Raw genomic sequence first — 72,089 nt, 5'->3', positions numbered from 1 at the left:
TTTGGGGGAGGAGTCCACATTTTCATGGTTTTCGCCATTGTGAAAGGTACCACATTAACAGCCCTGGAGAAAGAGCAGCTCTGCTAATCCATAGAATAGATACAATGTGGGTGTGTTCGAGCACTTCGTTGCTCGTGGTACAAATTCTCTGGAGACCACTCTTTCACACACCAGTGCCCTTTTATTTCCCAGTCTTTTCCCACCACCATGTATATACAATGCAATACCAGTCAGGTAGCCCCTAAGGGAACAGCTTGCTCTTACAGCAGCTGGGAGCAACAGGTCCTCACTTTCCTGTTCCTCCCTCCTACTTCCTTCCTGCCAGCTTTAGAGGCCTTCCTTTCAGCAGGCTCACAGGTGATTGCTCTCAGGCCGTTTAATGAGCCACACTCCGCCAGCTCCAGCCAGTTCCCCTTGATAGGAGCTATGCTAGCAGGTTGTGAGCTAACAGGGGCGGGTTCAGTGCCTCTTAAACCAGCACCCTGTTACACAAGGTAATAGCAATATAGACTTCCCCACATGTTTATACATCTCCTAGCACAGCAGTTTTCAATCTTCTTTTCATTTGTGGATCCCTACACATTTTTGACTGCACGTATAGATCCCTCTGGAAATCTTTGACATAGTTTGCTTACCCCTAGGGGTCTGTGGACCACAGGTTGAAAACCACTGTCCTAGCACACTGAGGCTCTGGTGAGCGACCAAGGCTTCTAGGTGCTATGATAATACATGTAATAACCTCACCAGCATGGGTCAGTCCTGATCTGCAAGGACTATTAGTCAGTTGATATGATAACTCAGTCTCCATGCCTGTTCAATCCTCTGCCTTTATACTGATGTCACCAACAAGGGTATCAGCGGTGTTTTCTTTGTGATGTGGACATCTTTTCACACCCAGCCCTGAGACTATCAAACTAATGTCCGGTAACTCTTCAGACAGCCCCCAGATGATAACTTTTGGCAGGGAAAGCAGGGGGCAATAGTAGTCTTGGCACATCGGGTAGCAGCTCCCAAAGGGGTTTCTGTGATCCAACCCGTCACAGTGGCCCTGGCTGCTGACTGCCACGAGATTGCCGCTGTCTCCACTTCTAGATTGAGTAATGTGGCTTATGCCAATGAAATGAGAGATTTGGTAGATAAGGGGGTGCGGGGGAAAGGCACTGGAAACTTTGAAGGGATGTGTGATGTAGTTACTCAGGAACAATTCCTGAATATGTGCAGTGATGATGTAAAACAGTATTGTGGGCCAAAAAGGTGGATGCAGTGGGTGAATTAGCTGGGCTTCCAGACTCTTATGAGCAAGCACAAGCTGCAGTCAGACATAAAGCACTGGCAGAGGGGTCCAGGGTTGGGGGGAAGCAGAATCACCGTTTTGCCCCTGGGAAGGAGGAGGCTGGGCGGTCACCTCCCCATTCCCCTGGTACTGGTCCCAAATTTCCTGTGCGAGCAGAGGAGGCCAAGAGGTGCTAGCATTGTAAGTCCACTGAGCACCTGAGGACTAAGTGTCCCGTGCTGAGTGGGAACAAGGAGCAAGTAACACATGAAGCTGCTGCTTCTCAGAGCCCAGCTGCTGCCTCTCTCCACACAGGATTTGTAAAGCTTGCTTCCACACAACCAGGCAATGAGCTTATGCACGCTGTTAAATTGAATGGTGAAGTGCTTCTGGGATTGAGGTACATGGGTGCTGAGATTCCCGTGATCAGGAGGGACCTGATCCAGGAGAAGGATTCGTTGCCAGGTAAAATGGCAGAATTAGAGCTGGTTGGGGGTTACAAAGTCCTTGCAGCTTTAGCTAACGTACACACACAAACTCGGGATTTGCAGGCTGAACTGACTGTTGCAACAGTGGCACACAATTTTGCACCGTTTCTACTTGGGAATGATTTCTTCAGTGTGGCAGAATCTGTCCCAGGCTTGTTTAGCAGGGAGCAGGAATCTTGTGCTAACAGCCCCGGGGTGTGGGGGGGTGTTGAAGTCACAGGGACTGCTGGGGGAATAGGAGAGTGTCTCTTAGGTTCCTATGCAGCAGTAAAGGATGCAGCTTTGGGGGCAAGAATGGTTATGACCAGTTCCTGCAGCCCAAGGGCTCCAGGCAAGTTCCAGAGGGAGGGGCTGGACAAAGCCAGCTCCTGTCCCATAATCATCTCCCCCGGAGGAGGGGGATGTATCACCTTGTAACAGAGGGGCCATTCTGGCTGCTGACTGCCAGGAAGTTGCAGGTCAGCAGCGGGCAGGGCCTGCCCTGGGGTGCACAGAGACATATGTCCCGAAGGTGGAAGTTGGGGTCCTAGTGACCATTGCGGTGGGAACAGACCCCAAGAACTCTGTAGCTGGGTACCAGACGAACCCGAGTGAAAGGGGGAGGGGGATTTTGCTGGCCAGTGAAAGGTCTCCCATGGCTGGTAGCTGTGAACCCACAGCTGGAGCAGGGTCACCTGTCCTTTTGGAGGACACAGGGGTGTCTGACCCAAACAGGAGCCCAGAGGGAAACGGGGGGCAGAGAGTCGCCCACCTTTTGTAGGGAGGGACTTTCCCAGAAGGAGGATGAAAAGTCTGCATTTCAAATGACAGCCCCCTCTCCTGTGGATCAGGCTTTAAGGGAAACGGGGGGTCAGGTCTCCTAGGGTGGGGAGGTCCATCCAGCTGATCTGTTAGGAACAGGAATTGGGGTGCCCAAAGGGGTCCAGAGCACCCCATTGAAAAATGTTGTTCTTGCTACACTTGTGAGGGGCTGAGAACAGGCATGGTTGCAGTGCACCCTTTCCTGGCCAACGCCCCAAACACAGGCCTGAATTAGAATCCTTCCCAAAGAGGCAGAAGAATCTGCATCAGAGTGCGTACCAGAGGGCACAGAGAACTGGGAAAATGCAACAGACGCTAAACAAGTCATATTGAGTGAACGAAGCCTGTCCAGCGTAGATTTGCTGTTAACCTTGTGTCTTTTGCTAATTCACCTATGAGATAAAACAAAGGAATTCATACTTCATAAGGCCTTTTACGATGTGAGACGTACCTGATTTGTGGAAGAAACTGTTGTACATGCTAGGGATGGTGACAAGACAGCCCCACAAGCATGATCCTTTTCAGCCTATACCTGTAAACAGACTGGAAGCTTGGCACAGCAGCAAAAGCACAACAGGCCCATGTTGCTGTGTAGAAGAGGAAACTGAGGCACACCGCCTCATGGCATTGGTGTCTAAATACCAAGACACCAACACTTTAACAGATACTACTGTCTGCGTTCTGTTAGCAATATTACACCCCGATCTGTTTTCAGGCCTCTGGGGACCAGGAACCCCAAAACTAGCTAGAACCCCTAGGAATGACATCGTATGGATTCAAGGTACTGAAAAGGAGTGTGACCAAAGGCAAACAGGAATTTTACAGGTATTGCCTTCACCATGGACAGCGTCCAAGTCTCTGGCAGTAAACTCGGGGAGGGTGTGACGGTACCTCCCGTGAGGCTTTATGGGAATATGACATAACTGGAATATGTTTTGTGCTGCCTGTGCCATGTAATATATCTCTGTAAAGGTTATAGTCTGCTATATCTAGTCATCCTATTTGTACACACATATCATTCTATACTTGAGGTTAAGAATATTGGCTGTATACTTGCTAGATTTCTATGTAAGCTTTGTGAGGCATTTGGTCAGATCCTTTCGGAAGGAATTCACAAGGTTAAGTACCCAATCAGGAAGCACTCGGGGAACAGTGCATCTTGTAATGCTCCAGTCCACATAAGAAGTCTTCCTGGAGCCATACAGGATACCATGTGGACAATGGCTTCTGCCTGTAGAAACTGTAGACTGTGAGTCATGCATGGACATGTGACTGGCCCATGTGACTCCAGAACGCCATCTTGGAGCTGGACTTTGCGTAGGAGAGAGGAGGGGGTCTCCACCCACAAGAGAAAGTCCGTGGGAGACCCCACCACCTCCCAGGATACTTGGAAGAAACTGGAACAAGGGGTAGGGAGCATTCTGGAACCGGTGAGGATCTTATCTGTATTCAGCGGCAAAGAGTTCTGTGGCACCTGATACACTAACAAACGAATTGGAGCGTGGGCTTTCGTGGGTGAATACCCACTTCGTCAGATGCTCGAAAGCTCATGCTCCAGCCCATTTGTTAGTCTATAAGGTGCCACAGAAATCTTTGTCGCTTTTACAGATCCAAACTAACACGGCTACCCCTCTGATATCTGTATTCAGTTTGATTAGACATAGGTTTGCCCATTTTATTTTGTTTTGCTTGGTGACTTACTTTGTTCTGTCTGTTACTACTTGGAACCACTTAAATCATACTTTCAGCATTTAATAAAATCACTTTTTTACTTATTAATTAACCCAGAGTATGTATTAATACCTGGGGGAGCAAACAGCTGTGCATATTGCTCTACCAGTGTTATAGAGGGAGAACAGTTGATGAGTTTACCCTGTATAAGCTTCATACAGAGTAAAACAGATTTATTTGGGTTTAGACCCCATTGGGAGCTGGGCATCTGAGTGTTAAAGGCAAGCACACTTCTGTGAGCTGCTTTCAGGTCAATCTGCAGCTTTGGGGCAAGTAATTCAGACCCTGAGTCTGTGTTGGAGCAGACAGGAGTGTCTGGCTCAGCAAGACAGAGTGCTGGGGCCCCGAGCTGGCGAGGAAGGCAGGGATAGAAATGCTTTTGGCACATCGAGTGGCAGCTCCCAAGAGGGTTTCTGTGATCCAACCCGTCACACTATGATTTTATATTGTGTTTTCCTGTGTTCAGTAATATTTTGTTCAGTTGCTTGATCTATGTAAGGTATTTTTAATACGCTTAAAGAACAGAAGTACATGTGGCACCTTAGAGATTAACAAATTGATTTGAGAATAAGCTTTCGTGGGCTAAAACCCACTTCATCAGCTGCTACTCTGAAATCAGATATGCTTATATTTGTATTATTTAGGCTGCTGTCATCCTAGCCTATCGTAAAACTGTACTGCATTTCTAAGCCATTCACACTACATTCAAAGAACTCTTTAATGTTGTCATAAACAGATAGCTAAGGGTTAATGTCTCTTTCACCTGGAAAGGGGTAACAAACAACACCTGACCAGAGGACCAATCAGGAAACAAGACTTTTTCAAATCTGGGTGGAGGGAAGTTTTGGGTGTGAGTCTTTTGTTCTTGGTCTGTTCTCTCTCTCGGCTCTGAGAGTGACCACAGGAATCTCCAGGCTTTCTAATCTTCTGTTTCCAAGTTGTAAGTACAAGGATAGTAAGACAATAGGTTTATATTGGTTTTTTTTTGTATTTACATGTGTGTAGTTGCTGGAGTGTATTCTTTTTGGATAAGGGTGTTTATTCATTTTTCTTTTAAGCAATTGACCCTGTATATTGCCACCTTGATACAGAGACCCTTTTATGTCCTTTTTCATTCTTTTTATATAAAGCTTTCTTTTTAAGACCTGTTTGAGTGTTTTTCACGGGTTAAGGCTAAGAAACGAAGGGAGGGGGAAAATCTCTTTGTGTTAGATTTACTAATCCTGACTTTGCATACCCTCTGGGTGAGGGGGGAGAGAGATTAGATTTCTCGATACTTGTGTTTCAAGGACTTGAAGCAGGGAGTATCCTAGGGTCCCCAGGGTGGGGAAATCTGGGAGGAGGTAAAGAGGGTGGAATCCCTTTGTTTAGGCTCACGGAGCTTGAATCTGTATATCTCTCCAGGAACCCAGGGAGGGAGCACCTGGAGGGGAGGAGGGGGAAGGGAAATGGTTTATTCCCCTTTGTTGTGAGACTCAAAGAATCTGAGTCTTGGGGTCCCCCAGGGAAGGTTTTGGGGAGACCAGAGTGAGCCAGGCACTGGAATCTTCTGGCTGGTGGCAGCGATATCAGATCTAAGCTGGTAATTAAGCTTTGGAGGTCTCATGCTAGCTTCTCATGTTCTGAACTCTAAGGTTCAGATCTGAGTAGGAGAGTTAGGACAAATGTTGTAACTCAAACTGGTGAAAGGATGAAAATTCACAGAGTAACCAGGTGTTCTGTTGTGCCTGCTTATTGCCAGCTTAATTATTAACTCGGGTTTGCATCCATGTGTCAGTTTATTACAGCCTTAAAATTCTTTTAATATCGTGTTTTTATGTACAGTGTTTTTTTAGTTTGTTGGAAATCTTCTGTCACTGAGTCCTCAGGGCGATGCTCTGGAACTGCTGCCTATGAAACCAGTTAGGACTCTGGTGAAGTCTCCTCTCTCTGAGCTTCCACCTCCCTGGGTCTGACCTTGGAGCATTCAGCATATGCCCCTCCGTGTGCTTCCCACAGCGAATCTGCCTCTTGGGATCCTGGGATGGCAGAGGGTCCTGCACCCCCACTTCGCAGTCAGACGTGACTCTTAGCCAGCCAGTAAAACAGAAGTTTATTCGATGACAGGAACACGGTCTAAAACAGAGCTTGTAGGTACAGAGGACAGGACCCCTCAGTCGGGTCCATTCTGAGGGGCAGTGAGTCAGACACCCACGTCTGCACTCAGTCCTTGTCCCCAGCCAGCTCCAAATGGAGAAACCCTCCAGCCCCCTCCTCCTCTGGGATTTTTCCTTTCCCGGACCAGGAGGCCACCTGATTCCTTTGTTCTCCAACATCTTTAGCTACCTCATTGCAGGGGGGAAGGGCCCCAGTCATTAGTTGACTGGGGCCCTTCCCCCCTGCAATGAGATAGCTAAAGGAGACAGAGTTTTGGCCATTTGTGTGCACTGGCCCTTTGCTCTGCAACAATTACACCCCCTTATCCCACCACCTAGAGACTTAAGAAATGCATTGGGGAAACTGAGGCACCCCCTCAGTATTCAGAGGAAACATTAAGAACAGTTCCACTTCATCACATCTTCCCTTGAAGCATTATGCTCATTACATTGGGATGGTAAGATGTCCACTGTGGAAACATTGTTTTAAGCTGTAAATGTTTAGAAACTATGTGTTGGCATGTTATCGGTACCTCATGGAGAGATGACAACTTAATGAGGATAACGATGGACAGGAGCAATGGTTGTGCCTGGGGGCATCTAAGTTTGAAGGTTTGGGTTCTCAGGGTGCAAAAAGAAAAGAGAGAGATTGAGACAAGAAGCATCAAGGGAAAGTAAGAGGAGTCACAAAGTATGTACAAGTGGTGGTGTTTTTTTTCTTTTAAAATGAAAGTTGCCAGGCTTAGAGGCAATGAGGGGGATTTTTCAAATTTTTGTTTACAGTGCAAAGAAAGGATTGGGCATTAGAGTGAGTTTGGAATAAGACACTGTGACAGACCCAGGCCAGTCTGGTAGAGGGCAAATATACTAGTCACTGGCTGAGTAGTTTTCTGTTCTCTGAGTGACTAGAGCAGGGGCTGCATTAGAGTAATCAGGAACCTGCTAGAACCAATTAAGACAGACAGGCTGACTAGAACACCTGCAGCCAATAAAGGCAGGCTAATCAGGGCACCTGGGTTTAAAAAAGAGCTCACTCCAGTCAGGGAGGGGGAGCCAGAGGAGAGGAAGTGCGTGTGAGGAGCTGGGAGCAAGAGGCACAAGGAGCTGAGAGTGAGAGAATGCACTGCAGAAGGACTAAGGAGTACAAGCGTTATCAGACACCAGGAGGAAGGTCCTGTGGTGAGGAGAAAGAGGTGTTTGGAGGAGGCCATGGGGAAGTAGCCCAGGGAGTTGTAGCTGTCATGCAGCTGTTACAAGAGGCACTATAGACAGCTGCAATCCACAGAGCCCTGGGCTGGAACCCGGAGTAGAGGGCAGGCCCGGGTTCCCCCCACACCTCCCAACTCCTGATCAGACACAGGAGGAGCTGACCCAAACTGTGGGTTCCACCAAAGGGAAAGATCACTGAGGTGAGCAAATCCGCCAATAAGCACGGGACCCACCAAGGTAGAGGAGGAACTTGGTCACAACACCTGGAGGCGGCCGCAGCCTCTGCTGAATGGTCACTGAACCAATCTGCCAACCCTGGTAGGGAATTTCACTCCACTGCATTTATTACACACTGACTTGGCAGCTGCTTTTTAAGTCTTTGTCAAGTTCTTTTATAATGCCTTTTCTTAATGTTGGTAGAGTTGAATTTTGATACATTTATCCTCAAAATGCTGATTCCCTACTCCCTCCCTGCATGCTACCGGAGTCCAAAATGTCAGAAACATCCAAAAAGCAGTATTTTTGAGTTCTTCAGCTTAAAACAGTGTTTCCACAGTTGACATCTTGAGCATCATGTTTTAGCCTTGAAGGAATTTTTAGTGTGGACTTTTATATGTCCACAAATTGCGGTTGTAATAGAAATTCTGATACCAGTAAGTATACCGTTGCATGCAAAGCTAAAATAAAATCCTTGATTTCCACAGGTGGCCAGGAGTTCATTCTTATGATTCCTTAATCATGGTATCTACTGCCTGGGGAAATTACCATTCATCTATCTTAATGATGGGGCAGTCAATGAAAAACAACCTCAGAAATGTCAGTCTTTTGCCCATTTTACACCATTTTCTTTTAGGAATACAGCAAGAATTTGTTTCATTTTCTTTTTAAAATAGGTCAGGTGCCTTTATTCCATTTACCATTTGGAAAAGCCCTAAATAATTATAATGAAGTTCTGAATAAGTAACTCCAGTTTAAACATCTACTAAAATGCATGTAACATTGTACGCTCCATAAAATGCCTTTGGACTAATACGCTTTTTCTCTCTGACACAGAAGAAAGTCCTTCAGATGGACAATCTAGTGAAGAAAGACAACGGCATAATTCAGCCAGCATTTCGGTCACATGTGATGAAAGCCTTTCTCAGGGTGTTACAAGTGAGCTATCCCGTGAAGGAAGCGACAGCGGCCACTCACTAGACTCTGCAGGTTCTGTAAGCAAGATGTACTTTTAATTATGTTGAGTTCTCAGACATGCATCTTGGCTATCACATTAATATTTGAAACAAATAATGGTTCTAGTGATAGAGAACCCGAATGTTGTATTTTATGTGGCTTGGATCACAAAACTTAAGAAATGGAATTTTCTTAACTCTTCATTATGAATATTCAGATAAGGAAGCAAAACCAATGAATTCTTAGCCCTTGGTACAGTAGAAAAGTTGTGCCTCTGAATTGTGTATGAATATCTGTATTCCCAGCGCGAGTACGTTTAGTGGTTAGAGTAAGTTATTTACACGTGTTTCAGTTTCCAATCTGTAAAATGGGGGTTAATATTTACATGCCTTTGTTAAAGCATTTTGAGATTTGATGAAAGATGCTGTAACTATTATAACATTTCAGTCCGCAGAAGTGAAATATTTGTTGTTAAATTCATGCAAAATAGCGTCTGCTTTTTGTATATTTTAAATGTTAGTAAAAGTAAGTTCAAACTTCACTTGTGTTGTATTTCAACATACTAGTTTCGGAGCCAGTTCCAATGTTCTTTACATTCATTTAAAAATATCTGTAAAGGTTTTATAAGTACAATAATATATTTCTAAATTGTGCAACTGCAGCAGAAGTCCCAGCATCTTGATTGGTATGAGGTATTTGGCTGACACATGACTATTATCTCTGGCCAGCAGCCATTTAAACAATGTTTCTCTTTACTGGTATGTTTAAATACACATGTGGCAGGAGGAGACATAAGAATGTATTAATGAAGTGAAATATATTCTCTCCCTTGCCCGTTTTATTCTGGATCTTCATGCCAGTTCATGAAACAAAAACTCTGATGTTTGATTTGACCAGGATTGTGTTTCAGACCAGTTCAGTGTTGAGTATGAAGTTGAGTCCATTTCTTCCGAAGATTATAGCCATAATGAAGAAGGAGAAGAGTTCACAGATGAAGATGATGAGGCATGTATATTTCTTCCCCCCCATCTGAACTGTTATAGCAGAAGCATTTTGTTGGAATGCAATATGAAATATTTCCATAATCATCTTTCATGACTGTATGTGCTGTATGGCAAATATCTACTGCCATTCTTTATACTGAGTTTTCTGAGTTTTATACTGAGGGTAACAACCTTCCTGTATACAGTACTATAACATCCCTCCTGGCCAGAGGCACAGAATCCTTTTACTTGTCAAGGGTTAAGAAGCTCAGGTAACCTGGCTGGCACCTGACCAAAAGGACCAATAAGGGGACAAGATATTTTCATTCTAGGGGAGGAGGCTTTGTCTGTTCTGGGTGCTTGCCAGAGACAGATGAAGAAAGCAAGTAGTCTAACTCCATTGGAATTAGTAAGTACTAGCCAGGGAATGCATTAGCTTTTGTTTTGCCTTGTGATTTTCTCTGTGCTGAGAGGAAGGTGTATTCCTGGTTTTCTTTTTGTAACTTTAAAGTTTTGCCCAGAGGGAAATCCTCTGTGTTTTGAATCTGGTTGCCCTGTGAGATTAGCTTCCATTCTAATTTTACAGAGGTGCTGCTTTTACCATTTTTCTTTCTAAGAAAGTTCTGTTTTTTTAAGAATCTAATTGGGTTTTTAAGTGTCCTAAAAACCCCAGGTTGGTCTGTGCTCATCTTGTTTGTTTATTCTCAAGCCTCCCCAAGTAAGGGGGTATAGGGCTTGGGGGGATATTTGGGGAGAGGAGGAACTCCAAGTGGTCCTTTCCCTGAGTTTTGTCTAATCACTTGGTGGCCGGCAGCATTTACCTAATCCAAGGTACAAGGGAGAATTTGTGCCTTGGGGAGTTTTTAAGCTAAGCTAGTAGAAATAAGCTTAGGGAGTCTTTCACATGAGTCCCCACATCTGTACCATAGAGTGGGGAGGGAACCCTGACAGTTGTTTTTTTTAATAAATTGTTTTAAATTAAAAAACAAGTAAAAGGAAGTTGAAATACATTTTCTTCCATCAGGTATGTCCAATGATGATTGATCAGAGTGAAGAGAGTGATGCTGATTCAGTTGATGAAGATCCTGAAATTTCACTGGCCGTGAGTAAATTCTTGGTTCATAAAAAATCACAAGTCTGTGAGATGAAAGACCAAGACCTGTATCATGAATGAATTCAGTGGATATTGACCAATTTTGTTTACAAGTATTGAGTAAATACTTTAGCAATAACATAAAGAAACTATAATCTCCTTTAATTTTTTTCAGTAATAGTAGGAATGAAAATAGTTTAACTTTTTAACTTTGAATACACTAAAGGATTGTTGGAAGTGCACTAAATGCAATGAAATGAACCCTCCCTTTCCACAGCATTCCCCCAAATGCTGTTCTCTTCATGAGCACTGGCTTCCTGATGGACAGAGTGACCTATCTGAAAAGCGAAAATTGGAAAGTTCCACACAGCTAGAGCGTGAAGAGGGTTTTGATGTTCCCGACTGTAAGAAAGTGAAAGTGAATGAAGATAAAGAACTGAGTGTTGAAGACAGTAAAGATACAACAGCACGACCTTCTGAATCCAAGGAAAGTGAAGAATACTCTCAGCCATCTACATCTAGGAGTCTCTTTTGTAGCAGCCAAGAGGATTGCAAAGAACCTGAGAAAAAAGAGACAGAAGACACAGAGGATAGTGTGGAATGCAGCCTACCCCCTTCCAGCACAGAGCCCTGTGTCATATGTCAGAGCAGACCTAAAAATGGCTGCATAGTTCATGGCAAGACAGGACATCTTATGTTGTGTTTTACTTGTGCAAGGAAACTGCAGAAGCGGGATAAACCCTGTCCGGTCTGCAGAGAGCCAATTCAGATGATTGTGCTAATTTACTTTAATTAGAAGGAACTTCGGCATAACTATGCAACAAAGCTTCAGCAGACCTTCCACGCAGGCTTCATTACAAGCTTCCCTAGACTTGTACAGTTAAGAGAGTAAGAAGCTATTTTTGTATGTTTAACTAAAGATGTGTTTGGGGTGTTTTCTTCTTTCTTTTGATGTAGCGAAAAGTTGATCTTAAAAAAATAGCACTGAAATCGATAGTTTTCTTCATTCAGTATTTGGGGGGATATTAAAATACCCAAATTCCTGAAACTTTATTTCCATGTTAGGGGATCTAGCCCATCAAGATTTGCACATCACAAGCAGATCAGTAACGACACTTGTACAACTGGATAGAATATCCCTTTTTAAATACTGAATTTAAAGCTTCTGAAAAGAGAGAGCTCTCAAGTTTCATTCTTGTGAATATCAATTTTCTTTTGCTCAGTAGGAATTCATAGAATTTATGAAGTCAAGCTTCCCATTTTTCTACAAATTCCAGTATCTGTTCCTTAGTGAAGTCATTGGGGAAAATCAGAACTTCTTAAGAGATCCCTTGGAATAGTCCTATTTTGAAAAAATAAAATAAAATTTTGACTTGGTCATTGCTGAGACTTAGATTTATCTATCAAAGTAGGTAAACTGGGGAAAATATTCCTGAGACTACTTCAGATCACCAGAAGATGTGAAAGTTAGTAAAGAATTAGAGTAATTTTAGACCAAAAGCTGGAATGAGGGAAGAATGAAATTAGGGTAGAGACTAGCCTTTTATTTCAGTAAAACACAAGAATACATTTCAGGTTCAATAAAACTAATTACTATTGATAAGTAGTTGATTTTAATTCAGCTTTGATAGGAACTGAAGATGTTTGTCATGTATGGTCCTGTGTAAAGATTGAGACCTATTTCATATGATTTGGTATTCTGTCCTGTTGCTAGTGGATAGGTTACCACATCAAATTTCGGCACATTTGACTGGCCCAGCAGCGAGGGCCAAGGACTGAATAGACATAAGGAGTAAAAAAAGAACCCTCTTTAGCTATGAAAACACATCAATGGAGCAGTATTGGGGAAGTTTATACTTCTATTGTACCTGTGTCCAGTATTGTCAGTGTGCCACATTTCAGAAATATTAAATTCACTTAAATAAGACCACAAATACCAAACCCTCAGGGAGCAAAACCAGCACAGTGGTGTTTTGCATAAGGATTAGTTTTTAGTTCGGTAGGTTTTTTCAATTGAATCTGCAATTCTCTGTTTTGTAAGGCTTTTCTGAATATTGTAGAGTTGTGAGGTGTTAGCTTGGCCAGTTATATATGGAAACCAAACTTTAAAATTTTGACCAAAGTTTTGTATTAATATGACCTTTTTGGAAAAAAATAAAAATCTGTAAAATTAAATATCTTTAAAACTAGTGTGTCCAGTTCCTTGGTAACTCTTTTCAGTAATTAATTTTAAAAAAATCTGACCATACTTGTCCTCTCCACCTACTCACCCCCAAATTAATGATCTCTGTACTTTGCATGTTGCTGAATATCTTATGTGTTTGTGGTGAATTCCAAGAATGCAGTGGAAGTGTGCATTTACATAGAATTTGTTTTAAAAAATCCTGTTAAGTTACTCAGTTGAACAGGTATTTTGAGGATAAAAATGTAAGGTTTTAGATAATTTTGGTGAGAATATTATGCAAAAATGTGGCTTTCTTACATTCTCTTGCAGAATGTAATATTGAGAAAAGAGGTGCAGATTTTCAGGCTTTCTGATTTCAAGGGCAGCATTCCAATGTAGTTTAACCATAAAGAATGGTGAAAACAGGAGCACCGTTCATTTAGTGACTTCAAATAGTACGGCCCAGTGGAAACACAAAACTGTACCATTCTAAGTATACCAGTTGTCATTTTAGCATATGCAGAAAGTGCCTCATGTGGCAAGTGACCAGGATTCATCACTGTCTTCGCTGCAATGAGTCGGCAGCTGACGCTTCCCCGTCAACTCTGCCTGCGACTCACTCCAGTGGAGTACCGGAGTTGACGGGAGAGCGCTCGTCGGTAGATTTATCATATCTAGACTAGATTAAGATAAATTGACCCCATTGGATCGATCGCTGCCTGTCAATCCTGCGGGTAATATAGACGAGCCCTTAGTCACTTGGGAACAATGCCATGAATGCACTTACAAGAGAACAACCTGGCTCCCTTCCTCAGAAAGGATTTAGTTCCCTTCTCTCATGTACAGCCTTTTCTAACCAATGCATATTGAAAAGAAGGGCCCAGGTATTTCAATAGAGATGGAGTAACCTATAGAATTTCGGAATAGGCTATAGTGATGGTGGCAGGATTTCTGTAGTGCTGCTTCTGTCACAATTTTTCTATACTGAAATCCCAAGATGAAGTCTGCACCAAACTCAGTTTTCACAAGTCTCTGACCCATATGTTGAGGATCTAGAGTTCATCATGAATTATACTCCAGTTTTTCTAAAACTAGGGAAATTAAAGCCAAACAGGGTTAACAGTGAGCAACCTTCAGTACATCTCCCTGTCTTATTTATAATACACATAAATTATCGGCAAATGTACCTTGATTACTTTATTTTGTGCAGTAATCAATGTAAAACAAAGTTCACGGGCATATTGTATGGTGAACTCTCTAAAATTCTACTTATTTAATATCAGGTTAGTTTTAACTATTTATTATCACTTGTAAATATTCTTGTATTTTTGGAGACTTGGCAATGTTTGCTAGTTTTTAATTTGAGTGGGAGGGGATGGGGGTGGACACCTGGAGAAACAAAGTGGGTGAGGTAGCAAATGGATATAAACTGGCCATCAGGAAGTTTAGACTTGAAGTTAGACAAAAGTTTCTAACCATTAGAGGAGTGAAGTTCTGGAACAGCCTTCCAAGGGGAGCAGTGGAGGCAAAAGACATATCTGGCTTCAAGACTAAGCCTGATAAGTTTATGGAGGGGATGGTATGGGGGGATAGCCTAATTTTGGCAATTAATTCATCTTTGACTACACAGTGGTCTGTGATGGGATGTTAGATGGGTTGGGATCTGAGTTACTGCAGAGAATTCTTTTCTGAGTGCTGGCTGGTGAGTCTTGTCCACATGCTCAGGGTTTAACTGATTGCCATATTTGGGGTTGGGAAGGAATTTTCCTCCAGGGCAGATTGGCAGAAGCCCTGGGGAGGTTTTGCCTTTCTCTGCAGAGTGGGGCACAGGTCACTTGCTGGAGGATTCTCTGCAGCTTGAGGTCTTCAGACCACAATTTGAGGACTTCAGTGGCTCAGAAACAGGTTTGATACAGGAGTGGGTGGGTGAGATTCTGTGGCCTGCATTGTGCAGGAGGTCAGACTAGATGATCATAACAGTCTCTTCTGACCTTAAAGTCTATGATTCTAATCTAAGGGACCATTCATGGTAGAGTGGCCTGTTTAGCACCTCTGCAGTCATAAGACAAAAAGAAGGGGCTAGTGGATTATAGATTGTTGTAATGAACCATAAATCCAGTGTCTTTTCAGGTCAGGAATTTGAGTGTCTACCAGAGTTATGAATTTAAGCTCTCAGGCTCATTTTTTGAAAATGTTGTTTGGGTTTCCTTTGAGGATGAGGTCGGATACGTCCGATATAATGTGATCACTTTGTGGAAAGTGTTCACTCACAGGTGATTGGGTGGTTTTTTAAATCATTTTTGTGTGTGAATTCATTGGAGATCCATAGTTGCATTTTAAAAGAGCAGAGATCTTATGATGATGGAGTAGCGCAGAAGCACAGGAAGGTTAATAGAAAAGCCATAAGAGTGGAGTTTTCTCTTTCCCCTCAATGAAATTTGCAAGCTAAAACTACAAAAAAGTAGTAAAGAAAAAAGAAGTAGAAGATAAGGTAGCTGGAGAGTTGTCTGAATATTCTAAAGGTGCCATAGTAGAAAAAGTCCTTCAGCAGCTATTGAATCTCTGGCTGCAGCCAAGGGGTGCAGGATTAGTTCTTTGTGCTGATCATATTAGAGTTTATTCACCAGAGAGACTAGCTGCATGAGCAGAGGCCCTCAGAGAAATCTATTTTTGGTTCTGGATTCAGTTTGGCTGTGAATAAGGAATGCCACAAAGGTGAATGACTGGTTGGGCAACCTCGATCAGTGGCTGTCAATCAAGGGTCTTCGAGCAGGCCAAGTAGGGCAGGCATTAGACACACTGGGGCCCAAGGCAGAAAGATGAAGGCCTGAGCAATTTAGGTCCACGGGGCCCTCTGTGGCATGGGGCCTGGGCGGTTGCCCTCTGTGCTACCCTCTAATGCCAGCTCTGGCTTATCTTTGCAGAAAAACAGTTGTGGAACAGAGAGGCCATGGAGTTTTTATAGCATGTTGGAGGGAGGGAGCCTCGGAGAGAAAAAGGCTGAGAACCCCTGACCTAGACATGAATTAAATCTTTAAAATGACAGTTTTCAATAATAGTCTTATCCCTTCATAGACTTCACTTCCGTGCATTCAAGGCCTATAGGAGTCAAGCACCATTGGTATAATAATTTGAAATTATTTTAACAGTACAACAAACAAAAGAGGTCCTTGTGCCTCTTCCATACCAATTTCCATGTTATCTGTGTTAACAAGAACATTGATGGAACTGCAGAATCAAAACAATAACATGGAACCCAGGTTCTCCCCGGCACTGGGATTGCAGCAGCAGGTGGGCACGGCGGGCTGCACGGCTGAGCTGCTTGTAGCTGCTGGAGGTAAGAGACCAGCGGGCGTGTGGAGGGATCTCAAACTCAAATCACCACGAGGGCCACCTGAGGACTAGTACATAAGAACATTAGAGTGACCATACTGGGTCAGACCAAAGGTCCATCCAGCCCAGTATCCTGTCTACCAACAGTGGCCAATCCCAGGGGCCCGGAGGGCCTGAACCTAACACGAAATGATCAAGTGATCTGTCTCCTGCCATCCAGCTCCATCCTCTGACAAACAGAGGCTAGGGACACCATTCCTTACCCAGCCTGGCTAATAGCCATTAATGGACTTAATCTCCATGAATGTACCTAGTTCTCTTTTAAACCATTTTAAAGTCCTACCCTTCACAACCTCCTCAGGCAAGGAGTTCCACAAGTTGACTGTGCACTGTGTGAAGATCTTTCTTTTATTTATTTTAAACCTGCTGCCTATTAATTTTATTTGGTGACCCCTAGTTCTTATATTATGGGCATAAGTAAATAACTTTTCTTTATCTACTTTCTCCATATCACTCATGATTTTATATACCTCTATCATATCCCCCTTAGTCTCCTCTTTTCCAAGCTGAAAAGTCCTAGCCTCTTTAATCTCTCCTCATATGGGACCCATTCCAAACCCCTAATTATTTTAATTGCCCTTCTCTGAACCTTTTCTAATGCCAGTATATCTTTTTTCAGATGAGGTGACCACATCTGTACACAGTTTTCAAGATGTGAGTGTACCATCAATTTATATAAGGGCAATAAGATATTCTTCATCTTCTCTATCCCTTTTTCAATTATTCCTAGATCCTGTTTGCTTTTTTGACTGCGGCTGCACAGTTCATGGACATCTTCAGAGAATTATCCACAATGACTCCAAGATTTTTTCCTGATTACTTGTAGCTAAATTAGCTCCCATCCATATTGTCTGTATAGTTGGGGTTATTTTTTCCAATGTGCATTACTTTACATTTCTCCATATTAAATTTCATTTGCCATTTTGTTGCCCGATCACTTAGTTTTGTGAGATCATTTTGAAGTTCTTCACTGTCTGCTTTGGTCTTAACTATCTTGAGCAGTTTAGTGTCATCTGCAAACTTTGGCATTGGCCCGAGGGCCATTTCACTGAAACCGTTTCATACAACGATACGGAAATAAAGTAATACAGTCCGCTAGTAAAAGTCAATGGAGTAACTTTTTAAAAACTGTAATGCAAAAAGTCCGTGCTAATTTTGACAGCCGTTTCATTTTTGGCCACTTAACTGGCAGCATTAATGTGTTAATTGTATGAGTTATAAAAATTTCTGTCAGCCTGTGATGGGGTGTCCATCCCACACAAGTCCCGAGTGAGTAACCAGGGGCCAGAAAGAGCCAATGAACCTTACACGTTGCACTTGGAGGGAAGCCAGGGCTTGATAAGAAATACTGGCAGATGAAGCCCAGCAGGGGGAAGACGTGTCCTAGGATGATACAGCCAGGAAGTGCTCACAGGAAGGAGGCTGCAGGGTGGAGGTCTGCAATCACTCCCGAAAGGGAAAAGGAGTTGGCTAGAGCCGAGGAGGAGAGTTGGCTAGAGCTCTGGTTCTGCCCTGGATGAGAGATTCTTACAGGAGGTTTAAAAGGGTGGAGTACCCACAAGGAAGTGCTCCTGCGGTGAGTGGACCCCTTTTACACAGGTCTGCAAATGTCCCTTGTAATTTCAGTCCAGCAGTGTTCTGTCTCACTTACGTTTCTTTGCCAGTACTATATTCTACCACGGGAATTTAGGATCTTGTTAGCTCCCACTGAAATCAAATGGAAAGAATGTCATTGATTCAATGGGGGTTGGATTCGACTCATAGTCAAAAGTTCTGCTGATGATGCATAAACCAGAATAGCACACAGCTCATGCTCCCCCTCCCTACCCCTATTCCAACCCCTTCCCCAAATCCCTGCTCTGACCCCGCCTCTTCTCTGCCTCCTCCCCTGCACATGCTGCATCCCCACTCCTCCCTCCTGGAAAGTCCTAAGCGCTGCCAAACAGGTGTTTGGCCTCAGGAAGCCCTGGAAGGTAGGCGGAGGAGTGGGGACGCGGCACACTGTGGGGAGGAGGGGAGTGGCAGAGGGGTGAGTAGGTGCCTATGGCAGGCCACAGGAAATAGCTCCATGGACTACCTGTGGGCTGTGTGTTTGAGACCCCTCATACAGGGGCTAGGGACAAGGGGAGGAAGTGCAGGGGGCTAGGGACATGAGAGCGTGCAGGAGTTAGGGGAAAAGTGCAGACTCCAGCCATGCAACAAAACATTGATCAGTATAGTATCAGAGGGGTAGCCGTGTTAGTCTGGAGCTGTAAAAGCAGCAAAGAGTCCTGTGGCACCTTATAGACTAACAGACGTATTTGAGCATGAGCTGTCATGGGTGAATACTGTTAGGCCTGAATAAAGATATAGCAGACAAAACCAGGTATGTCAACCTGACCAAAGTCAGGCTAACACAGATTTCTGGGAAATCCTTGAGTGGAAAAATACTGAGAAGCAGCATGTCTCACGAAGCGCTGGGAAAAAGTGAGATAAGAGAGGGGCTGCATTCCTGGCATAGTACCAGCTGTGCTGTGTTAGGAGCAGTTCGTTTGAAGAACTGATAAGAAGCCAGCCTCTCAGCCTCCCTGCTTTCACTCCCTGGTCCTGTTCTCTTTCTGTTTTGACTCCCCTACATTCTTAACTTTTGGTGCTTGTTAAGATATTCTTAATCATCTAATGCTGTAAAACATAGGGGAATAGGCATGCATGTATACTAAAGGTGTCTAGTTTCTAGTCGTTAGAAGAAGGGGATGGGTTGCGCAAGTGAATAATCTATGACACGACGAAACTGTCTATATAGGCTTATACTAAGATGTAAGGAAGAAGCTGGTCCTCTCTGGAGACAAGCTGCTCTCTATTGTTGTGTGCACCCTTCAATAAAGAGCTTTTGATCGGACCTTGCTGGTGTTGCCTGTCTCTCTCTCGTGCGGTCAGACAACGAACCTTGCCTCTGGGTTCAAATCCCCAACAATACTCACTTCATCAGATGAATGTAGTGGAAATTTCCAGAGACAGGGATAAATATGCAGGCAAGAATCCATCTAGAGATAACGAGGTTAGTTCAATCAGGGAGGGTGAGGCCCCCTTCTAGCAGCTGAGGTGTGAATACCAAGGGAGGAGAAACTGCTTTTGTAGTTGGCTAGCCATTCACAGTCTTTCTTTAATCCTGAGCTGATGGTGTCAAATTTGCAAACGAACTGAAGCTCAGAGGTTTCTCTTTGAAGTCTGGTCCTGAAGTGTGGGGGGGTTTTTTGTTTTGTTTTTGTTTTTTTTTTGCTGCAGGATGGCTACCTTTAAATCTGCTATTGTGTGTCCAGGGAGGTTGAAGTGTTCCCCTACAGGTTTTTGTATATTGCCATTCCTAATATCTGATTTGTGTCCATTTATCCTTTTACGTAGGGACAGTCCAGTTTGCCTGATGTATCTAGCAGAGGGGCATTGCTGGCACATGGCTGTGTATATTACATTTGTGTCCATCCTTCCTGATTGAACTAACCTCATTATCTCTAGGCTGATTTTTGCCTGCATATTTATACCTGCCTCTGGAAATTTCCATGACATGCTTCTGACAAAGTGGGTATTCACCCACGAAAGCTTATGCTCCAATTCATCTGTTAGTCTATAAGGTGCCATAGGACTCTCTGCTGCTTTTTACAGACTAACACGGCTACCCCTCTGATACCTGGTTAGATATTTAATCACTGTTCAGACTGCAGGGCTTATTTCAGTTAAGCACCATCAACTAATGCATATTGGAACTTTTAAATGAAGATTGAAAGCAAATGTGGAAAAACTGCAGAAAGTAGACACTAATGTCCATCATGCATATTCATGAGGTTCTGGATATCAAGTCTGATTGGCTGGTTAGAAAGGGTAACAGCTACATTAAATTAAATCTATTATAGAAGGGATTGAAATTGAATAGCAGTGTTGTCTATAGAGCTTTGTACAATCATTGTTTCATTTGCTAAGAAGTGGGGTTCAATGTGGCTGATGTGTCCAGGCACTGATGGGCCTCACACGCTTCTAGGGAGTTTCTGGCCCTTGGGCCCGGCCTCTCCCAATGCAAGAGTCACACATCGCTCATGAGGTTTCTTTGGAGTAATTATTTTTAATGCCACAGTGGCTTTTAAACCAGTTTAAAAAACTGTTTAACAACTAATTAGCTTGACCCATGTGTGGATTGCTAAACAGCAGTGTCTCCTCAATTCCTCACTCTGAGGTGCCTTTTAAACTGCTTTGCTGTGAGATCAACCATTCCTGGCCAGTCCATTCACAGGCTCTAGCGTGCAAATCCCTGTTATCTAAAGTGGGGCTTCTCAAACACTTGAATCCAAACACACTGGTTTAGATAAAATACCCCCCTCCAGTTCAATGATGCTTCCTTTGCCTTTCAAATGTTCTTGAAGTTGTGAGTAGATATGAGTGGAGAGAGGTGGTTTAGCAGCCTCTGGTTCTCATTCTTATACCCTGCTTCCCTCTTTGAGGATTATCTTCAGCTGGAGATCAGGCACCAGTCAGTGTGTTTAAATGGAAGACCCCTCACTGTTCCATTATCAATATGTAAAGTTCTCATCCACACCCTTTTCCCTACCAAATAATGGCTGCTTAACCAGATGATAGCCCATTTGATTATGCTGATACCTGCCCAGGATGTCAATGTGTTTTTCTCTGAAAAAATGGTTAGGATCCACTTTTCTAACTCTGGAGCATGTCACAGCAATGTTATACAGTGTAGAATCGTATATGTTTATATACAGTGTTACCACATATATTTTACCAGGACAATAATGTTCAGCAGCTTACGAGTATCCAAATAATAGCTCACTTTTTACAAAATGTATCATAGTCTTGTAAGAAGGATGAATGTGGGAGTAGTCTGTCACAGTGTTATACTGCTTTCACAACCATGTAGGCATAGTCAAACTATCTCACCAGGCTAGATGTTTTGCTGTTTAATGCACAGACTCATGAGACAAGGTGAGAGGTATCCTTGCTACTGCTTAGACCGACTTGCATGTTATGGGATGGATTTTTAAAAAATCTCTATATATGTATGTTTGAATAAATGACTGTTTACTCATGACCGTAAAGGTTTATAATTGCATGTGTGATATTCAGTACACTTTTTTTGTGATCCTTCACCTCATCTCATGCAGAATGATACAAGGTATGTCTATTTGGATGTTCACATGGTGAATTATGATAAATACACAAATCTCTCTGCAGTGATGTAAATAGAAAAATACTGCATGTCTTTATGCAATGATTCCAAGCCTTGTTCACTCCCTGGTTTGGGGAGAGAGACACTTTCCTTGTTGGCAGTCTTCTGTTTGTGCTTAGAAGGATTGACTTAACTTGGCTCACCAGAAATAAAACCCCCAGTCCACACCACACCAGAAGCTAAACTCCTGGATGTTAAGAGTTCTGACATAGTTTAAAAATGGTGGTGTATACAGGATATAATTTTTTTTTAAAATGAAAATCCTAGAGATGTTGCCGACCTCTTCGCAACTGAGTAACAGATATATAGTTATGTAGAAGAATGAGGAAGAGGGGAGAGGCAATCTATCTACTCCGTTACTACTCCTAAGTGACCGATACTGTTTTACTCTAATAGCACTGACACTATAAAATTCCAAGTGATTGAATTTTTGTAGCATATTGTAAAGGTTAATATGTATTAGCAGTACTTAAGAAATTTGATACATTTCCCCCTGGTCTTTGTAAATATTGTCCTTTCCTTAAGGACAAACTTTGTTTGCAAACTGAATTATATAACAGATAGCATGATGGATTACATAAATCCTGAAAGGATTTGCTCAATCCTGCAGTTTTTCAGCATACAGAATTCCTTTGGTCTTTAAGGATGTATATGGATTACAGGATGGGGCCCTTGCCCATTCTACTTTGTAGTGATTGCAAACATTTGTCCAATCTTGACACTACTCATTGGTGCAGATGCATCAGTATTTTAGCGGCTTAAAATTGTAATTAAAATATTCTGAGAGGATTTGTAAGAACAAATATCAATGCTATCTGTCAGTGTCCATTAAAATTAAATAGCATTACAAAGTGCACACACTACTGTTTCCTTTAAAAGAAAAATCTTTCATAGCTGGAAAAAATATGCAGGATATATTTACATTATTTTAGTGTTCTTTGTGTATGAATTCACAACTCTCAGGGAACTTAACGTTTTATTTTCTGTTTATAGAGCCCATGTAATAAATCATCTTCTGAAATCCCTCCTGACATTTGTTGTATTTTAATTTTTTCGTCTTGAACGTGTTATATAATGATCAAAAAGATTTGAAGGCTTCCAGGTCAGTTTTTTCTTTGTTAGAGAATGAGCTCTGTTTTTCCTCATTGCCAGCTTATATTTTCACTTTTTGAAAATCCATGTATATGCAGCCTTGATCCAAAGTCATTTGAAGAGAGCGGCTTCTCATCGACTTCAGTGGGCTTTGGATCAGGCCTTGGACAGGTACAACTTATGCCAACTATGGGGAAAACAATCAGAACTTAATGTCTATGAGTTCTGCTAACTAGAAGGTTCTGAGTTCCTGCTGCATTACAGGTTTGTGGATTCATATAGTCAATGATCTTGCTCCGTGTTTACGGGTAAATGCAACTCATCTTTGTGTTCTTACACAATCTCAGTAAGTGCAGTCGACTCACCGCCGTGAGGACGGCCAGGTAAGTCGATCTAAGATACTTCGACTTCAGCTACACGAATAGCTTAGTTCGAACCCCCCCTCCCCCTGCTAGTGTAGCCCAGGCCTTGGACAAAATTAAGTACCTCCTATAGAGAAGCTAAAAAATATGGGAAAATTCTTATGGTAACTTACAGAGAAGCAATGAGTTGTCATTTGCATGTGCAGAGGTGTTGTGAATCTATGTTGTCCTTGACATTTGATATATATATTTTTAAAAATTACCTTGTAAATGCACGTGTTTCTAAGTTACTAGGGAATGGGGGAAGCTTCTTGTAGCTCAGACTGAACAGTTGTATAGCATAGTGGGAAAAGTGTTTGATAATGCAATGGTAGTTTGCACTAAGGCTGTACTTTGATTTATATTGCAGTTCATCTTTTCCATAATGGAATTGTATCATTTTCATAACAAATTATATACACCTGTACCTATGATGAACCCAAATCAAAACATATCACATTAAACAAAATGAGTAAACTGAACTATAATATCTGCACTTTGTGTGCGCACACGTGTGTATTTTATATATAAATGGGGAAAAAAAGTTCTTGTGACTTGATCATCCAAAAGGCCCAGTCCTGGGGGTGGGGGAAGACACTGCTGTAGGATTTGAGGGAGATGTGACTTGAAATCCATAAAAGAGTAATAATGATTTCTCTCGTATCTCATTTTGCTGTAGAAAGGGAGAGTCTAACAACTGGAAGAAAGGAGAGAAGTCATAGCTAAGAGAACAATTATTTCAGAGAAACTATCACTGACATGGGACTATTTCTGCCATCCACATGAGAACTGCACAGTTAAAACTTTACTTTAACCACCCTGTATTGAAATTTCTGCATTCTGATTAGTTAACGCTTTGCCTTCTCTTCTTCTCCAGTGTGAATAACAAATATGGTTGTCCAGCTTCACATTTCCTGCAGCTAAAAATATGTTCATGATTGAAAATTTTAATAGCTAACCAGTGCTGCCCACTGTGCTAATTAACCCCCTCAGCCTTTGGCATCAGAGTTTATTCAGCCCAAAATATGGTTACATGAAACAGAAAGTCCTAAAAGTGGACATGCAAATAACCTGATGGTAGTTTGACATTTTGTGTGCTGAGCAGAGAGATCCGTTCTGTACGCAGTCTCAAATACAGTACCATTGCTAAGGAATAGTGTAGTTGATAGTGTTTCTGGACCTTGTAGAAGGACCTGTGTTGCACTTTATTATACCACACCCAAATATCTAACCAATAGAGTTTCTGTGCTGTAAGATGTGGCATAAAATAAACAGCTGTATTATAAGATTGATTGTGAATAGTAAGGGCACAAAATAGGCTCAAAATCAAAGTGTCTATTGAAAAGGTCACTAAAATACTCACCTTGGAAAAGTTTGATACGCAATAGTAATACTATATACAAAATTTCCAAAACATTAAATATTCAGTGGACTGAATCAGCTTCACAATGCTGCAAAATTATTCCACAGGAATAAGAAATCAATTCCTAGAGGAATCACATTTTCAGAAAATCAGATTATAGCCTTTGGACTTCTCGGTGAGTGTGGATTATTTCAGCTTTCTGAAAATGGGAGTTAAGAATTTGTCACTGCCTCCCAGTTTCTCTGCCCACCACTTGCCATTCTGTACCTGGTTCTTCACATGCTGGCCCCTGTGTGTGTTCCATTGCGGGTATGCATGGGCTCCATGTGCCTGAGACCACGAGAGTCTTGCTAGGGGTGTCCGTTGGTCTGCCTTTGCTCTTCCCCTCCTGGTTCTCTGAACCAAAAGTGTAAGGGGTGGTGTGTACCAATTGCCTCTACTGTTCCTTCTTAGCACCACATGGTCTGAGATGGAACAATCCAGTGTCCTCCAAGTTCTTCTTTCAACTTTGACTAACTGGTGCACATCCAGGTCGTCCTAGATAGTTTTATTTAGTGCAGTTAGGTACTGAAAAGTCATATATCCCCTTTGGGAATTCCTTGCCCATGTCCCATTGTGGAGATTGAATTATACCCCCGAGGATACAGGATTCAAAAATTGTGTTTCCTGCCCTGGAGCCTTCCTGGTCAGCGACAAGCTTCAGAAGTGCTTGTTCTGCCTTGGAAAAGCACACATCTCCACCAGATGCAGATACTGCTCCTTGCCCAACGGGTGTGGGAGTTGAGGCTCAGAAAACATCTTCTGGAGCAGGTGAGACCTCCACCTGATCTAGACTGGGCTATTCGCCTGTGCATCAGTCAGAGGTGTTGAGAGGCACTGTCACTATGAAAATGCCAAGTGAATGATTTTAATTATCAATACTGTAGGAATCTAGCATATGTCCCTCTCTTTTGTAAATGTTGCCTTTTAAATTAAAAAGTGATTTTTAAAAGACAAGCTTTTTGTTTTCAAATTAATATTTATAATGGATAGCATGATGGATTGAATATTTCCAAAAATACCTGCTCAATCCTGCAGTTTTTCTGCATGTGGAACTACACCCTAAATTTGTCACCAATGTTTTCTCTGATTTCCATCAGAATCAATTCACACACTTCCCTGTTTTGTTTTTTGTTTTTTCCCAAAACCTCATATCACTAATGAGGAACAGAAACTTCATCTTGGATGTACCTCAAGTATTGGGATTCTGTCTTCAGTGAACAGAGCTATTTAGGAGGTCATCTAGTGGCTTTGTTACCTTTATGGAATGAATGAAAGGGCATGCAATCTTGTTGCAAAAACGAAGTGGATTTCTGGTTGTTTCTTGCTCTGCTACCAGTTGTCAGACTCCTCCACCGCAATTGGTGAGAACCTTCTCCACCAGAGCAAAGCCTACTTCAGAAGCTTCTCTTTGGGGTGTACCTCTTGTTGACCCATGTAAAACAGCCACGTGGAGTTGTATCTAGACCTTCCCAAGACACTATACCCTCGTGCACACCTCCTCAGCTGATTCATAGATTCATAGAAATGTAGGGCTGGAAGGGACCTCGAGAAGTCGTCAAGTCCAGCCCCCTTCGTTGTGGCAGGAACAAGTAAACCTACACTATCCCTGACAGATGTTTGACTCACCTGTTCTTAAAAGCCTCCAATAATGTGGAGTGCACGATCTCCCTTGGTAACCTATTTCAAAGTTAACTACCATTATAGTTGGAAAGCTTTTCCTAATGTCTAACCTAAGTATACCTTGCTGCAGATTAAGCCCATTACATCTTGGCCTACTCTCTGGACATGGAGAACAATTGATCACCGTCCTCTTTACAACATCCCTTAATTTATTTGAAAAGTGTTATCCGATGTCCCTCTCAAGACTGATATACCCAGGTTTTTAATCTTTCCCCAGATGTTAGGTCTTCTAAACCTTTTCTCATTTTTGTTGCTCTGGTCTGGACTCTCTCCAATTTGTTCGCATCTTTCTAAAAGTGTAGCATCTAGAACTGGACACAGTACTCCAGTGAAGGCAATACTGGCGCCCAGTAGAGTGGGACAGTTCTCTCACATGTCTTACATGCAACACTCCTGTTAATGCATCCTGGAATGTTGTTAGCCTTTTTCATCACGGCATCACATTGCTGACTCATTCAACTTCTGGTCCACTAGAAACCCCAGATCCTTTTCAGCTGTGCTACCATCTAGCTACTCATTCCCCGTTTTGTAGTTGTGCATTTGACTTTTCCTTCCTAGTGTAGAACTTTGTACTTGATTGCATATCATCTTGTTGATTTCATACCCATCCTCCAGTTTGTCAAGGTCATTTTGAATTCTAATCCTGTCCTCCAGAGTGCTTGCAAGCCCCCCACCTCAGTTTGGTGTTCTCTGTGTATTTTGAAAGCATAGTCTCCATTTCATTCTCAAAGTCATTAATGAAAATGAATAGTAAGGGACCCACTAGACATGTCCTCTTGGTTTGAGAGCAAACCACCGATAACTACTCTGACAGGATCTTTCAGACAGTTTTGCTCCCACCTTACAGTATGTTCATCTAGACCAGTTATCATAACCTTAGTCCCAGATTTGGACCTTAGCGTCCAAAATATGGGGGTTAGCATGAAAACCTCCAAGCTTAGTTACCAGCTTGGACCTGGTACCTGCTGCCACCACCCAAAAAATTAGAGTGTTTTGGGGCACTCTGGTCCCCCTGAAAAACCTTCCCTGGGGACCCCAAGACCCAAATCCCTTGAGTCTCACAACAAAGGGAAATAATCCTTTTTCCCTTCCCCCCTCCAGGTGCTCCTGGAGAGATACATAGACACAAGCTCTGTGAAACTACACAGAGTGACTCCCCCTCTCTGTTTCCAGTCCTGGAAACAAAAAGTACTTTCCTATTCCCCCAGAGGGAATGCAAAATCAGGCTAGCAATCCAACACACAGATCTCCCCGATTTCTTCCTCCCACCAATTCCCTGGTGAGTACAGACTCAATTTCCCTGAAGTAAAGAAAAACTCCAACCGGTCTTAAAAGAAAGCTTTATATAAAAAGAAAGAAAAATACATACAAATGGGCTCTCTGTATTAAGATGATACAATACAGGGTCAATTGCTTAAAAGAATATTGAATAAACAGCCTTATTCAAAAAGAATACAAATCAAAGCACTCCAGCACTTATATTCATGCAAATACCAAAGAAAAGAAACCATATAACTTACTATCTGATCTCTTTGTCCTTACACTTAGAAACAGAAGACTAGAAAGTAGAAACTGCTTCTCCAAAGCTCAGAGAAAGCAGGCAGACAGACAAAAGACTCAGACACTAAATTCCCTCCACCCAAAGTTGAAAAAATCCGGTTTCCTGATTGGTCCTCTGGTCAGGTGCTTCAGGTGAAAGAGACATTAACCCTTAGCTATCTGTTTATGACACGCCCCCAAATTGCAGACAGTGGGGAAGCTCACTGGTGGCGATTTCCTTCTAGAACTTGAAAATAAACAGATTAATACAACACATACACCTTTACATATACTCCTAAGTATATAACTAACAGACTTCGACATTTTAAGAACACTTTTTAACTACTGAATTCTGGGAAACTCTCACGGGAGAGTGCATCAGCTACTTTGTTAGAAGCTCCTGTGATGTGTTGAATTTCAAAATCAAAATCTTGGAGAGCTAAACTCCAACGAAGAAGTTTCTTGTTGTTCCCCTTGGCAGTATGAAGCCACTTTAGTGCAGCATGGTCAGTTTGTAGTTGGAACCGCCGTCCCCAAACATATGGGCGTAGCTTTTCCAGGGCGTACACAATGGCATAGCATTCCTTTTCACTGACTGACCAGTGACTTTCCCTCTCAGACAGTTTCTTGCTGAGAAACACGACAGGATGGAAGTTGTGATCTGTTGCTTCCTGCATGAGCACCGCTCCTATACCACGCTCAGATGCATCTGTGGTTACTAGGAATGGCTTGTCAAAATCCGGGGCCCTGAGCACAGGGTCAGACATGAGCGTTGCCTTAAGTTGGGTAAAGGCCTTTTGACACTCATCAGTCCACTTAACTGCATTTGGCTGGGTTTTTTTGGTCAGGTCGGTCAGTGGGGCAGCGATTTGGCTGTAGTGTGGTACAAATCGCCTGTAGTATCCGGCCAAGCCTAAGAAGGATTGGACCTGCTTCTTTGACTTTGGGACAGGCCACTTTTGGATAGCATCCACCTTGGCCTGTAGGGGGTTTATGGTTCCTCGACCCACCTGGTGCCCCAGGTAAGTCACTCTGTTTTGGCCTATTTGACACTTTTTGGCCTTAACAGTTAGTCCGGCCTGCCTGATGCGCTCAAAGACCTTTTCCAGGTGTAGTAGGTGTTCGGGCCAGGAGTCTGAAAAAATGGCCACATCATCGAGGTAGGCAACTGCAAATTCTCCCAGTCCAGCTAGTAGACCATCTACCAGCCTCTGGAAGGTGGCGGGTGCATTTCGAAGGCCGAAAGGAAGGACATTGAATTCATACACCCCCGCATGGGTGACGAATGCTGACCTCTCCTTGGCAGGTTCATCTAGCGGTACTTGCCAGTACCCCTTGGTTAAGTCTATTGTAGAGATGAACTGGGCACGTCCCAACTTTTCCAATAGCTCATCGGTACGTGGCATTGGATAGTTGTCCGGACGAGTTACAGCATTTAGCTTACGGTAGTCCACGCAAAAGCGTATTTCCCCATCTGGTTTGGGTACCAGAACCACTGGAGATGCCCATGCACTGGTAGATGAGCGGATTATACCCATCTGTAGCATGTTCTGGATCTCCCGTTCTATAGCAGCTTGGGCATGAGGAGACACTCGGTAGGGTGGGGTTCTGATTGGGTGAGCATTACCTGTATCAATGGAGTGGTATGCCCGTTCAGTCCGTCCTGGGGTGGCTGAGAACAATGGGGCGAAGCTAGTGCACAGCTCCTTGATTTGTTGCCGCTGCAGACGTTCCAGGGTGGTTGAGAGGTTCACCTCTTCCACGCCACCGTCTTTTTTCCCGTCGTAGTAGACACCGTCAGGCCACTCAGCATCATCTCCCTGGACTGTAAACTGACAAACCTGTAAGTCTCTGGAATAGAAAGGCTTGAGAGAATTAACATGGTACACTTTAGGCTTTAGTGAGGAATTGGGAAATGCTATGAGGTAGTTTACAGCTCCCAGGCGCTCTTGGACCGTGAAGGGCCCTTCCCATGATGCTTCCATCTTATGGGCCTGTTGCGCCTTCAAGACCATAACCTGGTCTCCTACCTTGAAGGAACGTTCTCTGGCATGTCTGTCATACCAGGCCTTTTGCTCTTCTTGAGCATCCTTTAGGTTCTCTCTAGCAAGGGCTAAAGAGTGTCGGAGGGTGCTTTGTAGGTTGCTTACAAAGTCCAGAATGTTAGTTCCTGGAGAAGGCGTAAACCCCTCCCATTGCCGCTTCACCAACTGTAATGGCCCCTTAACCTCGTGACCATACACAAGTTCAAATGGTGAAAACCCTAAACTGGGATGTGGTACAGCCCTGTAGGCAAACAGCAACTGCTGCAACACTAGGTCCCAATTATTGGAGAATTCGTTGATGAATTTTCGTATCATGGCCCCCAAAGTTCCATTGAACCTTTCCACCAGGCCATTGGTTTGATGGTGGTACGGGGTGGCAACCAAGTGATTCACCCCATGAGTTTCCCACAGTTTTTCCATGGTCCCTGCCAGGAAATTAGACCCTGAATCTGTAAGGATGTCGGAGGGCCAACCTACCCTGGCAAAGATGTCTGTTAAGGCCAGGCACACAGTGTTAGCCCGGGTGTTGCCTAGAGCTACTGCTTCCGGCCATCGGGTAGCAAAGTCCACTAAAGTCAGTACGTACTGCTTTCCTCTGGGCGTCTTTTTTGGGAAAGGGCCCAGAATATCCACAGCTACTCGCTGAAATGGGACCTCAATTATGGGGAGTGGCTGGAGAGGGGCCTTGACCTGGTCTTGAGGCTTTCCCACTCTTTGGCATACCTCACAAGACCGGACATACTTGGCAACGTCCTTGCCCATCCCCTCCCAGTGGAAGGACTTCCCCAACCGGTCCTTGGTTCTGTTCACCCCAGCATGGCCACTGGGATGATTATGGGCTAAGCTTAAGAGCTTCCCCCGGTACTTAGTTGGAACCACCAACTGTTTTTGCCGCTGCCATTCTTCCCGGTGTCCACCAGAAAGAATTTCCTTGTATAAAAGTCCTTGGTCTATAACAAACCGGGATCGATTAGAAGAGCTGAGAGGCAGTGGGGTGCTCCGTGCCGCCGCCCACGCTTTCTGAAGGCTGTCATCTGCTTCCTGCTCAGTCTGGAACTGTTCCCTTGAGGCTGGGGTCACCAGTTCTTCCTCAGACTGTGGACTTGGGCTTGGTCCCTCTGGAAGCGATGTAGGTGATGGGGTTGTTTCCGTTGCTGGTGAACCGCTCTCCGCTGGTGCACCTGAGGTTATTTCAGGCTCTGGCTGAGCCTTTTGGGTATGGCTGTCTTGTGCTTCTGCCAGTTCTGGCTCGCTGGCGCCCTCTGGCGTTGAGTTTGAAGATGTGGTTGCACTTGCTGGTGCTGGTTGCTGTTCCAGTTCCGGGCCTGGGACTGGAGATGCTGTGGCTGTTTCAGTGGTAGGCATGGAATCCGGGTCCACTAACTCTGTCTGGGTCTCTGGTAACACAGACGGGGCGTCTGTGGACGGCTCAGGAACAGGAATGGGTCTGGAAGCTTGCCTGGTTTGGCTACGTGTAACCATTCCCACTCTCTTGGCCTGCTTCACCTGGTTGGCCAAGTCTTCCCCCAGTAGCATGGGGATAGGATAATTGTCATAGACTGCAAAAGTCCACATTCCTGACCAGCCTTTGTACTGGACAGGCAGTTGAGCTGTAGGCAAGTCTACAGCTTGTGACATGAAGGGGTAAATTGTAACTTTGGCCTTTGGGTTGATGAATTTGGGGTCAACGAAGGATTGGTGGATAGCTGACACTTGTGCCCCCGTGTCTCTCCACGCAGTAACCTTCTTTCCGCCCACTCTCAAATTTTCCCTTCTCTCCAAGGGTATTTGAGAGGCGTCCGGGCCTGGGGATCTTTGGTGTGATGGTGGTGTAATGAATTGCACTCGCATGGTGTTCTTGGGACAGTTGGCCTTGATATGTCCCAGTTCATTACACTTAAAGCATCTTCCATCTGATGGGTCACTGGGCCGAGGTGAGTTACTGGAGACTGGTGAGGTGGAAGGGTAGGGTGTCTGTGGCTTTACTTGGGTGGTATGTGGGGTCTTTGGCTGTCCTCGGTTGTAGGGTTTATGGTCTGTGTGCCCCCTGGGGTAATCGTTCCCCTTGACAGTAGCTTTCTTGCTTTCTGCCAGTTCCATCCATTTGGCTCCAATCTCCCCCGCCTCAGCGATATCTTTGGGATTTCCATCTTGTATGTACCGTGTGATGTCTTCAGGAACACCATCCAAGAACTGCTCCATTTGTATGAGGAGGTGCAGTTCTTCCAAGGTTTGAATGTTGTTTCCTGTTATCCAGGCCTCATAGTTTTTTGCAATGTAGTAGGCGTGTTTGGGAAATGACACCTCTGGTTTCCACTTTTGGGTTCTGAAGCGCCGACGGGCATGATCTGGGGTTATCCCCATCCTGTATCTGGCCTTGGTTTGAAAAAGTTTATAGTCATTCATTTGCTGCTTAGGCATTTCAGCTGCCACCTCTGCTAAAGGTCCACTGAGCTGTGACCTCAATTCTACCATGTACTGGTCTTCGGGGATGTTGTACCCAAGACAGGCTCTTTCAAAATTTTCCAAGAAGGCCTCGGTGTCATCACCTGCCTTGTAGGTGGGAAATTTCCTGTGCTGTGGAGCAATAATAGGCACCGGGTTGTTAGGGTTGGCTGGCACATGCAGCCCAGCTTTTGCCAACTCCAGTTCATGTTTTCTCTGTTTTTCCTTCTCTTCATTCTCTTTTTGTTGCTTTTCCATTTCTCGGCGGTGGGCCAACTCTTCTTCTTCTTGTTTCCTTCGGTGGGCGAACTCTTCTTCTTCTAGTTTTCTTTTGTGTGCTGCCTGTTTGATTTGTTCTTCTCTTTCTTTCATCTCCATCTCTTTTTGTTTTATTTCCAGTTGTCGCCTGTGTTCAGCTTCTTTGATTTGCTCTTCGGCCTCAATTTTTGCCTTAGAAGTCATGATTCCTGTTTTCTTGTGTTGGGGTGCCCTCCGGTGTTTATCTTCTGAACTGCAGGCTCTGTTGCCTCCTGAAGTCTGCCTAGCAACAGTGCCTTTAGCTAATCTTCAATGTTAAGTAAACCTGAAAAACCACTTTATTTGCATGCATATAGTGCTGGAACTTGCCTCCTAATGGGAGGGCTATTGCATGACAAAAGACCCTTAACAGTTTGGTAATGGCTTCTTGCTTAACATGCAAGCCACAAACTGCCAGAGAGAGCAGAAAAAAAATTCTCTCTGGTTCCCTTTTAAAACCAACTGTTTCTCTCTGCTAAAAAGCCCTTAGCAGAGAAAAGAAAAATATAATATTCCTACTGGCTTCTGGATTCTGTCTATATCCCACCCGCTGCTACACCATATCATAACCTTAGTCCCAGATTTGGACCTTAGCGTCCAAAATATGGGGGTTAGCATGAAAACCTCCAAGCTTAGTTACCAGCTTGGACCTGGTACCTGCTGCCACCACCCAAAAAATTAGAGTGTTTTGGGGCACTCTGGTCCCCCTGAAAAACCTTCCCTGGGGACCCCAAGACCCAAATCCCTTGAGTCTCACAACAAAGGGAAATAATCCTTTTTCCCTTCCCCCCTCCAGGTGCTCCTGGAGAGATACATAGACACAAGCTCTGTGAAACTACACAGAGTGACTCCCCCTCTCTGTTTCCAGTCCTGGAAACAAAAAGTACTTTCCTATTCCCCCAGAGGGAATGCAAAATCAGGCTAGCAATCCAACACACAGATCTCCCCGATTTCTTCCTCCCACCAGTTCCCTGGTGAGTACAGACTCAATTTCCCTGAAGTAAAGAAAAACTCCAACCGGTCTTAAAAGAAAGCTTTATATAAAAAGAAAGAAAAATACATACAAATGGGCTCTCTGTATTAAGATGATACAATACAGGGTCAATTGCTTAAAAGAATATTGAATAAACAGCCTTATTCAAAAAGAATACAAATCAAAGCACTCCAGCACTTATATTCATGCAAATACCAAAGAAAAGAAACCATATAACTTACTATCTGATCTCTTTGTCCTTACACTTAGAAACAGAAGACTAGAAAGTAGAAACTGCTTCTCCAAAGCTCAGAGAAAGCAGGCAGACAGACAAAAGACTCAGACACTAAATTCCCTCCACCCAAAGTTGAAAAAATCCGGTTTCCTGATTGGTCCTCTGGTCAGGTGCTTCAGGTGAAAGAGACATTAACCCTTAGCTATCTGTTTATGACACCAGTGTTTCCCAAACTTACAACATTTGTGTACCCCTTCTGAGACATTTGTCTTCTGGGCACACCCCTTCTCCAATGAAGATAATTTTTGGGGGAGAGGCCCTGCTCAGGCCACTGCTGGCCCCTTGCCTCCCGGGGTCCCAGCTACCAGCCTGGCTCAGCCCACTGCTGGCCTGGGTGAACAGGATCCCTGGCCAGCAGTGGCCTGAGTGGGACCAATGGACGGAACCCTGGGCCGCAGCAGGCTGAGCCGCTCAGCCCAGTGTGGGTCTGGGGTCCCAGTCACCAGCCCCGCTCAGCCCACTGCTGGTCTGGGTGGACGGGAACTGGGGCCGGCAGCCAGGATCCAGCTGCAGGAGCTGGCGGACGGAACTTCAGACTGGCAGCGGTCTATCCCTGCTATCCCAGCCCTCCTCGCTCACCACTTTTCTGGTGCCCCTCACTCCCGACCTGCAGCCCCTGCTGTCCCAGCTCTGGACTCCTCAGTCACTGCTCTGCCCGTGCCCCTCACTCCCGACCCGCAGCCCCTGCTGTCCCAGGCCTGGACTCCCCAGTCACTGCTCTGCTCGTGCCCCTCACTGCCGACCCGCAGCCGCTGCTGTCCCAGGCCTGGACTCCCCAGTCACTACACTGCCGGTGCCCCTCACTCCCGACCCGCAGCCCCTGCTTCCCCAGGACTGGGCTCCCTAGTCACTGCTCTGTCGGTGCCCCTCACTCCTAACCCGCAGCCCCTGATATCCCAACCCTGGGCTCCCCGTTCTCCGCTCTTCTGGTGCCCCTCAATCCCGACCCGCAGCCCCTGCTGTCTCAGGCCTGGGCTCTCCAGTCACCACTCTGCTGATGCCCCTCACTCCCAACCCACAGCCCCACCTGTCTCAGCCCTGGGCTCCCCAGTTACCACATTGCTGGTGCCCTTCATTCCTGACCCGCAGCCCCACCTGTCCAAGCCCTGGGCTCCCCAGTCACCACACTGCCGGTGCCCCTCACTCCCGACCCGCAGCCCCTGTTGTCCCAGGCCTGGGCTCCCAGCTCTTCTGGTGCCCCTCACTCCCAACCTGCAGCCCCTGTTGTCTCAGCCCTGGGCTCCCCAGTCACTGCTCTGCTGGTGCTTCTCACTCCCGACCCGCAGCCCCTGCTCTCCTAGTGACAGCCCATTGGCTGCCAGTGTGGGTAGAAAGCTTCACTTAGACATAGGCAGAGAGCAGCAGTACGCAAGTGGGCACATCCTGAGTGGCTGCGGAGGGACTTGAGGCAGTCCTGGGGGCCAGTGGCCAGGCACAGGGTAACCGACTGAGACTGGGAGAGTCTTGCCTGGGTCTGGGATCTTCCCCTGTGGCTTTGGGAGCTGCGGGTCCTCTGGGGAGGAAGTCTGTGGGAGCTGGACACCTGCCGTCTGTCCTGCTGGGCCTGGCCTCTCCTGGGTGGCCGCTGGTGGATTTGGGGTGGTCCTGGAGGCTGGTAGGTGGGCACAGGGATCTGAATGGCTCCGGGTGAGTCCACCCCAGACCCGGTGTCGCCCCAAGCAGCTTTGGGGCTATGAGTCCCGAACGGGGCAAGCGGGAGGGAGCCAGACACCTGCCATCTATCCCGCCAGGCGAGGTCGCTGGTGGATTTGGGGCAGTCCGGCGGCCGGGTGCAGGGGGACTGATTGAGTCTGGGAGAGTGTGGCCCAGGTCCGGGGTCTCCTGCTGTGGCTTTGAGGGCTGCTGGTCCTCCAGGGAGGAAGCCTGTGGGAGCTGAACACCCGCTGCCAGGCCAGGCCTTGCCTGTGTGGCTGCTGGTGGATTTGGCATGATCCTGCAGGCTGGGGGCAGGGCGCAGGGGGCCCAATTGAGTGCAGGTGAGTCTGCCCCAGGGCTGGGGTTTCCCCCTATGGTTTGGGGGGCAGCTTTTGTGGTAACAGCTATAAACGTATTAATGCCTTGCACTTCACTGTATGCATCTTTTTACTGTAATGGCGACACTGACTAATCAAGAAGACAACTCTGCAATTTAGATACCACAGCAGATTTGGTATAATTAAAATGAAGTTAGTTTTTCTTCCTCACCACAAAATTAGTGGGAATATGCCAATAAGAAACAAATACAAATTTCATTCAGACACGTTTAACATAGTTGAGAGGTAAAATCTATCTGGTGGGTATGTTTCAGACTGTAAAAAAATATACAGTCCATTGTTCACATAGTTAAGAAAAACAATTCGGTTACCAAAAGTTTATTGATAAAAGTTTAATGCCAACTTACTTATAAAAATGAAAAAAAATATTTTAAACATACATCGTACAATTGACCATCCGAGCCCTACTGACTATTAATGATAGTAAAGCATTTAAGGAAGTTGTGTCAGAAAGCAAAGGTTAACTCCAGGGATGTATGCTGCTTTAAAAAAAAATTTCTTGTTTGCTGGAACCTACATGCCTGGCCTAGTTCTTAAAGCTAATTACAAAATCCTCTTTCCTACTGGTCCAGGTGTCCTGACAGTTGTTTCTTTTAATAGCACTGTGAAAAGAAAAGAAATATTTGATGAGGTATCTGCATACAGCTCATTTCTAGTTCTTTGCAAGCAGGAAGAGAAGGCAGCACTGCTCTAAGGTGGCAATTCCCAGTCACAGCATTTGCTTACATTCAAGAATCTCTACAGGGATTGAAAATGTTTTTTCTCTTCACTTGCCCACAGGAAGAGCAGAGAAAAGTGTATTTGGTCCTGAAGCCATTTGTATTGGTAGAAAAGAATTTCTAGACATGGCAGGTTATGAAATACCTTGAAGCATGGGTTTGACTTAACTTTAAATAAAAGGACAAAAATAGATGTTAACTTTACAAAACTTAGAAAGGTGCACCAAAAAAAAGGAAGCTTTTTCCTGGCATTTCCCCCATTTTCTTCCGCTGACCTACGTTTCTGGGGTGCTACAGCAGCCTAACAGGGCAAAGAACATATAAGAATTAGGGGGAAAACAGAAGCCGGCTATTCACACTTCACTGTACAATGGCCAATGAAGTAAAGAAAGACCTTTCTTTCTCCTGCTTCTAGCATTGTCTTCACTCTCCTGGCCATTGTAGCTCCCCAGAAACTTTTGAAATAATCTTCCAAAATACAAGAATTGTCAATTCCAGAGCTGTCTCTCCAGCCCTCCCGCACCACCCACCCAGGGTCTGCAGCAACAGCTCTTCCCGCCCTCTCCACTGAAAGGGAGAAAAAGCTGAAAACTTACCACACCTCTTCCCAGCAGTGCACCGAAAGGAATGCTGGGAAATGTAATTCTTTCCCTGCTCCAGGGCTGGCTCTATAGGAACTACAGCTCCCAGGGTCCCCTGGTGATTCTCAGCTCCCAGGCTGCATCTGCCCTTGCACATGGGACCCCGAGCACCTGATTGCTTTGCTGGTGCCTGGAGCCAGCCCTGAACCTGCCTGAAATGTGCTGCATGCTTTTTAAAGTGTAAGTTTAGCACAATGTATTTTCATTGAAAGCTGATTTGATCAAGGAATATTATCTGTAGTTAGAGAATTGAACTGCTGGTTTCTGCTGACCATTTCCTTTAGATTTTACCAACAGGAGCTCTCATCCTTTCTCACCTAGTTCTTGGGCATAGACTGGAAAAGGAAAGCAGGTTTTCTGCCTCCTTTTTTTTTATTCTGAATCCATTTCTCAGCTTTCAGTGAAGTAGCCATTGAACAAACTAGTTGAATAAGCTGAAATAAAGAAAATATTCTCTCTGCCGCTTTGTAACAGGCGTCTGTTATCACAATCTAGTTAACACTTCAACAAATGTACTTCCAGTGCTCAGCACAGCGAATTCCATCACTTCAGTGGCTTAACTTTCTTTAGAATTTCAGCATAAACATGTACTGCTTTAATATGGGTTAGTTTATTTTAATAGATTATACTATATTTAAGCTTTAACATAAGTTGTCACAATTTCAAATTTAATTTTAAATAGGTTTATTTTTTAAAAGAAAAACTGATGTAAATAACACATCCTGATTTTTATTTTTCAATCAGATGTATGCATTGGCAGATACAAAGTTTTCAGAAGGAAACAATGTTGCCTCTTTTAAAAACCCAACTTCCTTTTTTCAAAAGAGGTGCCCTTTGTTGTTCACTTACATCAACTCCTCACATGGTAAAACTGGTCACTCTCTCTTTCCAATTCAGGTAAACGGCAAGAAACAAAAAATGGACACGTGGATATTCTACCCGTTGTTAGGAGAGGTCACAAATCCATCCCCACCTCTGGAATCATCCTGGTTATCTAGTAATCGGTCTGTGTGTGGAGATGATACCAACACACCAACTTCTTTCCAGTACTGCACAAAAGAAAGGTATTAAATAAATGTAATCTTAGGCTGTTTTCTGGAAGGCTGAAAATTGTATTGGGCAGGAGTGTGAGGGTTTGGTTCCTAAGTATTATAAGGAAGAAGTTATGGGATAACTACAGAAACTCATGGGCAAGAAATTACCAGAATGTAATAGTATTTCTCAAATAACTCTGGAAATCATGGTTATACTTTTTTAATGTGTGACCTAAAATATCTTTATTAGGGAACGTACTGGGAAAGTCAAGTATCAGACAAATCTTGATCTTTTGTATAATGACAAATATTTACCTTTTGAAAAAGCCTCCTTGTTACATCACATCGTTATTATCCTTTGTGGTGACAGAGGGAGCTGTCTTCTGTAACAGCAGGGGCACGGTGAATGCCAGTTTCTTCCTGTTGTTACTGCACAACACAAATGGATGAAGGTTAGGGGACTTATGCGTGTGGATCTTCATCACCACCTGTATCGTAAGCGTGCATATGCCGGCTTTCTGGGGTTTATAGTCTAGTCCAGTGGTTCTTAACCAGGGGTGCGCAGAGGTCTTCCAGGGGGTACATTAACTCATCTAGGTATTTGCCTAGTTTTACAACAGGCTACATAATGATTTTGTAAGCAAGTAGTTTTTAGGTGAGGTGAAACTTGGGGTACACAAGACCGATCAGATTCCTGAAAGGGGTACAGTAATCAGGAAAGGTTGAAAACCACTGGTCTAGCAGCTTAAAGCACATTACCTAGCAAATAAATAAAAATCACAAACTAACCTTAATATACCAAATAGATTGGATATGAATTAGCAGATTTTTGTCCAGCGAAATGATACAAGGAGGCTGCAGGTTAATAGGGGCCAAGCTGCACTTGCTTTACAGCTTGCAATCCCCCTGTCTTTTATTCACAGGCTAGAAATCCTTTAGCCTAGGTCCAGAACTTCCCCCATGTCAGTCTTTGTTCTCAGATGTTTCCAAGAGTCTTCCTGTGTGGGGAGTGAGGAACTCCAGATGATGTCACTCAAGGGGTTAAAGGGAGAGATTAAGGAAGATAAAAGCATTGCTGAGAAGTTAAATTATTTTTTGAATCAGTCTTCACTGGTGAGAATATTGTGAAGAATCACAGAAGTGTAGGATTGAAAGGGACCTCATTAGGTCATCTAATCCAGTCCCTTGCACTAAAGGTAGGACTACATGACTGACCAGTTCTGACAGGTGTTTGTCTAACCTGTTCTTAAAAACCTTGAATGAAGGAAAGTCCACAATGTCCCTAGGCAACTTGTTCCAATGCTTAACCATCCTGACAGGAAGTTTTTCCTAATGGCCAACCTAAACCTCCCTTGCTGCAATTTAAGCCCATTGCTTCTTGTCTTCTCCTCAGCGGTTTACAAGAACAATTTTTCACCTCCCTTCTTGTAACAATCTTTTTTTGAAAACTATTATCATGTTCCCCCTCAGTTTTCTCTTCTCCAAACTAAACCAATTTTTTCAATCTTCCCTCATACGCATGTTTGCTAGAGCTTTGTTGTGCTCTGGACCTTCTCCAATTTGTCCATATCTTTCCTGAAATGTGGTGCCCAGAACTGGACACTGTACTCCAGCTGAGGCCATTATTGGCAGGCAGTAGAGTAGAAAAATTTCTTCTTGTGTCTCACTTACAACACATGGAGAACAGTTGATCACCTCCCTCTTTATAACGGCCCTCAGTGTATTTGAAGACAGTTATTAGACTTTCCCGTAAGTCTTCTTTTCTTGAGAGTAAACACGCCCAGTGTTTTTAACCTTTCCTCGTAGAACAGGTTTTCTAAACTTCTTATCAGTTTTTTTGTTTTCCTCTGGACTCTGCAATTTGTCCACATCTTTTTAAAGTGTTGTGCCACAAACCGAACACAGTACTCCACCTGAGTCCTCACCACTTTTGAGTAGAGGGGGACAATTACTTAGTATGTCTTCTAGACTCCCCCAGAATATTAGTCTTTTTAGCAACTGCCTCATGTTGTCTCCTATTCAATTTGTGGTCCTTTGTAACCCCCTGATCCTTTTCAGCTGTACTACTGCATAGCCAGTGATTTGCCATTTTGTAGGTGTTATTGCTCTATTTATTCTCAAGTAGAGTTTGCACTTGTCTTTACTGAATTCCATCTTACTGATTCGAGACCAATTCTTCAGTGTTGTTTTGAATTCTAATCCTGCCCTCCAAAGTGTTAGCAATCCTTCTCATCTTGGTGGGATCTTCAGATTTTATAAGCATACTTTTCACTCTACTATCCAAGTAATTAATGAAACTATTGAGTAGCGGCAGCTTCAGGACGGACCTCTGCAGGCAGTAGATACATCCCTTAGTTGGCCACAGAACCATTGATAACTACTCTTTGAGTATGGTCTTTCAACCAGTTTTTTACCCACTTTATAGTAATTTAATCATTTCCCTAGTTTGCTGATGAGAATGTCCTCTGGGACAGTGTCAGAAGCCTTAATAACATCAATGTCTCTCACCTACGGCTTCCCTCTAACTTCTTGGCCAATAACCTTGTCAAAAATGGAAATCAAGTTAATATGGCATGATCCATTCTTGACAACTCCATTTATAACCCTGTTATCCTCTAGCTGCCTACAGCGATATTGTTTAATAATTTGTTCCATATGTTTCCAGGTATCAGAACTAGCTCGACTGGTATCTACGTTAGCCACTGTTTCACAGGAGTGGAGGGCAGCAAATTTGTACATCTATTTTAAAAAGGGTCTGAGGGGGACTGGAATTACGATTCACAAAGCTTTGCATCTGTGCCTGGCAAATTTATTGAAATAACTATTTAAAAGTGAAAACAAAATGTTTGAAGGATCATGGTATGATGGAGCTTTACCAGCATGGTTTCTAGAGAGGAAAATGTCTCATTATTGCCTTAAAATTCTTTTCAGAGGGGTAGCTGTGTTAGTCTGTATCAGGAAAAACACTGAGGAGTCCTTGTTGCACCTTAGAGACTAACAAATGTATTTGGCATAAACTTTTGTGGGCTAAAACCCACTTTGTCAGATGCATGGAGAGAAAGATACAGTAAGCCGTATATATATCACAGCACATGAAAAGATGGGAGTTGCCTTACCAAGGTGTGGGGTCAGTGCTAATGAGACCAATTCAGTTAAGGTGGAAGTGGCCTTTTCTGAACAGTTGACCAGAAGGGGTGACTAACAAGAGAGGGAAAATTGCTTTTGTGGTGCTAACAAGGCCAATGCAATCAAGGCGGACGTTCCCCATTTCCAACAGTTGACAAGAAGGTGTGAGTATCAGCAGATAGAAAATGTATACCTACTTATTGTATTTTTCACTCCATGCATCTAATGAAGTTGGTTTTAGCCCACGAAAGCTTATCCCCAAATAAATGTTAGTCTCCAAGGTGCCATGAGGACTCCACATTGAAATTCTTTGAACGTGTCAATGAAATAGTGAATAAAGGAGAACCGGTTGATGTTTATCTGGACTACCAAAAAGGCCATTGTCCAGGTCCCTCAATAAAGAGACTAAGTAGTCACGGACTGAGAGGCGAAGTATTCTTATAGATCAAAATCTGAATAGGAGCTAGGAAGGAAAGGGTTATGTCTATACTGCAAGCATTACAGTTGCATCTGCTCAGCTGTGGTGTAGATTCTTGCTACAGTGATGGAAAGGGTTTTTTTGAAATTCATTCCCTTGAGAGGTGCTACCTAGGTTGACAGACGAATTCTTCTTTTGACCTAGTTGTTGTCTATATTAGGGCTTTGATCGGCTTGATTATGTTTTCTAGGAGGGTGACTTTTTCAAACCTCTAAGCAGCATAGTTAGGTTGACCTAAGTTTTAGGTGTAGGCCAGGTTTAGGATTAAGTGGCCAATTTTCGCCTCCAAGGTTTCATACTAGGCTCCTTTTTGTTTAACGTATTAATGATCTGTAAAGGGGGGCGAGCAGTGAGGTAGCAAAATTTTCAGCTGGCACAATTCCTTAGGTTAGTCAGGACTAGAGGAAACTAAATAAGCTGGGTGAGCAGGCAACATGATGACAAAGAAATGCAAATGAGAGGTACAATGTCCACTCCTTAGATGTATTACAATGTCCTAAGTTAACTGTATCAAATCAAGAAAAGGATGTGGGCATCCAGTAAGCATTGTAGAACCCAAAACCAATGCTGTTTTACTCTGGCAGTGGCCCAGAGATGTTTAGGCTAGTGTCAAGCATCCTAGATGAGGCACACAAGCCAGACCCAGTTACAGATTGGTAAGTTTTTACTGAAAACTTGCATGGTGTTGTTTCTTCCAATCTAAAGTTTTATATCTTTTACTTACCAGTAGACATTTGACAAGACAACTTAGGTGTTGTCTGATGTAGTACTGAGTTTTAAGATATCATCATTTAAATAAGCTATCATCAAGTTAAATTGGAAAGATCTGTTACTAGAACTTCCTTGGAATAAACGAAAGTAGAAAGGCAGTCTTCTGTTCATCCTTCTATCAGCAGATGGCAACTGGAAAAGAAATGAATGTCTTTCATTACTTTCATTTTATTAAGAGGATTAATGGAGGTATGACTGTGGATATATCTGAAGGTAGAGTTAGCTCATAATTCAGAACATTCTGAAATGTATTTGCAAAAAGAATAGGAGTAGCTGTTGCACCTTAGAGACTAACAAATTTGAGCATAAGCTTTCGTGGGCTAAAACCCACTTCATCGGACGCATGCAGTGGAAAATACTGTAGGAAGATATATATACACACACAGAGAACATGAAACAGTGGCTGTTACCGTACACACTGTAGTGAGAGTGATCAGTTAAGGTGAGCTATTACCAGCAGGAGAGAAACTCACACTTTTTGTAGTGGTAATCAAAATTGTCCATTTCCAGCAGTTGCCAAGAAGGTGTGAGGAACTGCTGGAAATGGACATTTTGATTACCACTACAAAAAGGTTTTTTTTTTCATTTCCTGCTGATAATAGCTCACCTTAACTGATCACTTTCGTTACAGTGTGCATGGTAACACCCATTGTTTCATGTTCTCTAGGTGTGTGTATATATATAATATATACATATATATATATATAAAATCTTCCTACTGTATTTTCCACTGCATGCATCCAATGAAGTGGGCTGTAGCCCACAAAAACTTATGCTCAAATAAATGTGTTAATCTCTTAAGGTGCCACGAGTCCTCTTGTTCTTTTTGTGGATGCAGACGAACATGCAGCTACCCTGAAACCTGAAATATATTTGTATTTGTAGATACTATAAAAATCTTAGGATTTTGAACTGATTGATCATTGCAGCTAAATCATTTTGAGTAACTGGCCTCCAACTGAAGAATTTGACTGTCGCATAGATAGCCTTTTTCATTCAACTAAGCCAAATGTGGAAGGGCTTATAGAGGGAGTTTTAACTATATATACACAAAGCTATTAAACAAACCCATTATAATACCTTCCACATTTGTTTTAGTTGAGTGGAAAAGGCACTGTGCCAACTGCTATGGCAAAATTCTTCAGCTGAAGGCCAGTTACTCAAAATGATTTAGCTGCAATGATCAATCAGTATAAAATCCCGAAGATTTTTATAATGTCTAGACATACAAATACATTTCAAAAAGAACAGGAGTACTTGTGGCACCTTAGCGCATGTCCAGACTAACCCGCGGCATCGGCGGGTTAAAATCGATTGCTCGGGGATCGATATATCGCGTCTAGTCTGGACGCGATGTATCGATCCCTGAGCGCGCTTACATCGATTCCGGAACTCCATCAACCCGAACGGAGTTCCGGAATCGACACGGAGAGCCGCGGACATCGATGCCGCGCCGTCCAGATGGGTGAGTACCTCGATTTTAGAAATTCGACTTCAGCTACGTTATTCCCGTAGCTGAAGTTGCGTATCTAAAATCGATTTTAATTCCTAGTCTGGACGTGGCCATAGAGACTAACAAATTTATTTCAGCATAAGCTTTCGTGAGCTACATCCGATGCATCCGAAGAAGTGAGCTGTAGCTCACGAAAGCTTATGCTGAAATAAATGTGTTAGTCTCTAAGGTGCCACAAGTAGTCCTGTTCTTTTTGTGGATACAGACTAACACGGCTGCTACTTTGAAAATACATTTCAGAATGTTTTGAATTGTTTATCTATTTCCAAGATTTATGAGCTATAATATCTAAGAGAACAAAAAATATCCCCTGAAGAGTAGCCAGTCCTGCAAATCAGTATTTTTTCTTCAATCAGCTGAATAAGATAACATCAGAAACAAAACATTAGTGTTGTATCTCTTCCCATATCATCCATCTGTCTTGTCTATTTAGACTGTGAAGTATTTGGGAGCAGGGACCAGATTTATGTTCTGTAAGGTACTTTGGGGTCTGACTAAATAATACTTTTAATTATACAACTGTGCTGAAGTCTGCTAGTGGGATCTACACAAATCATATTGTAGGAACATGAAAGTTAAATTTCTACCATTTTTGTTTTTCAAATGCAAAAAATATGTATTCGTATGTAACAGAAGCGTGACTGCAAAACTTGTCCTGTCCCCCAAGTCCCAAATTTCCCCCAAACTCTGTTCCCTGTAGTGTCCCATCCTCTCCTGGAACTGCTCCTTAAAAGAGATAGTAGACAACAGCTCATTAGTTTAACTGGGGTTTGACAAACACAGTTTTGATCAAAACACTGAATTGGTTTATAGTAAAAACAAATTTATTAAAGAAAAGCCCATAGTTTTAAGTGATACCAAATATAGAAAATAGAGAAAGAGTTGCCAGCAAATGAGTAAAAATACAATTTTAAGATTAAAACTTAATTTCTGCAAGTTACAATCTTGTCCTCAACAGGTTTCCCACCTATACTTAATACCCAGGGACTTCAAGCACTTGAGTTGCAGGATCCGCCATTCTGTGATTTCACGACCTCTGACCCCTTTAGCTCCTCAAGTAATGATGCCTGTCAAGGTTCCTTCCCCAGTCTGAACTTTAGGGTACAGATGTAGGGGACCTGGATGAGAAGCTCTAAGCTCAATTACCAGCTTAGATCTGGTCTGGCTGCCACCATTCACAAGTACTACTTTCCTTCCCCGGATAGCCTTGAGAGACTTCACCAATTTCCTGGTGAACACAGATCCAAACCCCTTGGATCTTAAAAAAAGGAGAAATTAACCATCCCCCCTCATTTCTTCCACCAACTCCTGGTGAATCCAGATCCAAATCTTAAAACAAGGAAAAAATCAATCAGGTATATTAAAAAAAGGCTTTTAATTAAAGAAAAGAAAGGTAAAAGAAAACCCTCTGGGAGAGATTAGGATACCAGCTACTCTCACAGACAACAGATTCCAAACACAGAGGATGTTCCCCTGGGCAAAACCTTAGTTACACAAAAAAAAATATCCAAATACCCAATCTAATTGTTCCTCTAATTGCACAAGACAAGTTACAAAGAAATAAACATAAACCTATTTATTTCCTTCACTGATACTCACTACTTAATAAGAGGCTGAATTCTGGAGCTTTCCCACTCCAGTCAAAGTGAAACTGACCCAGACAAAGGGAACCTCCTTCCTCCTTTTTGAACCACCCTGTTCCTCCATTGGTTCTTCTGGTCAGGTGTCAGCTAGGCTAGGTGAACGTTTTAACCCTTTACAGGTAAAAGAGGCATTAACCTTTAACTATCTGTTTATGACAGTGCCAAAATGGTTTTTCTCTCTCCCAATAGCTTCTCAAAGTTCATTGATCCTGCTTCAAGGCAGGAAGGCTTCCTGGAGATGCAGTTTCCATCCTTCCACTTGCTGTCCTTATGGCTTTGTTTATCTTGCATGTAAATGTGCCTTCCTTATGTCTGCCGGACAACCAGGCTGGTCAGACATAAAATACACAGTCCTTTGTCTAGGGCTGACTGGGTTATGGCCTGCTCGCCAAACTCATTTTAAGAACGTAATTCTAGCACAGATGAACTCTTTGTACACAAGTCTGCATCCATTATGCAAGAATATTACTGATCAGTGAGGTTTTAGATTTCTGATAATATATTACATGCCATCTTTTGGGTAATTATCATGAGAAGAGCGTATTAAGTGTACTGAGTGTGTCAAGAATTGCTGATGCAAAGTAGTGAACCATCAGTGGGTCTCTATCTCAGAGTTTATGCAGAAAATTTGAAAGGTTTTTCTGTGATACCAAATAGCTTGAGTTAAATGTTTGCTTTTAAGGTATACGCTTCCTATTTTTACCATGCCTGATCATTTCTAAAAAACATATGCTGGGAGGGGAAATTCTGCCCCTCACCTTCTTCATGCCAGATACCTCTCCCTGTGGTGAGTGAAGTGGATGCTTCAAGGGTGGGGTAACATACATTGTTGCAGCTTTTCTCCATTACCCAACTTCCTTCTGGTACCCAAAGGAGCTTCTCACAGAGATGTGATAGCATAGTGCTATATTACGCTTCCTCAGCTCTCTCCTGCACTGGGGGTCCTAGGGAACAAATTTGACCAGAGCTGATGGCATACCTCCACTGGAACTGTGTGGCAGTTGGCCTGGGGAAGAACTAGAGGCCCGGAACCAGTGCAGACGTATAGAGCATGTGGATCTCTCGGAATTGGTAGGATTTGTTGGCAGGTCCTGCAGCCTCCTGACTGGGCTGCACTCTTTCTTGCACCCAAACATTTGGTGAGGAAATTGCTCAAGGAGGATCTGAGTTCCTCCTCCTCCCTGCAAAAAATAGAATGGTGGAGACTATATAGCTAACATTGACTTTACTGACTTCTCTTAGATAGTTAGTATTTGGGGGAAAAAATCAAGAGAGTGATTTGCTAGTGCATTATTTCTCTTGAATTTTTATCTTCCCTATCTTAAAACATAATTAGTTGTCATAGAAGATTGCTAAGAGGAGAGACCATCAGACATTTTCAAGCACTGCAGAAGTCAAATCTGTATCTGGTGGCTTACAAATGTTGTTAAACTTCGAGCAGGATGATGTATATATTTAAAACAATGACTGGAAAACCTTATAGCAAGTGATTTAAATAAATGTTTTCTTGCTGGGGGCAAAAACATACTTTTCTTGAACAAGGAAAATGTAATTAAAAAAAGAAATAAGGAATCAACTTTGCGGAGATATTGGGAAGGTTAATTTTGTCTTAGAATTCTATGGACTCTTTCTATGGAAAGTGCTCTAGAAGTTCAAATGTCAGTACAGAAACTCTTTAAGAATCAATAATGAAGTTTCTTAAGATATGAAGGGCAAATAGTTGAGATTGAAGCACCATAATGTGACACATTAAAAGTAGACTAGGAAAAACAATAAAAAATAGACTTCAGGAAATAATTATCTGCTGTCAACAGTTAAGTACGCTAATAGTTTTTTATAACTAATTCCTGTGACAAAACTGCTTGAAATCATATCTTTAGCAAAGGTCTTAGTAGTAGCTTTGCATTTTGAAAAAAGAACACTTAACTCTGAACAAAGTTATAATGTAACATGAATGTGTTTGGTCATTCCTAAAAGTGCAATTCTATTTGTTACAGGAATTATCTGTTGAGATTGTTTCCCCCTATGTTGGCATCTGACACTGGAAATAATGGTGACTTGTCAGGTCTGTCTTCTGAGCACTGTTTACAAAGTAAAGATTTTCCAAACCCGATTGGCACACGGGGACTGTTACCAAGGACACTTGCAAAAGTTATCTGCTGTGGAGACTTACACAGAGTGTTTGACGACCATCTTACAGAGTCTTTGCTTTCTCCTTCTGACCCTTATACTCAGCCATCTGCTGGGATCTTGAACATTTATCCTGAAAATCCTGCTTTTGAAAATAATGCCATCTTTCAGCAAGAAGGATTAGCATTTCAGAATGTACAGTTTAATCAGCATGTGTGCAATTATCATAAGATGAACTTAAATGGAGACCATGAAAAGAACTGCTCTGATTTTAGTTATTTTTCTTCTCAGTTTCGAATGAAAGATGGCACTGGTATTCAGAAAGAGTATTGGGAAACTGACCAAACAAGAGGCAAACCTATGAAAAATGACGAACAAGCACAAGCAAAGTACTCCAGTGATTTATCTAGTCCACCTACTAATGGCACATGGGGCGAAGTGTTCCAGGACAATCATCTGGTTTCTAAAAGATATGAAAATTTTACAGCTTCTCATAAATCACAGCCATCTAATCACCCACCGCTTTATTTTTTCAATCAACCATTTACTAAAGAAAATCATTTTCCTGGAGGAACAAATAGAAACCCACAGGAAGCTCACATGCAAAATGGCCAGAATAGCTTCAATTTGGGGGAAACCTGTAATAACATTGAATATAAGAGCCATATGAATCCTAAAGAATGCTCTCGTAAATTTTGTGACTATCATTTACTTCTGACAACTGCTCAGCAAAATAGAAATTTTCATTTGTCTTACCGTGGCCATACTTCTTTCTCATTAATGTCTGATTTTAAGCAAAATGGCCTATTTTGTGAGGAATCAAGTGCACCATACTTTGCCTTTCCAACTCCTTTTAAGTATAGGCCTCGAAGAAATTGCCTTTGGCCTGCTAATGAGATTGTTATTCAACTGGATAAGTGTTATCTACAGAGCAGAACTCTGAAGGAGGAGAGGAAAAAGGTAATAATCTATCCCATGATAGACTTGTATGTAGGAGGTGATTATAAAGGAACTGCTAGGTAGAGTAGAAATTCCTGCAATTTACTGGTGAAAAGGAGCCAGTCTTGCTGCCTTTTTGCAATATGGTGACTTTCATTGTACTCTAAATATTTTGAGCCCCATCTACAACAATCTATTTTGAGTCTGCACAGTTGTAAGAAGATAGCAGACAGCGTGAATGTTGTAAAATTGTGCATGACACTGAGGTTCAACTTTTGTTTTTCAGCTGCACAGGAGTTAGGACAACTTGTTCAGCAGTAATTTTCTTGAACTAAATTACACCTGATGCCAGTGGTTACTTAACCATGTACCCTCTTTGGCCAAAGTGTCTTATGTTATCTGGTGACATGGATCCTGTTCTTTGGTTCATGTTGTTCAGTGCAAGCTCGGTAGCCAATAGTTACCACCATCCGTGGATCGTGGAAGAGACCACTGATGTAAGCCTGGATGGTTGGTAAAGAAGGGCCTTTATTAGTCCAGTTCTTTTTGGATAGTGCTCAGTTTGGCATGAACGGAGGGAGGGCCAAGAGGATGGTTGTTTACATTCAGGGGCGGCTCTAGGCAACAGCAAAGCAAGCAGGTGCTCGGGGCGGCTCATTTGCAGGGGCGGCAGGGATCCAGCCTGGGAGCTGAGAACCAGCAGGGGGCCCTGGGAGCTGTAGTTCCTTGGTTAGCTCCCTGCGTGTAGCACCAGCCCTGGAGCAGGGAAAGAACTACATTTCCCACCATTCCCTTGGCCGCTATCAACAGGAAAGGGAGGGGGAGTGAGGTAGCTGAGACCTCATGCTGCAGCTTGGTGTGAATGGAGAGCTGCACTGGGAAGGGCAGGGAGACCCCGTCCCCATCCACTCCCTCCCAGTTCCCACCCCCTGACTGCCCCCCCCGAAACCCCATACCATCCAACCCCCCTGCTCCTTGTCCCCTGATTGCCACCTTCTGGGACCCCTGCCCCTAACTGCCCCTCAGGACCCCACCCCCTATCTGTCCCCTGACTGCCCTGGCTCCTATTCACACCCCCACCACCTGACAGACTCCTTGGACTCCTATGCCTATCCAACTGCTGCCTGTCCCCTGACTGCCCCCCCTGAACCGTGACCCATCTAATCCCCCTCTCCCTGCTCCTGATTGCCCCTCAAACCTTTGCCCATCCACCCCCCCCGCTCCCTGTCCCCTGACTGTCCCGACCCCTCTCCACACCCCCGCCCCATCCAACCCCTCCTGCTCACCCTCTGGAACCCCCTACCCCTTCTCCAACCCCCCGGCCCCTTACCATGCTGCTGAGACTAGCGTGTCTGGCTCTGCACAGAGCCAGACATGCTGCCGCAGACATCTTGCTGCACTCCCCCCACAGAGTGCACAGCCCTGCCCGCCCCCAGCGCTGCCGGCTGAGGCTGCAGGGGAGGAGCAGGGGGGCAGAGGAAGATCCAGCCGAGCTGCCCTGTCAGCCGCGCTACACTCTGCATTGGGAGGAAAATCCCAGATCTTCTGAGAGTTTAATCGCTATTTAAAACTCCCAAAGCCGGACATGTCCGTGAAAATATGGACGTATGATAACCCTAGTCGTATCCTCAAGGAGTAGGCTTTGGCCCAGATATCCCCTTCAGAAGACATCACCAGACTGGATTAGGGATAATGGTGTGACCTCACCTTGCAGTCCCCAAAGAAGGAATTGTGGGGACTAAATGGACAGTGCCCTCTCTATCTGAAGCCTAGCAAGGGAGGTACGTGGATCCCACTAGAATTTAAAATGAAAAGTAAGGGAGGGGAGGCTCTGGACCTGGGCAGCTTTAGATACAGTACCAGGCACGTAGGAGGATTTCCAATTCTGAGCCATGGAAGCAAAAATTGACTTTTTCTTTCCAGATGTAGCTAATATTCAGAAAGGGAATCTAGCACCTGCCTTCCAGATTTGAACACCTCAAAATTCAGGAGTGCTCAAACTCAGTTTGGGCAGCTGTTACTTCATTTCTCCCAAATCAAATATACTGATCCACTGTAACTTGCTGTAGAAAAAGTAGGATAAAATTGAGCAAGAAATGCTTCCCAGTGGTTATTAGGACTGGAACTGCTATTTTCAACAGCCATTGCCTTTAGTTTTATTTGTTTAAAAGGAAGACAGTGATATTGCATTGGCAAATTCCCCATAGAAACAAAGAGTGGAACAAAAGAATAATAAAGGCATCTCAGCTTTTCCTCATTTATGGAGGACAGTCTTATAATATGCATCCAGATATCCTTCAATCACACAAGCTGAAAATTGTTGCACTTTACTGCAGTTCTGTAACTATATGGGAACCAATCCTGTCTGTGTTCTGTGCACATCCAAAATTCCTGCTGAATGACCCACCCTGGGAGCGAGTTACCAGTGGCCCAGGGCTGGGACAGCAGGAGGGTGCAGGTGGAGGTAGGGTGAGAGAGCCTAGGGTTGGGGTGACAGGGAGTACAGGGGGAGGCCCAGAGCTGGGGCGGCAGGGTGTTTGTATGTGGGTGGTGAGGGGGAGACCCCAGAGCTGGGGCAGCAGGGGGGTGCGGCGGGGAGCCCAGGGCTGGGGTGGGGGGCAGCCAAACATTTTTTTGCTTGGGGTGTCAGAAAACCTACATCCGGCCCTGTTTATGTCTGACTTCAAATATAAGAGAGATGTCCCTCTAAAACACAGTCTGTTGGCTTTGTCCCATCTTTATTTGCCTAGGCCTATTGTCATGAGTGACTTTGATGTCCACGTGGATGACTTTTCAGGGCTGATATCTTCTCAAAGCCAATATGTTAAACCTGGGATTCTCCTTGGGGGTTTCAAACACAACCACTACAGCAATTGAGGGCATCTCATGTACTTGCTAGTAGTTCCTGGATTTGAGTCTCTGAGAGCCCTTAACATGGTGTTCTCAGTAGGCAGTTGGGAATTCACATCTCTAATTAGGTGTGACAAAGCTAGAGATTAATCTTCCAAGGATTATGCAAGATCCCTCTATTTCCTTGGGTCTGTACCCAAGATTGATTGTTGGTTACAGATGTTGATTCTAGATTTATGCTTTAAAGTAGTACTTGGAATTTTTGGAAGTACCCTTATTTTTACAGCCAGTTGTTAGCAGTTTAAAGTTTAATAATGACTTCTTATTGTTTTAAATGCCCCCAGAGACTTAAACAGCAGACACATCTCATGCATCTACATAGTGAAAAAATAGAAAAGCTTAGGCTATCAGATAAAACTCTGTTCTAAATATTTTAAAGGTATGTGCTTTCTCTTCAGATTGAAGCTGATCTTGCAAGAGACTTTCCAGGAGCACGAAGATCTCGCTCAGATAAGACTCCTGTTTTCCGACTTCCTGCTAACCCTTCAGGAGTGGATCGTTTGATTGGGTACCAGTTATCAGAACAGGCCAGAGTAAGCATACTTACAGCATGGAATGTTCTGCAAGGATGAGTAACATCAGGTTATATGTTTGTGGGTTTATTATTTTGTGGAGGATTTGAAAAATTAACTCTTTTGGTGTTTGCAATATATTCGGTAGGTGCTCACCTTAATAAGAAAAATGGAAAGGCTTCGTGGTACTCCTGTCCATGAGAATATACCCAAAACTTTAGAACATCATTTGGAAGCTATTCATGTTACACAAGCGAGGCGGAAAGATGAGATTCATAATGCTGCTAATCCACAGAGACAAGGAGTATCTTGTTATAATAATGAAAAGGGTAAATACTTTTGCTTGCTTTGTAGTTCTACAATTCAATTTGTAACACATTTTAAATGTTGTCCTGGAAACAGGTAGACTTACTCCATTAAACAGAAACTTTCTCTATACGTAGGCTTTTGACTTTAAAAGAGAAAAATCCCTCACTTGTATCAGGTAATTTCTACATAGACTTTACTGTTTTGTGGTGTTGATTTTTAGACCCCTTCTTGTCATAAGATATTTTCTCAGTTAAAAAAAAGCCCTCTTTATTATATTAAATAATCAGACTTTGTTAAAGACCCTGGATGAATTCCTACTTGTTTCAGTGCATGCTGTTAGTTAACAAGTAGATATGAGAGTTATCACTGTAAAAAGGTAGCGTATGACTGGGAATTGATACCAAACAAAAATATCTGCCAAGTAAGCAATTCAGCATCCTTAAGCAGATTATACTCATTTTAAAAAAATTGAGCTTATTCTTTATTAGTAGTGATTGAGAGTGGACTTTCATCCTTCTTAGCTTACAAAGTAAAAATTCTCTTTGTCTTACACTGCTCGTTAATTGATGTTTTGTCTATCACAAAACCACTACAGTAACTCCTCACTTAACTGCTGGAAAGTTATGTTCCTGAAAAATGCAACTTTAAGCGAAAACGATGTTAAGCGAATCCAATTCCCCATAAGAATTAATGTAAATGAGGGGATTAGGTTTCCAGGGAATTTTTTATATATATATACACATACACACACACACATGCACACAGTGTATAAGTTTTAAACAAACAATTTAATACTGCTACACAGTGATGATGACTGTGAAGCTTGGTTGAGGTGCAGGAGTCAGAGGGTGGGATATTTCCCAGGGAATGCCTTACTGCTAAATTATGAACTAACAATTGGCTGAGCTCTCAATGATTAACTCTCACGCTCTACGAGGCAGCAGGGAAGGGTGCGGGGAGGGACAGCTGCTGCACAGAGAACTTAGGGGAGCTGGGAGCTGCTAGGGGGGCTACTGGTCCACGCTGGTTCCACCCACCCACCAGCTAGTGGCAACGGGCTGCTCTTCCTGCAAGCAGTGGACAAAGCAGGTGGCTGCCAAATGATGTTAGAAGGGAGCATTTCCCAATTTTAAACGAGCATGTTCCCTAATTGATCAGCAGTGTAACAATGAAACAACGTTAACCGGGATGACTTTAAGTGAGGAGTTCCTGTACAAATTTGGCACGATTGGCAGCTTCTGCTGAGGAATGGCAAGCAAGAATTTTTGATGACACTGGTGAATCAAAACCAGGTGTTGTTGAGATCACATCTATCCAATTTGGAGGCACCAAAAAAATTTTTTTTTGTTTTTTGTTTTTGCTTTGTTAAAAAAATAAAAAAGGGAGAAGGATAACGCTTAATGTAAGATAGAACTCAAGGATCCTAAGATTAAGCATATTGTGGGCTAGTGCTATCCTGCTAGCAATGAAAAGAGCAGGCTTTACTCCCCAAATCTTGGGGTTGAAGAGTTGGAGTTCACCACCAAGAACAGTAAGTAAATTCCACATAGAAAAGTCCAGACTCCAAAAGTGGAATCCACAGTCACAGTTGAAAAAATAAGACCGTCCTAATCCTGTGGACTTTTTCCTCTTAAAGATGTCAGATAGACTAGATAAGCTGTCATAACCCCCGCCCCTACACACACACATTTGAGCGAGTAGACAGATTCTTGTAGACTTCCACTGCAATTGCCTTATTCCAAACAGGGACGGAAGAATTGACTCTTTAATGACAAATATCTCTGGCAGTTTTATCCATGCTAGCCCCAATCACATTTCCAGCCAGAGCCTGTGTGGATAGTGCACTAGTTAAAAGGCAGCTTTGGCTTCATCCGTGGATTATATTTTCAAGCGAGAAGTGGTGATTGTGATCTGTGTAGCCCAGAGGAGAATGGCAGAGAATTTCAAGTAGAACAAAGTCTGTCTTCCTCCACACATGTTCTCCAGAAAGACCATACATACTTTAAATCTTGCATCTCCTTCCAACAAGTCCAGATGCAATAGGAAAGACCGTTCATCCCATACAGGCAAACTGAAGATTAGATCTTGCAGGAGACAAGGCAAGAGTTAGTCTTTCAAGGTGTTTTCTCCTTTGTGACTTTTTGATTTGTTATGATTATCCACAAGGAATAAGTATCTTACACAGAGCAGTATATCATGGTTGACCATATTTAATGTTGCAGAGAGAGCCGGGATAAAGGAGGAAGGCTGCCCTCCAACCATCTACATCAAGAGAACATCCATCTGTGCCAATAATACAGTGTTTGCTCCATGTTCTTGGCTGAATCCAGATTGCATAGAGTCCAATATCTTGGTTTCAGACCAATGAGACTGAAAGTGGTCTATTGCTAGCTTGCTGGGAACCCTAAAGATTTCATAGTGGATACTTGCCAAGTCCAATGCATCCAGGGTGTAATTCAGTTTGTTCTGTGATTGAAGGCCGAAAGGTGGACATACACACTGAGTGAGGCATTGGCTTTCTCCGTCCAGTGAAGCTCCCATTACGTTTTTTAAACCAAGCAGGAAGGGTGGGTATAGGACTTGCAGGTTTGGGATTAAATCTCCTCTAGGGTGTGCAAGAATTTCTGTGTTGTGAATGGGATGAACTCAATGAATGACAAATAAGCTTATGCTCAAATAAATTTGTTAGGTGCCACAAGTCCTCCTGTTCTTTTTGTGGATACAGACTAACACGGCTGCTACTCTGAAACATGTGATTGTCACACTATCTTGAAGGAAAGGAAATTGTTAGTACAAAGTTCTCTTTTTTCTTTGATTTGTACGTCAGCACCATTTGTTACCAAGAACCCGTGTTCTGGAATCTGAATTTATCTCATAACTTAGGTGCATTGGAAAGCCTAGAATATAACTAAAGAAATATTGGAAATATGGTTCTTTAATACCAGGGTGCAGTCTTTCCTGTGGGATTTCATTACTGTAATACATAGTGCTGGCTGAATTCAAGAGATTTTTGTCTAATTGATGGATGTCATGGTTGTATATTACTTCTGTTGTGATGTGGTTGCATATTCTTGTCGTTTTAGATGTTCTTGCTCTGGTAGCTGCCATTAAAGGGTTAGCTGTTTCCATACGCAAGGCTCGTACTGCTTTATGGTGTGCCCTGCAGATGACTACCAAAAATCTCCTTAAGCACGGCAGTGAAACAGAAGGAGGGTTGAAAGGAAACAGCACACAAGAAAAAAATAGTGCAGATCCTGAAGACCAGGGAAGCAAAAAAGAAAAACATGAGAAACCAATTTCTGAATAACTGCAGGGAAGAAAAAAAGAAAGAAAGTGAATTGACTTGTGCTATGGAGAACTTTTTTGCTAGGTCATCAGAAAAAATAAGAATATCCAGCGGATCAGTGCTGCAATTTTATTATTGTGATTCTGGTGTTGACAAATATTTATTGTAATAATGTTATTGCAGTTTTAATATTGCTGGTATTACAGAGTCTTCTGTGTAAGAGAAAGATTTTATTAATCAGGGGAACTGGGCAATAGATGACCATTTTCTCAACCACTTAGCCAAAGCTCCGTATCAGCTGTGACTCAAGCCATGAGCTGAGAAACCAGTGAGTGGCAAGGCTCATTTTGATTTTTTTCTTCATTTTCAGAAACATTCCATATTTATTTTAATGTTTTGATTAAACGTTCATTTAAAATTCTGTTTTAATAAGATACAGTTGTATCTTTTGCCAAATCTTCCTAGTAATCAGATTTAACGATTTACTCAGGAACTATGTATATTATATATAAATATATACAGAGTATATAGGGGATTTTTGAGGAGTAGGGATGTTTGCAAGATATTTACACAAAGCTAACTATACTAGGTTACCAAAACCCTTTAACTGATTTGTTTTAGCATGAGAAAATTTCATATGTTTAATTGCTATTACTAGTCTTGATTCTGTTGCTTAGACAATCAGAATGGTTACGTATCAATGTGACTGTAGAGTGAGAATTAGAAAAGGATGGACAATTCATACTTTGATCTTATCATCCTACTTATGAATATTTTAATGCTTTATCAATCGTGTCTTAATGTTAAATTGTCTTTCACAATGTACTAATTACCAAGTATGTTCTTAGGTGTTAGTATATTGATTGGTTTTGGAGAGCAGTTCTTGTTTTAAAAAAAAGAATTATGTTGAGGACAGGAAAAAAACATTTAAAGACTTAAAATGAAGATTCTTCTGTTTCATAATATTATGATGTTGAATTTGACACTTTCTTGATAAATATATAATTCTCTTTGCATATACATATGCTTGCTAAATATTCCAAACAGTCTGTAATTTTGGACCTGTGAATGTTTCTAGAACATCTGTAGTCTTATAGTTCTATTAGTACCAATACAGTATCAATGGTAGTACTATTGTTAATGAGGTGATGAGTCAATCATTTTGTAGAATGAAAAATCACTAATGCCTCATTTTGATCCACTGATTAAACAGAGGAATTATTAGAAGACAGAATCTTGTTAAATTATGCTCCACTTTCTCTAAAGAAAATTTAATCATTAATGGATGGTTTCAATGGACATTTTAAAGTCTTAGTCTAAAACTAAAAATTGGTACCGAAGAGAATTATTTTAGTGCTGTGTGTGTGTGTGTGTGTGTGTGTGTGTGTGTGTGTGCGCAATCTGTTTGCACTAATATCTGAAGGTCAAATGTGTTTTTGTGAAACTATAGTCGGTGGTTTGAAAATGTTTCAGAGTTCACAGTATTTGAGTTGTTGATAGAATTTTAAGTTTTTGAGTTATGATTCTATGTTAACAGGAAATAGAATTTGAAACTCTTGATTTGCATTTTTGTTTACAAAATAATTGGAGTCTTGCAGGATTGTTTTGTAGTATTGGATGTATTGGGCATTGTAGCGGGGTAACCACCCGCTCTGGCCCTGGAGGGCTTGGAAAAGCGCTGCAGAGGGCTGGGGCTGAGAAAGGTAAAACCGCAGCTGAATGGGGGAAGGGGCTGCAGCTGGGGCCACCCCCCAAACTAAGCAACTGGGCCTTATAAGGAGGCCAGGGCAGCCACCGGGAGCAGCCTCTCTCTGACTGGAGAGGGAGACAGGCCTGGCTGCTGGGGAACTCACCCAGAGGACCTAGAGGGAGGCTGGGCTAGGGAAAGGCCTTAGGAGCTGGGAAGCCCTAGGCCAGTAACTCCTCAGGCTGCAGGGCCTAGTTTTCGGCCTACCTAGGTATTGGGCTTGCCGAGGGGCAACCAGAGGGTGGATGAAGGCAGCCAGTCCAGACCCCTTGTTGCCTGTGATGATTGGCTGGTACACTGCAGTCTGCCCCAGGGCACGGGGGCTAAACAGAGACTGGCAGTAGCCATGACTGAGGCGACATGGGGACAGGGAGTGGGGGTTCCCCTGGTATGGGGAAACCCAGTAAGACTGTGGGGTACTGCAGGAGGCAGAGAGTAGTTATTAATGGCTTCCAATCCTGCTGGAAAGGTATAACAAGTGGGATTCCGCAGGGGTCTGTTTTGGGACCGGCTCTGTTCAATATCTTCATCAACGATTTAGATGTTGGCATAGAAAGTACGCTTATTAAGTTTGCAGATGATACCAAACTGGGAGGGATTTCAACTGCTTTGGAGGACAGGGTCAAAATTCAAAATGATCTGGACAAATTGGAGAAATGGTCTGAGATAAACAGGATGAAGTTCAATAAAGATAAATGCAAAGTGCTCCACTTAGGAAGGAACAATCAGTTTCACACATACAGAATGGGAAGAGACTGTCTAGGAAGGAGTATGGCAGAAAGAGATCTAGGGGTCATAGTAGACCACAAGCTTAATATGAGTCAACAGTGTGATACTGTTGCAAAAAAAGCAAACATGATTCTGGGATGCATTAACAGGTGTGTTGTAAACAAGACATGAGAAGTCATTCTTCCGCTTTACTCTGCGCTGGTTAGGCCTCAACTGGAGTATTGTGTCAAGTTCTGGGCACCGCATTTCAAGAAAGATGTGGAGAAATTGGAGAGGGTCCAGAGAAGAGCAACAAGAATGATTAAAGGTCTTGAGAATATGACCTATGAAGGAAGGCTGAAGGAATTGGGTTTGTTTAGTTTGGAAAAGAGAAGACTGAGAGGGGACATGATAGCAGTTTTCAGGTGTCTAAAAGGGTGTCATCAGGAGGAGGGAGAAAACTTGTTCACCTTAGCCTCCAATGATAGAACAAGAAGCAATGGGCTTAAACTGCAGCAAGGGAGATTTATGTTGGACATTAGGAAAAAGTTTCTAACTGTCAGGGTAGTTAAACACTGGAATAGATTGCCTAGGGAAGTTGTGGAATCTCCATCTCTGGAGATATTTAAGAGTAGGTTAGATAAATGTCTGTTAGGGATGGTCTAGATAGTATTTGGTCGTGCCGTGAGGGCAGGGGACTGGACTTGATGACCTCTCGAGGTCCCTTCCAGTCCTAGAGTCTATGAGTCTATGAGATAAGGGCACCAGGGTCCTGGGAGGTACATGGGGGCCAACGGCAAGAGGATCACTGGCCTCCAGAGGGCGCTCCTGGGTCCAAGAGCTAATTCCCGAGGACGACCAGCAGGAGGCACCGCAGGGGTGAGTATGAGCTGTGCTGCAGGCGTATTAGGTCCTTATTGTTTTGTTTGTATGTAAGTTATTGTGAAGGAATGTGATCTTAATCAGTTCATAATGTAGTTAATGTGCCTTGAAAGGTCTTATTTTTCAAAAATGGTAGGTAACTATGTATGCTCACTTAAGCTTTCGGTTGCAATTTAATAATACATTTAAAGGGTTTAATGTAGCTGCATTTGACTATAGCTACTGTAGCATATGGTATTAGTGTTTCTCTTGCATAATATTTGATGGTCCAGTTATGGACTCTCTAACATGTGTAAGGCACCGTAGCTGTTGAGAGTTGCCCCAAGTCAAATGTATTAATGACTGAGTTTAGCTGTGTTGCCCACAAATGCAACATGGCCACATTGAATTCTTTTTGACTTGATCTGCCTGTGTTCTTAAAATGTGAACTATCTGATGGTCATCTTAGTATGGGAAGTTTTCTGCCCAGTTCTTGAAATATTTTAACAATTAGCATCATTGACATGTAAAAACAAGACTTCAGTTCTGTTTCTCCTTTGTTCCACATGCTTCCATATTTCAGGGGGAAAGTCCAGTCTTTTGGAAGCTGACCAGTTTGAATTTGGATTTACAGTAGCTTTATGCAGCCATACAGTGTCCCTCATTGACTACTGTTTGACTTGATAATGAAAAGCAATTTCCATAAATATTCCATTCAGTCCTTCACACCTTCAGTGTAATTTCCTTTCTGCTTTGTTAGGGCCTAATCCTAGTCTCATTTAATTGACTTCAGGGGAAGCAGACCTGGGATATTAGGTAGCTGTCTGGATTAAAGTGGATAGTGGTTTATGAGCTTTTCAGTTTGTGAAGCAAACAAACAGTATATGGTGTATACATATACTATACATGCTAACCTTACACAGGTATGAGATACCACTCACTCTGCCCTAAGGGCTGGAAAGCTGGAAGCCAGGTCTGCCCTGTGGGCTGTAGCTGCACCAGAGCTGGGGCCCCCTATTCTGTTGAGAGGCTGGATGTACGTGACTGGGGGAGGCAAGAGGGATCCTCACTGTGCTGCTACCAGGACAATTAAATTTTTCCTTCTCTAGGAGGCAGAATACATCCCTCTTCTCCAGCCAGCTGGGCTCTCACCTTCCCCTCCCTCCCATAGGGTCAGCAGAAAAACCAAGGACTTCTGAGTGATGTCCAGTGCTTGGGGCCTAGACACCAGAAGTGACAGCCGGATCCCTCCCCCGGCCCAGGACAGTTTGTGTTAAAAGGTCCCATCGTTGCAGTGGACGCAGGCCAAGGATAGTAGTTGGCTCAGTCCAGTGACCTAATGGATGAGGCCACACCACACACCCCCACCCCAGGACAGTCCCATCTGAAAGCCTGAGAACCAGGATCCACGGAGCGACATTTCCCCCCCTGCCCCGACAGGTGGGCTCTGCAGATGATGGTGGAGGGCAGCGGGAGGGAAGGTTGCACTAGTGCTGCCTGGGCTGTATCTGCACCAAGGATAAATGGAGGGGGTCGCGCAGCCTGTGCCTGACACTCCACAGTGCTACAATCACTGCGAGGACAAGTCAAATGCTGCACCAAGGCTGGTGAGTTCCCCGTGAATTCCCATGTGAGCACACACTGCCACTGTCCTCCACACACGCTGCATGTGCACACACACACACACACTGCCACTGTCCTCCACACACGCTGTGCACGTGCACACACACACACTGCCACTGTCCTCTACACACTGCGCGTGAGCACACAGTGCCACTGTCCTCAACACACACAGTGCCACTGTCCTCCACACACACACAAACACCGTGCATGCTGTGCACACATAGACTGCAACGAAAGAGACACAAACTGCAAACTGCAGAGACGACCGGTTTATTTCCAGGTTGCTTTTATTTCCACAGCTACTGACGTGTGATGTCTCTGCTTTCCGTGGGCAGAAATGCAGTGGAGGAGAATCTCACGTCCCTGAGCTGCCAGGTGACAGCAGCAGGGAAAATGCAGAGCACTGAAATCTTACAACACTCAGCAATCATTTCCCACTGTGGGTTAGGGTGTCCAGGAGGACTCAAGGGAAGGGATTAGGGGGAGAGGAGGGTGGGGTTACCAAGGCGCACTATGGGAATGGGGGATTTAGAGACCCTGAGAGGATGGGTGGGTGTGGGTTGCAGGCCCCCACAGTGGCTGAAAAGGGGAACCCAGCAGGTTGGGGGGTAGCAGAGATTGGAGATGAGGAACCTCACACCCTAGGGATGGACTGGGGCAGTGGGGTGCTGGGAAAGTGGGGCCCAGCAATGGAGAAATGGGCTGGAGGTAATTGGTAGAGGGAGGAGATCAGGGGCGGGGTGCTAAGGATGGGGGAGGGGTGCTGAGGACGGGGTGGGAGGAGGAAGAGGTCGGAGGTGGGGTGCTGAGGATGGGGGGAAAGGAGGAGTTCAGGGGAGGGGAGCTGAGGGGGAGGTTGAGAGCGGGGCACTGAGGCTGGGGGTGGAAGGCGGTGGGGGCAGGGCACTGAGGGTGTGGGGGCAGGAGGAGGAGGTGGGGACAGGGCACTGGGGACGGGGGGGAGGAAGGAGGATGTTGGGTGTGGGGCAATGAGGGTGTTGGAGAGGAGGATGTCGGGGACAGGGCACTGAGGGTGTTGGGGAGGATGGGGTGGGAGGAGGAGGAGGTCAGGGGTGGGGAGCTGAGGGTGCTGGGGAGGAGGAGGAGGAGGTGGGGACAGGGCACTGAGGACGTTGTGGGAGGAGTTGGGGCGGGGCCCTGAGGGTGTGGGAGGAGGAGGAGATCGGGGCGCAGCGCTGAGGATGGGGGAGGAGGAGGAGGTGGGGGCTGGGCACTGAGGGTGTGGGGGAGGAGGAGGACATGGGGACAGGGCACTGAGGACGGGGGGAGGAAGGAGGTTGGGCACGAGGCACTGAGGTTGTGGGAGGAGGAGGAGGAAGTCGGGGCTCAGCGCTGAGGAGGGGGGAGGAGGAGGTAGTAGTGGGTGGGGCACTGAGGGTGTGGGGGAGGAGGAGGAGGAGGTCGAGGCGCAGCGCTGAGGATGGAGGAGGAGCTGGGGGCGGGGCAGTGGAGCAGCAGTGCCATCCACTGGCCAGTCGGGGTAAGGCACAGAGCAGTATGCGCCTGGAGAGGCAGTGAGACCTGGTGGCCAGTCAGGGTAAGGCGCAGAGCGTGTCCGCCTGGAGAGGCTGTGACACCTGGTGGCCAGTCAGGGTAAGGTACAGAGCGTATCCGCCTGGAGAGGCAGTGACACCTGGTGGCCAGTCAGGGTAAGGTACAGAGCGTGTCCGCCTGGAGAGGCAGTGACATCTGGTGGCCAGTCAGGGTAAGGCACAGAGCGTGTCCGCCTGGAGAGGCAGTGACACCTGGTGGCCAATCAGGGTAAGGCACAGAGCGTGTCCACCTGGAGAGGCAGTGAGACCTGGTGGCCAGTCAGTGTAAGGCACAGAGCATGTCCGCCTGGAGAGGCAGTGAGACCTGGTGGCCGGTCAGGGTAAGGCACAGAGCGTGTCCGCCTGGAGAGGCAGTGAGACCTGGTGGCCAGTCAGGGTAAGGCACAGAGCATGTCCGCCTGGAGAGGCAGTGACACCTGGTGGCCAGTCAGGGTAAGGTACAGAGCGTGTCCGCCTGGAGAGGCAGTGACATCTGGTGGCCGGTCAGGGTAAGGCACAGAGCGTGTCTGCCTGGAGAGGCAGTGACACCTGGTGGCCAATCAGGGTAAGGCACAGAGCGTGTCCACCTGGAGAGGCAGTGAGACCTGGTGGCCAGTCAGTGTAAGGAACAGAGTGTGTCCGCCTGGAGAGGCAGTGACACCTGGTGGCCGGTCAGGGTAAGGCACAGAGCATGTCCGCCTGGAGAGGCAGTGACACCTGGTGGCCGGTCAGGGTAAGGCACAGAGCGTATCCGCCTGGAGAGGCAGTGACACCTGGTGGCCAGTCAGGGTAAAGGCACAGAGCGTGTCCGCCTGGAGAGGCAGTGACACCTGGTGGCCAGTCAGGGTAATACACAAAGGGTGTTTCCCAGAGAGAAGTGACAAGCTGTACCCAGCAGGGGCAGCACCAGCCTCTTCCCCGGGCGGTGGGGGGGGCGGGGGCTGAGGTGGAGTAGGCTGAAGACTGTGGCAGCTGCACCCCCCCTGTCGTCATGAGTCCTGCCACTCTCTGTGGCCCAGCCCCTGCAGCTTCTCAGTGAAGGGTAAGCCCCGCCCCCTGCCCAGGCCAGAAGCCGGAGCCAGGAAGGGGGGTGCTGCGCTGGCTGGTACCATGGGGCGGGCAGCCGCAGCGCTGTCCCGTCTTGTCGTCCTGCTGCTTGGGGCTGTGACTGCTCCTCAGCTTCCAGCTGCTGCCCTTCGACTGCTCACAGCCTGTAAGAGCTGCCTGGGTGGGGAGCTGGGCCAGGACCCAGTGCCAGCAGAGTCCCCGGGCAACAGCAGCCACGGGCACAAGGGGCTCCCACAAGCTTGCTAGGCCCCGGTTAGATGCAGGGGGGGGTCTCTACAGGGGGAGGGGATGAGCGGGTGGGGGGTCTGAGGAGCACTGGTTGGAGGGGTCTGAGGGGCGCTGGTTGGGGGAGGTCTCTGCAGGGGAGAGGGGCACTCTGGGGGGTCTGAGAGGCGCTGGCTGGGAGGGTTTCTGCGGGGGGAGGGGATCAGCAGGGGGGGTCTGAGGTGCTGGATGGGGGGGTCTCTGTGGGGGGAGGGGATCAGCAGTGGGGAAGGGCCCCCAGCTGGGGGGGGTCTCTGCATGGAGAGGGGCGCTGGCTGGGGGGGTCTGAGGGGCGCTGGCTGGGGGGGTTTCTGTGGGGGGAGGGGATGAGCGGGGGCTTCTGAGGTGTGCTGGCTGGGGGGTTTCTGTGGGGGGGAGGAGCACTGGTTGGGGGGGTCTGAGGGGCACTGTCTGGGGGGGCTCTGCAGGGGGAGGAGATGAGTAGGGGGTTCTGAGGGGTGCTGGCTGAGGGGTTTCTGTGGGGGGAGGAGCACTGGTTGGGGGGTCTGAGGGGCACTGACTGGGGGAGGTCTCTGTGGGGGAGAGGGGCACTTTCTGGGGGGGTCTGAGAGGCGCTGGTTGGGGGGTCTCTGCGGGGGGAGGGGATGAGCGGGGGGGAGGTTTCCCAGCTGGGGGGGCGGTCTCTGCATGGAGAGGGGCGCTGGCTGGGGGGGTCTGAGAGGTGCTGGCTGGGGGGGTGTCTCTGGGGAGGGGATTGGGGTGGGGTCTGAGGAGCACTCGTGGGAAGGGTCTCTGTGGGGAGAGAGGATGAGTGGGGGGGTCTGAGGGGCACTGACTGGGGGGGTCTCTGCAGCAGGAGGGGATGAGCGGGGCAGGGGCGCTTGATGGGGGGTCTCGGAGGGAGGGGATGAGCGGGGGAAGCAGAGCTGGATGGGGGGGTCTCTGCTGGGGAAGAGGATGAGCGGAAGGTCTGGGAGGCACTGGCTGGGAGGTCTCTGCGGGGGAAGGGGATGAGCGGTGGGGGAGGGGCCCCTTCCTGGGGGTTCTCTGCGGGGGGAGGCGATGAGCGGGGGGGTCTGAGGGGCACTGGCTGGGGGGGGTCTCTGTGGCAGGAGGGGAGGAGCATGGGAAGGGGAGCTGGCTGCGGGGAGGGGATGAGCGGGGGTTCTGTGAGGTGCTGGCTGGGGGGATCTGTGGAGGGAGGGGATGAGTGGGGAGTCTGAGGCACGCTGGCTGGGGGTGGTCTCTGTAGGGGAAGGGGATGAGTGCGGGGGACTGAGAGGCACTGGCTGGGGGGTCTCTGCCGGGGAGAGGATGAGCAGGGGAGGAGGGGCCCCAGTTGGGGGCTCTCTGCGGGGGAGGGGATGAGCGGGGGGAGTCTGAGAGGCACTGGCTGGGGGGCCTCTGTCGGGGGAAGGGATGAGTGGGGGTTCTGAGAGGTGCTGGCTGGGGGGGGGGGGTCTCTGCGGGGGGAGGGGATGAGCGGGGGGACTGAGAGGTGCTGGATGGAGGTCTCTGCGGGGGGAGGGGATAAGCGGGGGTTCTGAGAGGTGCTGGCTGGGAGTCTCTCCAGAGGGGGGATGGGGCTGAGCCACGGGGTCTGGGACGGATAGACCCATTAACCCCCACATCCAATGCCCGGCCCAGGCCATGCTCCCTATGGAGCAGCCCTGGGGCTGCCCCGGGTTCCCCATCCACTGCTGAGCTGCAGCCTCCAGGTACCGGAGCGAGCCCCAGGGGCTGGGCCGGGGCTGGACTGTGACTCTGCCCCAGCGTCCAGGGGTGTGGGGCCCCGGCATCTCGCAGCACCGGGGTCTGCTGCTTGGGGCTGAGCCATGGGGTGCTCGGAGCTGCCGCTACAGCCAGAGCCCAGCACCCTTGTGCCTGGCCAGGCTCTGCTCTGGGGCCCGAAGGGGGGACTGGCCCCACTGGGGTCCCGGCATGTGGCTGGGCGGGAGCTGTTGGGGGGTGGCAGTGAGACTGGGCGGTGGAGTCCCAGTGGGGGGAGACCTGGGCAAACATGTGGATGGAAGAGCCGGTGACCCTCCAAGGAGCGGCGAGAGAAGGGGGGGGGCATTGAGATCCCCTCAGACTTACTGCTGCCCCCTCCCATGGGGACCCCATGCAGAGTGATTCCCCCTTTCCTCTCAAATGCCTGAGAAGGTGTCTGTTCTCCTCCCCGATTGTGCCCCATTTCCCTCCACTTCACCAATGGCCAGTTCAAATGTCAGGTTTGGGGTGTCCCTCCTCCCTGCCCCCACTTTTCCCTGCAGTGATTTGTCCTTGTTTAGAGGGAAATCGTTAACCTGGTGATTTGTGAACTGGGCAGAGGCTGGGGGAGCCCTGAGACAAGGATACGCTGAGCTGGGCTGGGGAGGACCTCTCTCTGCTGGCAACAGGGCATGGAAAGGGAAGGGCAAGCATCCCCCATGGAAACTGGGCAGCCCCAGGTTTCCCAGCGCCAGCTACTTCCCCACCCCCCCTGCTCCTTCCCCACCACCTGCTAGTCACATTCCCAGACCCCACTGCCAGCCCCTCCCCACTGCCAGTGACCTGACTCCAGCCCCCTCCTTTCCCCTGAGAAAGCCACCTCACCCTAGCTCCCTGCCCGCCAGTGGATGTGCGGCGAGGAGAATCCACCCCATTCTGTTGGTGTTTGAATATCACTGTATAATCCCCCCAAATTTCCCCTCCTTTCCCTTGGACTGTTGAATGGTGATAGAAAATCTCCCCCGTCATTGGTGCTTCTCTCTTGTATTGGCAAATATTTAGTTTGTGCCCCATTTTCTCCTCAGTTCTGAAATTCTGATATCAAATTCTTGAAAGGCTTCCTGCCTTTCTCTCCAGGTGTGTGACTGAGATCAGGGCTCTTATCGTCCTGAGCGTGGCCCAGGCCTTGCCTGAGATCAGGTCCCCCAGTGTGCCGGGCACTGCACAAACCCTGACCGAGTTTGGGGCACTCGTTGTGCCAGGGACTGCACAGACCCCTACAAAGAGTAGAGACCTTGTTGTGGCGGGTGCTGCAGTGACCCTGACTGAGCCTGGGCTGCTGTTGTGCCAGGCTGTGCATCAACATGAAGGGAAACCAGGCTCCCATTGTGCCAGGCGCTGCAGGCACAGCAAACAAAATCAGGGACCTTGTTGTTCTTGGAGCTGCAGAGACCCCAAGCAAGGTCTGAGCCCCTTTCTGCCGGGTGCCACGGAGACCCCGAGCGAGACCGGTGCCCCGTTCTGCCAGGTGCCGCGGAGACCCCAAGCGAGACTGGGGCCCCGTTCCACCGGGGACCGCGGAGACCCCGAGCGAGACCGGGGCCCCGTTCCGCCGCAGACCACGGAGACCCTGAGCGAGACCGGGGCCCCGTTCCGCCAGGTGCCGCAGAGACCCCGAGCGAGACCGGGGCCCCTTTCCGCCGGGCGCCACGGAGACCCCGAGCGAGACCGGGGCCCCGTTCCGCCGGGCGCCACGGAGACCCAGAGTGAGATCTAGGCCCCGTTCCGCCGGGCGCCGCGGAGACCCAGAGTGAGATCTGGGCCCCGTTCCGCCGGGCGCCGCGGAGACCCAGAGTGAGATCTGGGCCCCGTTCCGCCGGGCGCCGCGGAGACCCAGAGTGAGATCTGGGCCCCGTTCCGCCGGGCGCCGTGGAGACCCCGAGTGAGATCTGGGCCCTGTTCCGCCGGGCACCGTGGAGACCCCGAGTGAGATCTGGGCCCTGTTCCGCCGGGCGCCGTGGAGACCCCGAGTGAGATCTGGGGCCCGTTCCGCCGGGTGCCGTGGAGACCCCGAGTGAGATCTGGGTCCTGTTCCGCTGGGCGCCGCGGAGACCCAGAGTGAGATCTGGGCCCTTGTTGTGCCAGGTCAGACTGAGACCTAGACTGAGCTCATGGCTCCCTTGTGCGGGGCATCGCATGACTGCAGCCCAGATTGCTGCCTCCATTGTGCTGGGCACCTCAGAAACTCCGACTAAGATCTGTGTCCCCATTGGGCCTGGCACAGATCATGCCCTACCACTGTACTGGGCACTGCACAGGCCCTGACAGAGATCCTGGCCCCTCATTTTGCCAGATGCTGTAGGGATCCCAAACAGAATCAGGGATCCTGTAATGCCTGGAGTTGCAGAGCCCCCAACTGAGACGAGGCCCCTGTTGTGCAGGGCTCTGCCCAGACTCTGACCAAGATCAGGGTCCCCATTGTGACAGGTGCTGCACAGACGCCCCAGGTATGTTTGCACTGCCATTAAACCCCCCCAGCGGGCCCACGGCAGCTGCCTCAGGCTCCCAGGGCTCAGGCGAAGGGGCTGGTTAATTGCAGTGTAGATGTCTGGGCTTGGGTTGGAGCCAGGCTGTAGGACCCTGCGAGGTGGGAGGGTGCCAGACCTTGGGCTGCACCCCCAGCCGGAACAACAACAACACAATTAAACAGCCCCACAGCCTGAGCTGTGTGAGCCCAAGTCAGCGGGCACGGGCCAGCCGCCGGGGTCTGACTGCAGTGTCGACATGCCCACAGGGACAGAGAGGCCTTGCCACAAAAAGCTCAAAGGCTAAATAGGCCAATGGTGGGAGGCGACTCTCCATTTTACAGATGGGGAAACTGAAGCTCTGAGAGCTGAAGTAATTTGCTCAAGTTTGCATGGAGAATTTGGGGAAAAACTGGGAACTGAACCCAGCTTGTTTGAATTGTTGCCTCTCCCCTTAACCTCAAGCCCAGCGTGTGTGTGTACAGTGTTATTTTGGTCTGTGTTTGCCTTGCATTGGCTTCCAAGAAAGGCTGTGGCATTTCCTTCACTGGAGTTTTCTAAGCCCATGGTAGAGATACACCAGTCTGGGAATGTCTAGGGATACTTGGTCCTGCCTCAGCACAGGAGGCTGGAGTAGATGCCCTCTCAAGATCCCTTCCAGGCCTACACTGAAATCATTCTCTTTCCTGCTGTTGTTTTTTGTGCTGAGCTGTTTTGTACGGTGCCGTTTGGAACTGGGATCGCCCCATGCTGTGCTGCAGAGTTTTAAGGTGCATCGTTTTGCCTCAGCTTGTTTGGTGTCTGTTGTGTTGGTTTGAGTTGTGCTCTTTTGCATTGTGTACTTTTGTCCTAGGGTGTGTTAGTTTGCATTGTGTTGTTTTCTTCTCCTTTGTATAGTGTCATTTTATGCTGTAGAGTGTCGTTTTTTGGTTTCTGTAGTTGTTTTTCTGAATTACCTGACAATATGTTGTGGTGGGGCTTTTTTCTGTATGTTGTGTTTTTATACATATTGTGACAGGGTCAGGCCAGATGGCTACAGGAGGGTGATAGAAGGCAGATATATTAGCCCCAGGTGAAGTTGGTCCCCTTTCCCTGAGTGACGTAACAGGGAAAGTTCCAGAACAATCAGGAGCCTTCTGGAAACAATTAAGGCAGACAGGCTGTGACGTTATTGATATAATCTGGGACCATATAGAACATGGTTGCAACCGAGGTCCTATAGTGGCACCAAATCTTATGTAAAGGGGGTCATATAAGGTGTCTAAGACCAGGTTATGGGTTGCTGGTTATGATGCTGCTGTCTACATTGTGACAAAGTTCCACCTCTACTCTGGTGGGTCCTGCGCTTATTTGCAGATTTGCTCACCTTAGTGATCTTCCCCACAGTCTGGGTCAACTCCTCCTGTGTCTGATCAGGAGTTGGGTGGTTTGGGGGGAACCTGGGCCCACCCTCTACTCTAAGTTCCAGCCCAGGGCCCTGTGGATTGCAGCTGTCTGTAGTGCCTCCTGTAACAGCTGCATGAAAGCTACAACTCCCTGGCCTACTTCCCCATGGCCTCCTCCAAACACCTTCTTTCTCCTCACCACAGGACCTTCCTCCTGCTGTCTGGTAACGCTTGTACTCCTTAGTCCTCCAGCAGCGCAGCCTCTCACTCTCAGCTCCTTGTGCCTCTTGCTCCCAGCTCCTCACACGCACTTCCTCTCCTCTGGCTCCTCCCTGACTGGAGTGAGCTCCTTTTTAAACCCAGGTGCCCTGATTAGCCTGCCTTGACTGGCTGCAGGTGTTCTAATCAGACTGTCTGCCTTAATTGGTTCTAGCAGGTTCCTGATTATTCTAGTGCAGCCCCTGCTCTGGTCACTCAGGGAACAGAAAACTACTCATCCAGTGACTAGTATATTTTCCCTCTACCAGACTCCTGTACCCTACTGGTCTGGGTCTGTCACATATCCCTCCCACCTGCTCAACACCAAGGGGTTGGGCAGCTTGGGAAGCCAGACAGTGCACACGTGACAAGCCATCAACATTGCCGTGACAGTTCCCTGCTCTGTGTTGCACATGAAACTGAAAAGGTTGGAGGGATAAGAACCACCTGGTCACCCTTGTGTTCTTCTCCTTGTTCCGCTGCATCCATTGAAGAGGGGCATGGTCGGTCACGAGGACAAATCTGCCCCTGAACAAGTAGCACAATGCTTCCATGGCCCATTTTACGGCGAGGCACTCCCTCTCCAACACTGCATATTTTTGTTCCCTCGGAAGGAGTTTCCTACTGAGGTAGAGAATTGGGAGTTCCTCCTCCCCAACCATCTGTGATAGAACGGCCCCCAACCCTACTTCCGATGCATCTGTCAGCAGGATAAATTCCTTGGTGAAATCAGGGACTATCAGTACAGTGTTACTGCAGAGGGCAGTCCATAGGTCTGTGAATGCTTCCTCTGCTGCATCAGACCATCTCACGAGATCAGGTCTTCGGGCTTTCACTAGGTCTGTCAGGGGGCTTGCCCTTGTGACAAAATGGGGGGATAAATCGTCAGTAATACCCCACCACACCTAGGAATGCCAGGACTTGTTTCTTGCGACACGGTCGGGGCCAGAAACTTGCTTTCTGCCTTGGGTACCAACACCATCACCCGATCCCCTGGTTGGAACTGTTGGACTTTTGCCTGGCAATTGTAATGGGTTCTCTGGGCCTCCTGTGCCTTTTCCAAATGTTCCTGTACAATAGGGGTGACCCGGGCTATCCGGTCTTGCCTCTGTATTACATGTTCTATTATATTTCTCCCCTCATTGGGTTCCTCTTCCCAGATCTCTTTGGCAATGTCTAGTATGCCATGGGGGTGACGCCCGTATAATAATTCGAAGGGGGAAAACCCAGTTGAGGCCTGAGGTACCTCCCGGATAGCGAACATAAGATAGGATAGCAGGGTGTCACAGTCCTTCCTGTCCCGACTTACCACCTTCCTTATCATAGCCTTGAGGGTTTGGTTAAACCTTTTTACCAATCCATCAGTCTGTGGATGGTAGACTGAAGTTCTCAGGGTATGTATATGGAGCAGCATACAGAGGTCCTTCATTAGCTTTGACATAAATGGGGTTCCTTGGTCTGTTAATGTCTCCTTTGGTAGTCCCACTTGGGCAAAGATCCCCACCAACTCTTTGGCTATCATTTTAGAGGCTGTGTTCCACAGGGGGATGGCTTCTAGGTAGCGAGTAGCATAGTGCAAAACAACAAGTATATATTGGTGGCCCCAAGCCGTCTTCTCCAGTGGTCCCACTAGGTCCATGGCTATTCGCTCAAAGGGGACCTCTGTGAGGGGAAGGAGTACTAAAGGTGCCCTCAGGTGGGGACATGGACTGTGCAGTTGACACTCTGGGCAGGACGCACAGTACCTCCGCACTTCATGTATTCGGGGCCAGAAGAACCATCGTAGGTCTCGTGCCAGGGTCTTCTCTACCCCCAAGTACCCCCCAAAAAGATGACTATTAGCAAGACTTCATACAGCATTCTAGTGTTTTTGAGGTACTAGGATCTGCTGTACCTTCTGCCCCTGTACTGGTGCAACCTAGTATAAGAGATTCTTCTTCATTATGAAGTAGGGTCCTGATCCCTGGGTTTTCCCTTCCATTGGGACCCCATCTATTTCAGTCACCTTCTTCCTAATGTTGTTGTACCTTAGGTCTTCGCTCTGGTCCCGTCCAAAATTTCCTCTCTTGGGGCTAATCTGCCCAAGATCTAGGGGCCCCATCTCTGTTGCCTCTACTGGTTCAGAAGCGTTAGGGTAGGGGTCAGACTCGGGTGCTTCTCCCTCCTGGGTGGCATCTTTTTCAGCTGCTTTCGTCCACCTACCTATGAGAGCGACCCTCTGGCTTTGAGTCAGTATTCAGGTTCCCAAGGCTTTAGCTGCCCTCCTTTCCCTTTTTGACTTTCTAACCTGTCTGGAAATGGAAAATAATTCTGGGGATATTTCAGAGAAGACTGGGGGTTCTCCCCTCAGCCTTCTTTTGGTTAGGCTAAACAAGCCAAGCTCTTTGAGTCTCTTCTCATATGGCAGATTTTCCATTCCTCATTTCCTCCTAGAAGCCCTTCTCTGCACCTCTTCCACTTTGAATTCATCCTTCTTAAATGTGGGAGACCAGAATGGCCCATGGTATTTCAGATGAGGTCTCATCAGTGCCTTGTGTAGC

At 45.8% G+C, this 72,089-nt stretch overlaps 1 protein-coding gene and 1 pseudogene across 1 annotated transcript in view; both read left to right on the top strand.

Annotated features, from left to right (window-relative positions):
* The window catches only part of LOC127033527 (E3 ubiquitin-protein ligase Mdm2-like), an 18,054-nt gene extending 6,372 nt beyond the window's left edge, over positions 1–11,682 (top strand). Inside the window, 4 exon segments of the mRNA XM_050921473.1 lie at positions 8,691–8,856; positions 9,656–9,815; positions 10,818–10,895; positions 11,113–11,682. Coding sequence (XP_050777430.1) covers positions 8,691–8,856; positions 9,656–9,815; positions 10,818–10,895; positions 11,113–11,682 — 974 coding nt within the window.
* Positions 11,683–36,964: 25,282 nt separating this feature from the next.
* Positions 36,965–55,907, top strand: LOC127033526 (uncharacterized; annotated as a pseudogene).
* Positions 55,908–72,089: the final 16,182 nt, after the last annotated feature.

This window comes from Gopherus flavomarginatus, chromosome 13, assembly GCF_025201925.1.
Source record: "Gopherus flavomarginatus isolate rGopFla2 chromosome 13, rGopFla2.mat.asm, whole genome shotgun sequence".
NCBI lineage: Eukaryota > Metazoa > Chordata > Testudines > Testudinidae > Gopherus > Gopherus flavomarginatus.
The sequence above is the reverse complement of the archived record's forward strand: the minus strand, read 5'-3'. Positions and strand labels throughout refer to the sequence as shown.